The sequence below is a fragment of the Poromitra crassiceps genome, assembly GCF_964638095.1.
Source record: "Poromitra crassiceps genome assembly, chromosome: 11".
In the NCBI taxonomy this organism is placed as follows: domain Eukaryota; kingdom Metazoa; phylum Chordata; class Actinopteri; order Beryciformes; family Melamphaidae; genus Poromitra; species Poromitra crassiceps.
The window spans coordinates 16,902,825-16,974,913 of NC_139643.1; the positions used below are offsets into that span (position 1 = coordinate 16,902,825).

At 43.5% G+C, this 72,089-nt stretch overlaps 3 protein-coding genes across 3 annotated transcripts in view; all 3 read right to left on the bottom strand.

Moving 5' to 3' along the window:
• LOC310784861 (class I histocompatibility antigen, F10 alpha chain-like) overlaps window positions 1-6,897 on the bottom strand; it is a gene marked incomplete at both ends in the record, with an annotated part of 39,133 nt that extends 32,236 nt beyond the window's left edge. Inside the window, one exon of the mRNA XM_083645896.1 lies at window positions 6,816-6,897. Coding sequence (XP_083502022.1) covers window positions 6,816-6,897 — 82 coding nt within the window. The remainder of the gene's footprint in view (window positions 1-6,815) is intronic.
• Window positions 6,898-16,002: 9,105 nt separating this feature from the next.
• Window positions 16,003-42,245, bottom strand: LOC310785777 (death-associated protein kinase 2). Its single transcript, XM_083646920.1, has 13 exons — window positions 42,130-42,245; window positions 37,526-37,683; window positions 36,921-37,065; window positions 36,594-36,670; window positions 33,297-33,435; window positions 33,079-33,208; window positions 30,220-30,268; window positions 28,554-28,580; window positions 27,872-28,024; window positions 23,347-23,392; window positions 22,417-22,506; window positions 20,053-20,130; window positions 16,003-16,333 (listed from the first exon to the last, which is right to left on the bottom strand). Exons 2-13 carry the CDS (start codon window positions 37,585-37,587, stop codon window positions 16,253-16,255), a joined length of 1,077 nt encoding a protein of 358 aa, XP_083503046.1. The 5' UTR covers window positions 37,588-37,683; window positions 42,130-42,245; the 3' UTR covers window positions 16,003-16,252.
• Window positions 42,246-60,231: 17,986 nt separating this feature from the next.
• Window positions 60,232-70,920, bottom strand: LOC310784862 (NACHT, LRR and PYD domains-containing protein 3-like; the record flags this gene model as incomplete). Its single annotated transcript, XM_083645897.1, has 12 exons — window positions 60,232-60,761; window positions 61,015-61,061; window positions 61,241-61,414; window positions 66,191-66,364; window positions 66,489-66,683; window positions 66,828-67,001; window positions 67,152-67,322; window positions 67,473-67,646; window positions 67,799-67,972; window positions 68,075-69,875; window positions 70,493-70,721; window positions 70,903-70,920. 12 exons carry the CDS (start codon window positions 70,918-70,920, stop codon window positions 60,232-60,234), a joined length of 3,861 nt encoding a protein of 1,286 aa, XP_083502023.1.
• Window positions 70,921-72,089: the final 1,169 nt, after the last annotated feature.

A 72,089-nucleotide genomic window follows, 5' to 3' on the forward strand; every position in this document is an offset into this window, starting at 1 on the left:
TGACCCGCATGCGCAGAAGAACAACAATAACGTCACACGCAGCGAACTGCTGTTCTACGTAAACCCGGAAGAAGACAGCAGTAAACATGGCGGTAGCTGACGATGTTGTTTCATCTGTTGTTCACGGTTTAATTTCAATGCCCGCATCTTGGTCCTCCTCCTCCCCCTCCCGCCAGCGCAGAATAGTGACGAATGTCGCTCTGGAATGGCATAAAAGTCACATTGAAGTGGTGGACGCTGCCAGGAAATGTTTGGATATTGAGGACATTTCGAGAGATGACTTGACAAAAACGCTGAATGAAGCGTTCGCTTCGGCCTACGACTGGTCTGGGCCACAGTATGGACATTGGGGTGAATGGGCGCATTTTGGGTGGACACTTTTTATTGATATTGTATTTGCACTATAGTTTTGGCAATACAGTAGGTGGCGGTAATGCACCATTTAAGGATGCCAACTGCCATAAAACTCAACAGAAGAAGAAGTCACATTGAAGCATTAAGTCAGATATGGGCCAGATGTCTGTTCACACCGGAGTCACTTTCAAAAACATCAGATTCGAATCTGATGTTTTACCACATTTGAAAATAGCCCAGGTCGTCTTTAAAAAAGTCACTTTCAATGTGACTTGTAGCCTACTGTTCACACAGTCATGAAAAAGACTGATCTGAGTCACTTAAGGGGGAAAAGATTAGATTCAAGCACTAAGGATGGCTGTGCGAACGTAGCCTGTCTCGTCCCTGGCTGGCTCTCCCTGGGCCTACACAAGAACCCTTATCTATTTTCGTCGCCGGTGGTCCTATCTGACCACGATCAACCCCTCCCCCCGAAAGCCTGACAGAGTGCTGAGCTACAGCAGCTTGGTGCTCCGACCCTGAAATGTGAGTTCCACTGTCTTTTGAATGTTCAGCGTCTCATCCTCGCCTGCAATCAGTCTCGCTGGGCTCACCTGTATTCAATCAGATCAGCTCATTCATTCAATCAGGGAGTCCATGTTCCTGACGTCATTGTCCCGCAGCTCATTCACATCATACTATTCTCAGAAACCTGTCTTTCATAAGTAACCCATTTCTTCATGAAAGCTCATATGAGATGTGTTTGATTTTAGTGTGCTTCTCCATGCATCTCCCATAGGCTTCAATAGACCTGGCACCAACATGTGAACACACACACACACACACACACACACACACGCACACACACACACACACACAGAACTGGCACCAACATCTGAACATGAGTGTTGAATTCTCTTCTGTGGCTGCAGACGTCACAGAAAGTCACATGACTGTTGAGCTCTATGTGATGCTGTAGCAGCATCTGATTGTCACATCTTCATTTTGAGACATTGGTATAATTACGTAACAGAAACCAGAGCATCACTGAGAAGGCTGTCAGCCTCTCTTCTCTTGTTTCTCCACCTGGATCTGCTGGATTGCTTTACGGCACAAATGTAACTGACACTCTTACCTGGAGCAAGTTTGACAGACTGAGTGGGTCGGTGCTGACGGACACTTCAACACGATGCAGGGATCAAAGTTGTGTCCTGGTGACAGGGTGCTCTCTCTCACCACCTTGTGGTCAGAAAGATACACTTCTTTTTTCTTTTCTTTTAACCTTGGAAATAAACATTAGGCTACATTTCAGGGTGTATAGCCTTAGCCTAGGTAAACCCAGCCCCCACGTGACCTGCTCTCTCAGTTCCCTAGTGACTGAGAGCAGGTCTGAGAGCAGGTCACGTGGGGGATGGGTTTACCCAGGCTAGTATAGCCTTATTTCTAGCGGCCATGATGCCTATAGTACGGCAACCATTTTAGGCCATCCTCCTCCGTCAGAGTATAGGCTATCGTTCCTCACTCTAAGCGTTGTCAGTTGTCATGTCTCCTAGTAAACTATATCGAGTGTGCTCTGAAACACCTTCAGTCCTCACACGAAAATGCTGTCATTCTTCCTGCATTACTGTTTCACTCCTCACGTGTCAGTCATCGCACAATATGGCATCACTCGTCAGTCCTCACTCGTCAATCATCAGTCATCACTCCTCACGTCTCACACAAAAACGTTGTCATTCCTCCTGCAGACTAGCTGTCAGTCATCACTCCTCACGTCTCACATGAAAACGCTGTAATTCGTTGTTTTGGTTGTTCCTCCGTGTGTGATGGGGAAACCGCAAGAATGCCTCTGTGAATTAGCAACAATGTTTTACTACTTCACTTCTGGTTGAATGATTATGCCTTCAGAATAAAAGCGCAAGTTTTTTTACATTTACAATATAGATTAACACATTAAGTGCCAGAGACGACCTAACTCGTCTTACATAATCCAGCGCTTAAGTGCCAAGGACGAGCTAACTCGTCTTACATAAACATTTTTTTTTTTTGACGGTGGGACATCAATCAACCCCTTTTACATCTTCGAGATAACTATTTGGAGCAAGAGCATGTGTGTAATCTATTTTACCGACCACTAAGTGGCGACAGAGACCGAGAGAAGCCACAGCCACGGGACCCAAAAGCAGCCGCCTCCCGCGGAAATGGCTTGGCGATTTTACAGTCAGAAGCCCGGACACACACACAGAACGGACAGAGATCTCTTCCCCCCAGAGCCGCGGAACAACGCGCGAACACACACACACACACACACACACACACACACACACACACACACACACACACACACACACACACACACACACCGCGGGAGCAAGCCATTCAAGGAAATGGCTTGGCGATTTTACAGTAATCCATTTCAGACTCGTCCCCGCACGCAGGCAAGCAGGCAGGCAGGCACGCAGACAGACAGGCAGGCAGCACAACGCGCTTCTGACACGCCCGCTGTTAGGAGGAAGGAGGAGAAGACACACGGAGGGAGGAGTTTGAATGAGAGGGGTGTTTCCTGTTGTTATGGAGGAAATTACTGTTCAAAACTATTGTTTAGAATGTCTGACGGTCTTACTGATGCCAAAAATGAATGGTTAAAGTGACTGTTTCACAAAAAGCCATTTATCTCTGAATAAATTTCCAGACGCTGAAACCATGCTGTACTCAACGGCTAATATCTACATAACTACTAACTCTGCAAACTAACTCTTTTAGACAGAGAAAGCACACATTCTATTAGTTATTTTTAGATGATTGGTGTTCATGAATTCTTAACAGAAAAGAATCCTCGGCTGTTCTAAAATGAGCCAGAATCGTCAAAAACACCCCTGGCACAACTTACCTACAGGAATGAAAACATGGCTGGCATTCAATGTGTTAAAGTAGTAATATCTGAGACCCAACAGAATTAACATAGTAACACTAAGAGGAACATCTAGTATATATATATATATAGTCTATTGTCATCAAACATTTAACTAGATGTTTAAAAAGCTTAAAAACTCATGAAAGTGGTCCTCATGTGTGAAGATTATGATACTGAACACTGGTTCGCATTTGATTAAGCTTGCATTGCCCAGAGACCTTATTAGAAGCGTCGCGCCAAAAACCCATTCAAAAATCCCATAGGCGAAAACAGTGAAGAACCAGGAGTGTTAGCATCGATGATTTCCAGACTCGTTCCTGGGGCTCTCTATTGATACCTGATGCAGCATTTGTGTGTGTATCCCTTTAAGACTAAAGTCTTAAAGGGATACACACACACAAATGAGGGATATACATGCAAATGCTGCATCAGGTATCAATGGTTTAAAAACCTGTGGAGCACAGTCCCAAGGGAAGGAAAAAGGCCAGAGGACAGCAGAGGGCACACGGAGGAGAAGCGGCGGAGAGGGGAGCAGCTGATGGCCCTGCCTGTGGGTAAGCTAAGGTGTGGGCAAATGAGCCGTTGCTGCTTGGGCCCCTCTCTCTCCCAGCGTACCTATGGGCGCACCGTTGAGAGGAATGATGGGGGACGGGAGAGAGGGGGGGAGGCCCTAACGTTGCCCCACCAAGGCTACTGAGAACCACAGGCAGGGTGAGGCTCCCCGGTCTCGCCGATGTGCCGTTCTCCTCCAGGCCTCTGAAGAGAGAGAGCGAAGCGCCGTTGGAAAGTTGAGGGGTGAAGTTGCGACTCACCCCTCTTCCAGATAAGTACCTCTCCTCAAATGTGATTTCAGAATGTGCTGGCTGATTATGTGGAGCAGGGAAAGGTTGAGGCATTGAGGTTCCCTAACTTGACATTTTTGCACATGCAGGCTCTATGGACCCCCCCCCCCCCCCCCCCCAATGGTGGAGCTGGGTTGATCATCACAAACGGAGGCTTTTCTAAAGACCTGGACTTCCACCTCATGCTTGGATGGATTTTAATGACTAGGCCTCGACTTTTAACTTTTTTTTATTCATCGTTTTAATAAATTATTTGTGTAAACACTCCAAGCTGGGTGTTGATTGGGCAGAGTGCTCCCCAGTAGAACAACGTAGCAGAAACCAGGCCGGTCACATATCTATCCACACACACACACACACACACACACACACACACACACACACACACACACACACACACACACACACACACACACACACACACACACAGACACACACACACACACACACACACACACACACACACACACACACACACACACACACACACGGCATCAAAAACACACAATTACAGACATAAAGCACAATACAAAATTACAACAAAAAGAATAAGCCAGGTAATTTAAAAACATTTTCATGTTAGGGAAACAGCCAAGTCTTATTTCGGTTTTAAAAGCATTTAGTGAGATTAATTCATTGAGTTTCAAGTCATTCTGCAGCTTATCATTCCCTGCCGGACGTGCAGAATACATAAAAGCCCTTTTACCAATTTCTGTGCGAGCATCTGGGACAGAAATCAGAAGGAAATCTTGGAACGCAAAGAGTGTCCAGCACTTTTCTGCATGAAAAAGACACATGTAGGCTGGGAGCAGACCAAGATTTGCCTTATAAATAAAAATGTACAGATGACAGAGCCTACGGGTGGCCAGAGCAGGCCATCCTACCCAAGAATATAACTCACAGTGATCAGTCAGAGCTTTACAATTTGTAATGAATCTCAAGGAAGCATGGTAAGCTGTGTCAACCATACGAAGACATTGAGCAGAGGTGTGCATATAAAGATCCCCATAATCCAACACAGGTAAAAAAGTGGCGGCTAATACATAGCCTTGTGGCACCCCCTTGTGGACAGATACAATATCAGAGCATAGACCATCGTATCTAATGCACTGAGACCTATTACTAAGGTAGTTTGTAAACCAAGCCAAGTGCAACAGAAATGTATACAGTATATATACATTGTGACATATATATATACATATATATATATATATAGCCTACAGAGATCCTTTCCAAAAAATTTGAATATCATGTGGATGACACCTGTCACAGTCTGTGACAGGTGTCACAGCCAGCTTCTGCACAGCCAGCTTCTGTCTCACCACTGAGACAGAAGGGTAAATCTTGTGCAACTTATGGTTAGAATAGTGAAGATTCTGAGTGACCTTAAATTGGATCAGTTGGTGTCTACTATTAACTGAGCAGAGTTGTATCACAGACAGACTCCTATCCCATGTCAGGTAAGTCAATGCCAAATTGCCCCTCTTACCGTCTTACCGTAAAATTACCGTTTTTGACAGATCGTTTTTCTTACAGGTGAATGGGATTTTTCTTTAAAGATATCCTCATGAATTTGTACCAGTTTAATCTTCACATTAAGATAAATATTTTTTGTATTACACTTTGTCTTATTAAAAAAAAAAAAAAATCATCGATTCGTATATTCACCTTATTCTTTGCCCATACAAGGACACTTCTGCATGACGTCATTTCGTAATTGTCTTTCCGGTTTTAAACACGGAAGTAGGGTACGCCTACCGCAGTCATTTAGACTTGCCAAAAAGCTGTTTTCAAGCAAAAAAAAAACCCAAACCGTTTTAAAGTTTTAATATTTGTCGGGTGAGAACGTAACATATATGTGACCAGTTTATCAGAATAACGCCTATTGGAAATCTTTAACGAGCAGCGAGGACCGGGAGCGCTGGCTGTGCTGACACCGGTCAGACTAGCTATCTGTCAAACCCTACTGTAGTTAGGCTACTGGCAGTGAGAAAACACTGTCGACGTGCTTTTGTAACTAACGTTAAATGCCGACCGGGTAGGGGGGTGACAGACAACTTAACTAATACAACTTACGTACATTAATAAGTTTATAATACAACTGGTAATACAACTTCACATTGGCATATTACATTTTCTTTTAACAGTGCAAATTGCAACATTACATATAATTTTGAATAGAACAAAGTTGAAATCATTAGTGCAAAAACATTTTAGATTTCAGATGAAAAAATGGCATCATCACATAAAACAGCTAAAACAATATGGAAACACAGAATCTGGAAATATGTTAAAAATACCATTTGGTTCTACATTTTTAGAATTGAGCCTAATACATCGGCCTAATATAAATGTCCTTCGCCATCCTGCATTCCTTTTTACAGGGCAACTTCAAAGCCATCTTGGTTACTATTACACAGTTACACACACTCACACACTGCTGATCTGACAATAGGGAGGGCCTGCAATATTGTATTCCACTGTATCCAGGAAGTCTGCCAAAAAGCTTTTGTCATCTCCTGGTAGCTCCCAGACTTGGTGGTGGTGAGGAACTGCCCCACAGAGATGATTCTCAGTGCGTGATGGAATTCCACTTGAGTTGGGACAGGATTCTTCGACCTCACACAGTTGAAGGTATTTTCAAGGCAGGTTCTTGTGTGAACCTTGATGTTAACACAAATCTGTGACCTCGTGTCAGCATCATATCCCTGTTTGAACAGGCTTCCAACCTCCCTTTTGACCGATCTTCAGCCCACGGAACAGATGGATGATGTCCTGGAGGAAGGTGATGGCCTTTTCGTACTCCTCCATCTTAAGCCTGCTCAGGGCTCTAATTTGATGTCGAGATGTCATTAGATCGAACCAATGGTCAACTTTCTCCAGGAACCATGCTGTCGTCATGTAGGACAGAGGGCGGTTTTCTTGCTGCACCATGTATTTCAGGTCAGCACTCGTTGCCTTACTGAACACATTTAGAGCAGGACCAACCTTCATCTTCTCAAAGTGACTTGGCTCGATGGCTGCAGCTGATAGGTGGGGAGCTATTTTTAATGCCATCCGTTCTTGAAAGGTCAGTAAGTCCTTGATAGGGACCACTGAAACCTCATTAGAGGGGAGACTCTCTTTGTTTACAATATCGCCAGGAATTGTGAACACCTGTCCACGAACAAGGGCACTTTTCAGATTTTTGACCAGATGTGGGACATCAGGCATGAAGTAGAGCTGCCTCTCGGGTGTTGCTGGATGTGGCACTGATGTTTTGTTCTGGTCGACCCCAAAGGATTTCCACATGGCCCGGTTAGGGCTTCCCCTGTCGGTGGTGACATCAATCACATGTAGCCCTATGGATGCTGCCCTCTGTATTATTTCGATCATTATTGGCTTGTATGCTTCTCCTTTGGTTGAATTGCCAACGTAATGATATGCCAATACTTGCTTCCATTGTGTTATGTTTCCAGCCAACATAAACACACAAGCATGTGTGGCTCCTCCTGTGTGACATGGTAATGTCTCCTGTGTGACCTGGTAATGTCTCCTCCTGTGTGACCTGGTAATGTCTCCAACATAAACACACAAGCATGTGTGGCTCCTCCTGTGTGACCTGGTAATGTCTCCAACATAAACACACAAGCATGTGTGGCTCCTCCTGTGTGACCTGGTAATGTCTCCTCCTGTGTGACCTGGTAATGTCTCCTGTGTGACCTGGTAATGTCTCCTGTGTGACCTGGTAATGTCTCCTGCTGTGTGACCTGGTAATGTCTCCTGTGTGACCTGGTAATGTCTCCTCCTGTGTGACCTGGTAATGTCTCCTGTGTGACCTGGTAATGTCTCCTGCTGTGTGACCTGGTAATGTCTCCTGTGTGATCTGGTAATGTCATCACCAAACAGTTTACCGGTACCCATGTGCAACTTCACACTTGGTGTGGCTGCCATTTCATCGAGGGTCAACACACACTCTCTTTCAAACTGTGTCAATCCATCCGCCTTCAGTTTTAGGAAATCAAAGACCTCTGTCAGTCAGCACACCAGGCTCAAATGTAATACATTGCATCTTTCTTTGCAGGGTTCTTATTGATGGCAGAGGAATATGCAATTCCTGTAGGGTCTTGTAACCTGTTGGACCAGCAGCAAAGCACATTTTGAATGCCTTCTTAACTGTGTCATTGCTCCATTTCATCCCTTTTGTGGTTACTCTGCCTAACGCCTTGATTTGGTCTTTTGAAAATGTTTTCTTTAATTTCTTGTCCTTAATTATCATGGTCCTCCTGAGAGCTGCATTTTCCTTCCTTATCTTTCTTAGTGCCGCCCTTGTTTTGTTGGTCATTTTCTCTTGTCTCTTTAATCTTTTTAATAGATCCGATGGACTGGCTGCTGGCTCACTGGTATGCTGGCTGGTTACAGGCTGACTTGGTGCAGGCTGATTGGGTGCCTCCTGACTGGATGCAGGCTGACTTGGTGCAGGCAGACTGGATGCAGGCTGACTTGGTGCAGGCAGACTGGATGCAGGCTGACTTAGTGCAGGCTAATTGGGTGCCTGCTGACTGGATGCAGGCTGACTGGATGCAGGCTGACTGGTTGCAGGCTAATTGGGTGCCTGCTGACTGGATGCTGGCTGACTGGGTAGTGTCAGCTCTCCTTGTCTCTCATGAGCCCTGTCCTCTGTTTCTTGACTCTCGCTTTCCCTTCTCTCAGTCTCCTCATCCCTTCTTTTCTCAATCTTTGAAACTGAAGTAGAAGACATGGGACTGTTCATTTTTAAATATTCAAAATAATTACATCACTTCAAAATATGAATTATCAATGTAATGATTGAGTTCATACTTATTATACCTGTGTCACATGTACGACTATAGCTGTGATCAGCAACTATGGCCCCTATATTTATAGGTTGAGGGGTTTGTCGTGGTGCAGGTGGCTTCCTCCTCTTTATCGCGGGGCGATGTGCAAAGATGGTGTAAATAGCATCTGCTATGAGCCTAGGCTTGCACTTTTGGTCTTGACAAACTGGTCTGCCTCAAAATGTGCCTGCAGAGTAACTTTAGTTTAATTCACACACAACATATCCCATACTGCAGTGGTTCTCAAACTGTTTTGGCTTCAGTGACCCATTTCTCTGATTTCTGAATCCACCCCTTTTACCAGACTACAACATTTTGCTTAGAAAACTGCAAGAGCAAACAATAGCGTATGATGCGATGAATGAATGATAACCCACCTTTTGAAGAATACATTACAAAATGAGAAATACTGTGATAGATACAATTAGTGCCTCATGAGCAGATTTACTTTAACGTGTCATTTATTTTCATGATTTAGTACGCCAGAGGTACACGTACCCCAGTTTGGGAACCACTGCCATAGTGGTTGTATGCACAGTATTAGGGAACACTTTATACTTATTGGACATGTACACACTCATTACATAAAAGACAACCATGAACATGAGACAACTTTATACAAATCCATATCACATCAGTAACTGATGCGTCTTGTCATCCTTTGTTAAACATCAGCAGCAAAAGCTGTTGATGATCACAACTAATGAAGTTCCCTAAGTTTGGGAACAAAGACCACCACTCATCCAAATTAAATGTCCTGTCCAAGCCTAGATAGATGTGTCTGTCTGTGTCTGTCCCTCCCTCCCTCCCTCTCTTTCAGCACAAGAACCACAGGCAGGGGATTCAATGGCACCTGAAGACTCCTTGTAATGAGACAGAAGCCTCACCCTGCACCCTGAGTTTGAACTCCTTGGGTTTTGCGAGCCTTTCCTTGTTCTGTAGTTTTAATAAACCAAACATAAGCTTTACAATGGTACGGTCTTTGTGAACAAGTGCAAATTCCGTGTTTGAACATGATGACCTCGCATAGTTTTCTGTTGTTGGGATGTTTAATGAATAGATTGCTCCTCCTCACTTGTGCCAACCATTTTTCCCCCTCCTCTGCTTGTCTTTGGGGAAACTGTACATTCGCTGAACGTTTTGAGCATTCCCATGCAGCACAGCAAACCGTGGTGGGGACTATATGGACAGCACAGAGGAAAGGCCACACAGACAACCTGCTTGATTTGCTATTCATGTTTCTGACTTTATTAGAGTTTGATTGAATGAATTTGTTTCAGTAAATAAAGTGAGGGCCTTTAACAATGTGTTATATTTTAATTAGGCCTAAAAGCTTGTTATACTGCATTATCCATTGTGTCAAATATCCATCTGAAAAGCAACAAGATGACTGAAACCACAATAAATAAATACAATTGTAGAAAGGTCAACTGAATTTTAAAACATAATACTTTCCCCTCCTCTAGAAACAGGATGTCTTGACTGCCATACAAGTACTTAGAAAAACAAGAAAAACATCTTGATGTAACTACATTTATACATGTCAGTGGGCTATATATAAATATAGTAGCCTACACATACACAGTGTAAATAAATGCATTTATTGACTGGATAATTACCAAAGACTGCAGTTATGGCTCCTCCCTCTGTTGTCTTTGACCATTGCGTTTGACAGTGGTTTCATATTTCCCGCCAAGCCACTGGAACTCTCCGGGAGCTACATGTCACGTGACGTTCAGCGTTTTGGTCCTCCGCAGAGCCATTATAGAAGAGTCCCGACATCTCCATTCACTCCAATGGACCAGTTTTTTACTCTCAAGAGTTCCAGGAAGTAAGGTCCTGGATTAAGCAGCACTGTCGAGTTGCAGCAAAATAGACAGTTTGTGTTGTACTCTGAAAGTTTTTTTTTCTTGAATCAAATTGCTTTAAATTAGCATGCAAAAGTAGTGCGAGACGCATTCCTGGCTGTTCATTGGCTAATGAGTTTCGCATTTTGGTCCTCCGCTGACGCCACTCTCTCTCTAGAGGACACTAGTCCTCTGACGCCACTCTCTCTCTCTTGCTCTCATAGCGGAGCACATGGCTGTCAAGCAGAGCTGACTCAGATATCTATGTGCTTCATTTAGGAGAGAATATCTTAACTGTTATAGGCTAATATGACCCCTGTGAACAATGTGGGATGTGTGCCAAAATCTTTTTTTACAGGTGAATGGGATTTTTACCCCTTAAAAATATCCTCATGAATTTCTACCAGTTTAATCTTTACATTAAGAGAAATATGTTTTGTATTACACGTTGTCTTAATTATAATATAATATATAATTATGCAAATTTGGCAATACATCATTAAATATGCATATATTGCCTACATTGCATATTATTATTATTTTAGGACAAAGTGTAAACGTATTTCTCTTAATGTGAAGGTTAAACTTGACCAATGGCAGACATCACAACACTCTAATCCTAATTTTAATTTAAAATGAGATATTCCTCTAAATCGGGCTCAAAATAGGGCTCCCCCAAGAGCCAATTAAGGTCCAATTCGAACCCTGCAAACAATCGGTAGACATCATGCTGCAGTCCTCTGTACTCAGCCCCGAGATACATGTACTGTATATCAGATGTTGCACCACATGAGGAGGATACCTGCATCCTCCTGCACCTATAGATGCTGTGAAGGAAGGGTATACCAAGGTGTGAGTAAGCACAGTTAACATGGATGGGCTCATACTGGCAGTTACAGCAGCCCACCACCTCAGCATCACTGAGCATGTGGGTTGCCTTTGGAGCTGGGAAAGCTCGTGAGATGGTGAGGGCACTAGGTCCAGATCTATGCATGCATAGCCCAGTGACAGAGTGTCATTTGTTGGTGGCAGGGGCAAGAAGACGGCGTGGGATACAAGCAGGACCTTTGATGACGTCACTAGAGCCTTCTGTTTTTGAGCCTGTTTTTGAGCAAACTCAAAAACAGGCTTCAGACCTCCCAGAATAAATTAATTCTGGTTATTCTGAAGCTTCATCCCAGAGTCCATCTCCTCCCCTCCCACTTCCATAGCCTCAGGTGGCTCAGAGTGGAGGAGAGGGTTTCCCAAATTAAATTGTGCATGGTTTTTAGGATTATTAAACGGGAGGCTCCTCGTTACCTCACTGACTACTTTTGTAAAGTCAGTGAGGTACATGGCTACTCCACAAGAGGAAGCACCTCCAACATTGTTCCCCCCAAATTTAAAACCCTAAAGGGTAAATGCACCTTCTCCTACTCAGCAGCTATTTTATGGAACAAACTCCCTGAGAGTATTAAGACACTTAACTCCAGGTTCTCTTTTAAGCTTGCCCTGAAAAAATGGCTGGTGGGCTCACAAATGTGGTCATAAACCTTTTACTTTCCTTTTTATTTTTTCCTTTCTTAAACCTTTTATTTTCCTTTTCTAATGTCCCCTGAATAGGCGGGGTTTTTAAATCCCTAGGTAGGTTCCTCTTTTTAGTATATGAGCTGGTCTCTATCTTATTATTTATTGATTGACACATTTTTACTAGATATCTAATTAACCATTCACTTAAGGTTTTAGAGTTTTGATTTGAGTGGTAAATGATATCATCTGTTTGTGTATGTTTTTGTCCTGCGCACACACGCGCTCATACCTGCATACAGATTCACTAGTCTTGTCCCACACACAAGGACCACAATGGAAACAAGCCCTCGGGCTTTATTGTGTTTTATTCCTTTTGAGCAATAAGTTATTGTTGTGTTTGTCCTGTACTTATCTGCTATTATTGTTTCAATAAAGTTATCAATCAATCAATCAATTCTGTGCCTTGGCTACTACCCCAGACTCAATAGACGTCTGCAAGCAGCTCTTCACCCAGAAAGGTAGACAATCGATGGACTTGCCACAACACACGCAGCACTGATTCAGCACACAAAGACAGCTGCCTACCACGCTGGTCACTGCTGGGGGCAGATGATGGTTGCAGACTGTCCTGAGAGAAAGCTATCTTTACCTTATGAATAAATACAAAGTTATACAATTTAAATACACATTTATTCCAGAGAACAATTTGAGGTAGGTCTTACCACAACACGATCACAGCTGGTATCTTGAGAGAGAGGCAGCCCTTAAAGTACAGGGGGTGGGGCATGAAGGAACCTTAGATAGAAACACCAGCCTCCAGTCATCTACAGGTCTGGAGGCAAACTGTCTTAAATGCAAATTCTCACCGCAAGCCCCTGAACTCCCAATGCCAGGTGACTGGGGGTGGAAGAGGAAGGAAACAGGTGGATGGGAAGTTCACTGGACCACACTACCAGAAGCGAGAAAAGCCTGTCGCAGACTCCTCCGTTGTGGATGCAAAAAGGGATGCAGTGAACAATGCAAATGTGAGAATGGCACCACTTCAGTGTACTGCGCTTTGCCACTGCGGTGGACTGTTTTCAGAACATTGCACTTCACCATTCAATGTAACTGAGCAACCTCTTGTTTATTGTTATAAAAAAGAAAATAAAGTAAAAAAAAAGCATTGCATTTCATTGGAAACATTGGCAAGTACGGCATTGTACTCTTTCGTGTCATAGTTCAAAAACATGTATAACTCCACCAATATTAAATGTTGATGGCTTTACTATTATTTAGTTCTCTGAATGCCAGATATATGTAGCCTAGTTAGGTAGGTGCTACTGTGTTGTAAATAGGACCACTGCATTCCTCATCCTTGAAAATGTAGGATTAGTCACCCGAATCAAGCTCCTAAGTGGTCTCGAACCTGAGCTGCTGGTAAAATATCAACCGGTGGCTGCCATCTTGGAAAATGCTTGCCTATGCGGTGGCCCTATAGCCAGAAATTGTCCTTAGGGAATGGTCTAAGAGTGTGCCAAAGCTCATGCTTGTATCATCAAAGGCACAATTCATTCACCTATCTGCTGGACTAGTTGGCATAAAATAATAAAATGCATGATTTTTGTCAAATAAATAAATAGCTGGAGGTCCAAAAAAATTCACTTTTAATGGGAGTCCATGGGATAAAAATATACATAAGGAACTACTTTGATTACACAGTGTATTATAGACTTTTTTTTATTAATTCCAAAATTACACAGCCCCTGGAAAATAAATTACACAGCCCCTGGCAAATAAATTACACGTCCCCTGGCAAAATATGCCATTATGCATTAACACAGACAAAATGATCGACAAACAAAAAGCCCAGAAGTATAAAAGAATACACAAGGAATACACAAGTGTTAAAACAAGCAAAATAAAAGGCATGCAATATATCACGGGAATACTGAGCTGAGCCACAGATATAAGAGTTGCGTCATCTCCATTCACTCCATTACCTTGCAATAGTTCCCGGAAGTAATGTTCAGGATTACTTACAGTATGTGGACAGATTTTCATCCGCCATTTATTTTCCCATAGACATTTCGTAAAATGCTTATAAAAATAGTTTTACTTTGTCAAACTAAAGGGTTCAGCTATATTTAGAATCGGGATACTCAACTTGGTTTGCCCGGGGGCCACTTTCATGAATGATAGAAGGCCAAAGGCCAGGGGCCAGTTAATAAACAAACAATATAAATTTTTCTCTAGCGGATTGTAGGTTTTTGGTGTTGTCAGCCGGAGTTTAGTCTGACAATGTTGTGCACACCGGATAGTTAGTTAGGTTAAGTTAGTTAGGTTAAGTACATACATACAGTACGTGCCTGGGTAGCGAGCAGATGGTGGTATTTGACAATTTAGCAGCTAAATCATAGATTATTGAAAGATATTCCATATTCCAGACTGAAATGCTATAACAGAAGTGGAGTATTGGCCAGAATGACATGAACATTTGGACACTTATTCAGCGGGTATCTTGCATGTTGCGTTCAGGTGCACTGTAAAAAAAATAAAAAAATGCAATTCCATCGTGGGCCGCCCGCGGGCCGCAAGTTGAGTATCACTGCCATAGAACATTTCACAGGGACCAAAAAAAAACAAAAAAACATTGAAAAAATATTTTACGTTTTGGTCAGCGCAAGTGGCTTGGCGTCCCTGCATGCATGTAGGCTAAATAACAACACATTGATATCCATTCTCCTGGCCGATGGTCTCATTGTATTGTAACGTTAGGTCATATAGAGGCAACAGGATTTCCTAACCAGTTTAAAAGCTCTGTGTATGGATTTCATTTTAACGTTATACGTTATAGCCTACTTGGGCTATGGTATGGGCGGAGGGCAGGTGTGCGGTCGCTATGACGACCAGCCGGGGCTGTAATGTAAATATGTGACATGAGTCACATGATTTTAGATGGGTCAAAGTCATATTTCCGACGTATCTTGCCCATTCTATGGCCAGGCGAGTTGTAATATACAGTATTGTCATGTCATGGTGTTTTGGGGTCATTAATAAACGAGATTGATTCTGTTATTTTTCTATAATTTTCTGGGGTAGTGCTATTTTACATTAAAGTCAACAGGAGAGGCTTGTGTTTTCCCCCTAAAAGGGGGCAGGGCCTAATTGTTGATCTGATGTATTGGGGGCTATAGCCCTTTTTTTTTCTTTAAATAGCCCCGCCCCCCCAAATCTACTCATGTGCCATAAAGCCCTCAAAAATAATATGATATAAGTTTAAGTTGATCAGAAATGCAACATTTTGTTTCCTCTCTGTGTGCAAGTAACCTATAAAAAGACATCACTCATCACAGCGTTCACATTTTGCATTGGGGCTAGAATTTGGGGACATGTCTATTGAATAGAATGGGGCTGGCAGGGTAACTCCCACTGTAAACCATCATATCTGTGTTGTTTCACCTTGGATTGAAAAATTCTTCCACACTGCGTGAAACACTCTCAAGGACCCCTGGTGGTCACTTTGCTCGAAGATTGTGCATTAACCTGTTGGAAAAAACTAAAATCACCCAAGCCACACACACGGACCCCAGGAAGAATAGCCGTAGCATCCTGCTGCGACTAATGGGGATCCTAATAAACTAAACTAAACTAACCCCCCCCCCCCCCCCCCCACACACACACACACACACACACACACACACACACACACACACACACACACACACACACACACACACACACACACACACACACACACACACACACACACACACGGACCTCCCTAACGAGGGCGTGGCTAAACCCCCAATGTCTTCAGAGCCTAGAAACGCCCCTGCTTCCGTTGGCGCCACTCTCTCTTTAAATCACTCTGATACTCAGCTATGAAATGGATCCATAAAACTTGAGCACATGGCCCAGTTTCCTTCAGTTTCAGTAGCTCCTCCCTCCAGAGCTGAGCATGTTCTGACTGGTGCCTCCTGCTGGTGAGCTCTATGAACTGCTACTGAGTCTCCGATGAAGCAGAGTGGCCGGCTTGGTTTCTGTGTCCTCGACATCACTTTCACATCGTCTCTGGAGGAAAGGAAAAGGCATTTGGCGTCACAGTCTGCTGGATATGTGTGTGCCTCCACAGAATATACCCAATTATATCTAGTAAAGGATGCCCTGTGTGTCTTTCTATGTGACATAATATACCCAATTATATCTAGTAAAGGATACCCCGTGTGTTTCTGTCTTTCTATGTCACATAATATACTCAATTACATCTAGTAAAGGATGCGCTGTGTCTTTCTGTGTCTTTCGATGAAGATCACGTCACATTTATAAGGATTTATAAAAACTATAAATGTTCATAATCATGCATGGCAACAAGGTTTATAAACTATTAAGAGCAGTGGACATAATGTATTATAAGTTCATAATTCAAAATGTTTATACCTCATTGCCAAAGTGACAACAGCATTTGAAAGAAGAATCTTTTTTGTTTTACACTTTACTTGCAGCCAGCAAAATAGTGCTCATAAGTCCTCATAACTGTGTTAAGGCCCAATTATACTCTACGTTAAAGAGGGAGACGGACAGAGCCTTTTGTCCGTACTCTGCGTTCATTTCGTGCGTATTTCTGTCCGTCCTCTGAAAGCTTACGGATACACAATTGAAACGCAGAACCACACACACACATTTGACTCTCTACTACCCACTGGTGGATGTATTGCTTAACATGATACCAACGCGAAAGACGTATATGTTGGCAGTGACGATTACACAGTTTGAAACGGACCCATTTATTTTCATATGAAAATGGAGTATAAATGAGCCTTTATAGTATCATCCAATTACTAATAACCTTATAGTGCTGTCACTTTACTTAAAGCTCACAAAGTCATGCTATAGCGTACTATTGACGTTTATTATAATATATTATGTCCTTGTTATAAGTTGCCATGCATGATGATAAACATTTATGAAGAGTTTTATAAAACCTTATAAATGCATTATAATGTCTTATGAATGTGCTCATGATGCATTATAGATATGACTGACCGTCATACAAAGTGTTACCCAGTGTGGATCCCCCCCCCCCCCGATTAGTGCTAATTTATATTTATCCTGGTTGCTGCTCCACCCTCTGCCGATCTGGGGAGAGCCGAAAACTGACTCCATGCTTCCTCCGAGACATGGGCAGTTAGCCAGCTGCTTCTTTTCACCTGACAGGGGAAGCTTCACCGGTAGGACATAGCACGTGGGAGGATCACGCTATTCCAACGAGTTCCCCTCCCTCCGAACAGGCACCCTTCACGACCAGAGGAGGCACCACATCAGCAACCAGGATATTGCATGTTTTGGTGAAGGGGGTTTCTATATGAAGGAAGCCCCCGGGAGGCACGGGGAGAACATGCAAACTCCACACAGAAAGGCCCTTTTGATGACCCCCCCCGGGCGGTGGACACTCGAGGACATGCGGACGGGCACGCATTCCTTCAGCATTCACAGCATCCCAGGTGGGAATCGAACCCAGGACCTTCGAGCTGTGAGGCGACAGCGCTTGCCACTGCACCACCGTACCCCTCAGTGTGGATTTGATTGACTGGCTATCTAAACCTTATGTGCCGGATGACTTCCAAAATCCAGTTTTTATTATAACTGTAGCTGCATGGAACCATTGATGCAATCAAAGCCTCGGGCAATCTGAGTAGAGCACTAACACATACGCTGAAGAATGAATGAATGAATGAATGAATTATTTTATTTTTACGTTACGTTAAGACATTTTTTGTTCGTCCGATTGGTTTTAGTGGACTAATACATACGTTAAAGGGATAGTTCGGTTTGTTTGAAGTGGGGTCCTATCAGCTAGTTCCATACACTAACTGAAATAGGTACAGTGTTCTGGATGCTGAGCACACCGTGTATCGAGACCCAGCACTCTGAAGCAGCAGCCTCCAGAGCTCTGTCTCTCTAGTTCAGGGGGCCAAGAACTAAAATGTAATTCCTCCGCTAAACGCCTGCAGAGCCGCGGCGCTGGATTACTCCGCAGATCAGCTGTTATTTTGGGTCATTTCTCCCGGTGTGTTAGTGAAGACACAACAAATAGAATACACAAACGAAAATATGAGTGATTTTGATAACGAGGACGATATGCCATTCACCTTTGTGACAAGAGGATACAATTATGAACCAGAGAGAGTAATATACAGAAGAGGAACTTTTGCAGAGAGAGAGAACAGGCAGAAAGAGAGAGACGAGGAACTGCCATAATATGCTGCCTTACTGAATGCTGGTGTCCTGCAGACCTTTTTCACCATTCCCAGGATAAATTGGGGAAAACGTCCCAGCCCAGAGGGGCCAGGTGACTTGTTGTCTCTAAAGCCTTCCTGTTTTGTAACTGGCAAGGATGATAATCTCACCACCTCCAGCTGATATGTAACGTTATAATATAGACTACAATATTATATAATATAGAGTAATCCAGCGCCGCGGCTCTGTGCAGGCATTTAGCGGAGGAATACGGTAGTTCTACGGTTGGGAGGAAATGTAGTGCCGAATGAGAGGGCTGTTTGACGGTAAAGTAAAGCGCTGAAAATTGTCAAAATAGAGCTTGCATGTACACTGATATTGATTTGTTTAGGTGGCCGTTGTTTTAGGTGGCTAAATTACGTTTTAGTTCCTGGCCCCCTGAACTAAAGAGACAGAGCTGTGGAGGCTGTTGCTTCAGAGTGCTGGGTCTCGATACACGGTGCGCTCAGCGTCCAGAACACTGTACCTATTTCAGTTAGTGTATGCAACTAGCTCATAGGACCCCACTTCAAACAAACCGAACTATCCCTTTAAATGAATGTAAGTAAGAACATTGTATTTGTATAGCACTTTCTCTCCTCCGCTCTATCCTATATTTCTATATTTTCTATATTTCTTGATCAATTGTTCAATGTGTTATCATTACTACTGTAATTTGCTACTGTTGTGTCAGCTAGAATTAGCTAGACATATTTTCTGTGAAGTCCTCTGGGACATGCTTGTGAATTAGGGCTATACAAATAAACTTGACTTAAACTTGACAGAGAGGACTCACAAAGTGCTTCACAGGTTAAATTCATACCAAAAGCATCAATGCAAGACAAGTAACGGTACAATACAAAAGACAGGACTACAGTCAGAGTTACAGAAATTCAGTCAACACAAAAAGGCGACACAACAGCTGCTGTTTAAAAACTAGAAATCTACGGTGGTGCCCGTGACATCACAGTTGGGCAATTGTACGCCATCGGCCCGTCAATCACAGTTGCACAAGTGATATCACTGATGACATCACAACTGCCAGAATGGCATCAGAGATGCGCAATTGCGCATTGAGCAATTGTGCGCCACGGCCCTTCTATCACAGTTGCTCGAGTGACATCACTGATGACATCACAACTGCTCGAGTGACATCACAGTTGTGCAACTATGCACCATAAGAAACTGTGCGAAGAAAATAAACTTTCCAATTGACATCACAGTTGGCCAAATGTGCGCCTGTGCAACTGTGTGCCATCGTGGAACTATGCCACTCTGTGCCATCGGATCTCCAATTTTAGTATTCAGAGTTGCTCGAGTGACAACTCTCATGACATCACAACTGCCCGAGTGACATCAGTTGATAGTTTACCAGGCTAGTGTGATTTACCGCTAGTTAGTGCACTAATCCAGCAGTGCTACAGTATAGGGAAATACAGATGAGGGAATAGTGATCCATTCCGCTCCGGTCCCAGTTCCAGTACATATACAGTCAGTGTTTACAGTGTTCTCACCTGCTGAAGATCTGGATCTGAATTGCTTTTACACAGCAGCCACAGCCGATTACACACAGTCACCATGTTAAAGGACATCTGCAGAGACACAGACACACAGACAGTCAGACAGACAGTCACTGCAACTATCATCCAAGACATGTGTCTGCATGGCTTTGAATTAGGGAGACACCGATATATCGTTATATCGGCCAATATCGGTATCGGCCGATATTGGCCATGTTGACTGCAATCAGCCATCGGCAAAAAAAGGGGGTGGGAAACGGAGCTTTTCACTTGCTTTCTTATGGTATACAGCAGCACTCTTTAAATGAATGCAGTACATGGCTCAAATAGAAAACACACTATGTGGTTTAATGTTTGTTTGGCATACATGTCATATACACACTCACTTTTTTTTCTGATTCTCTTCCTCATTGTACTTAGCCAATTTTTCCCCCTGCTGCCCCGGTCGCTGCTCCACCCTCTGCCGATCTGGGGAGAGCCGTAGTCTAGCACCATGCTTCCTCCGACACATGTGCATCTGCCAGCCGCTTCTATGCACCTGACAGCGGGGCGCTTCACTGGCAGGACTTAGCACATGGGAGGATCACGCTATTCCTAGTCTCGGCTCCCAGACGTTTGGTGAGCTGCGCCACCAAACGTCTGGGAATTTCACTGTCAGAAACTGTCTCCTCGAGCCCGGCGAGAACCGCCGGCAGCAGACACACCTACATTTATTATTAGAATTTTATTTGGTAGCGGCAATGCCATTTATCATAGTCCTAACACAGAGCATGAAGCTGATATGCTCCAAACAAAATTTATAGCTGTGGTTTATTTTACAATAATTTTTCCTACCTACTGTGAGTCATCAGCAGGCTCTGTAACGTTAGCCTCGGGAGTCGGGTTTATCGCTGGGGGAAAGACCTCTAGCCGCCGGGGCCGGATGAAACACGTCCTATTAACTCATTGAGTGCCAGCCACTTTTGGAGAACGGACGCTCCCAGTGCCAGAGTTTCAGAGCGTTTTCAGTGATTTCTCGAGGCCCACAGAATATTGTGTGATATTACTATGTAAACACCGAACACGCACAAAGAACGATGAGACTCTATTGTATCAGCAGCAAAAAAAAGTTTATTGATATCATTTTCCGTTCTTTAGTTATCAGCCGGAGAAGATAGGTCAAAAACAGCAAATACAGGCGTTTCCATCTAGAAAGCTGAGATATTGAGCCTTTTGTGAAATATAGCATTTCAAGCAAATCACTGACTCTGAAGCTAATATTTTCTGACCTGAAACATCTGAACAGTAATTTCCTTCAATATAACAGCACCCCCACCCCTCTACTGCAAACTCCTCCTCCGTGGGTGTGTCTCTGGTGGCCCTGCTGAGTCTGCTCGCTCTGAGTGCTGCTTGTGTCAGGCGAGTTTCTGCTGCCTGGATGGCGGCCGCTCGTCGGGGCAGTCTGGATCAGGCTCGCTCGTTTCTGGGGTTTCGGTTGTGAGCTGGGATGAAGCTGCGTCCGATTCTGGGCTTTCTGGGCTTTCTGCTGCGCGTTTTAAAGTGTGCTGCACCCAGAGTCTATTTTCGGAGCCCCCCACCGTTGTGCGCCGGCTCCCAGCGCGACAGCGAAAAGCATGAGAATGGTTTCATCACGGCTTTTTCTGCTGCTGTTTTTACTCAACTTTCTCTAATCTGGAGAGCACTGTCGCTACCTAATGGGTCGGTAAAATAGGTTATACACATTCAACATGCCCCAAAATTTTACAGGAGATATAGAGTATTAGGCTTTGATCCACGTCCCACCGTCAAAAAACGCAATTGACGACAATCGTCGTCATTGGCACTCTACGTCACTAAAGCAATTGACGACGATTGTCGTCATTGGCACTCAATGAGTTAACAGGTTATGTTTGTTTCTCAGTGATTAATATGTTTCTCCGCAAATGCGACAATGTTTTGCGAGACACCGGTTCTGCATGAGAACTGCCCCCAGAAAGCAGGCCCGCCCACAACACTCATGATTGGTTCTCCGATGCAAGGCTTCCAACAGCGCCACCTAACGTTATGCAAAGATTTAAATAGTAATATTCTCAGTCTTACAGGAGTGAAACGGATTAAGACTGAGGGCTGAGTCTACGCTATTCCCACCAGTTTCCCTTCCACCCCGAACAGGCGCCCCGACGGACCAGAGGAGGCGCTAGTGCAGCAACCAGGACACATACCCCAAATCTGGCTTCCAAACCGCAGACACCAGCCAAGCGTGCCTGTATGGACGCCCGACCAAGCCGGAGGTAGCATGGGGGTGCGAACCGGCGACCCTCGTGTTGGTAGGCAGGGAATCTAGCGCTACACTACCCAGACGCCCATATACACACTGACCTTCCATTTCCTCTTGGCGTTGAACTTTTTGAAGTTCTTCATATTGATTGAGGCGCGATTCCTATTGGCCAGCTGTTTCCGTGTGATGGGCTGAAAGAGAGGACATTTATGATGCATTATGGGAAAGTAAGCATGAAGCCATATTGTGAGCAGAACCGATTATCAACCCAGTTTGTATCATTATAATCTCGGTAATAGAGTACAGCAGGGACGACGTACTTTTGTAGTCGGAAAGGCGGAAGTGGCGGACATGTTGGATCTTACGGGGAAAAGTCAATGGGGTTTTAGAATGGGGATTTCACTTAAATGCATAAAATAAAGTCTGTGGTTAACACAATTTTATGGGAGTGGCAATTTGGGTTCAGCAGGATAATCTTCACGAACGTGAATAACTTTTATAGCTTTTGAAGCGTCTTCTAAAAATCGCCTTAAAAAAAACGCATTTACCTTTCAAAAGTCAAAAGTCCCCATTCTAAAACCCCACTGACTTTTCCTCGTAAGATCCAACATGCTACTTCCGGACTCATTCCTGCGGTGCTCTATATAAGCAGATGGACAGTGTTTAGCTTCTCTATATGTTTTCTACACTGAGAAATATCCTTGTTTGTCTGCCTGCAGAAACTCCGCCCCACCAGCTCCAAGTCAGTAAGGCTCGTTAAGGCTCTCGATATTCTCTGTGGATGTCTGCATACTTAAAATATAAGAATAAACAATAACAGCTGCCATCGAAGCCGCCTCGAGCAACATCTCTTCCCTTCTGCGTCCATGACGCATAACACGTCATTTTGTCTGTAATAAACTGCCGAGCTCTCGCTGCAGGAAAACATGAGGACAAGGTAAAAGCTGCATCATTACTGACATTGTAATGATCCAAACTGGGTTGATAATCAGCAAAGCCTCCCTTTAATGTGCTGGAAGATCTGAAATAACCTTGATCCACGGATGAAGGAGACATTCCTCAGCTGTCAGTCTATCACTGCAAGGGAGACAGATCAATATGGTCAAAACAGGGGTTCCCAAACTTCAGATCTGAAAATCTTCCGGGGCCCACCCAACCCTTTCATCACAACTCTGATATTAAGATGATGTATTTGCTTCTATATATTTTTTTATTTCATTAACTGAGCATGTGAACGTGGGCATATGGCAATTGGCAAATTCCATACCAAAATACAATACAAGCAAAATACCCAAAACCCAGATTGCTGACATTTCCGACATTTTTCTCCCCCCTTACTCATCAGAAGTATTTGCGTGCAGAATACATGTTGAGACAAACATTGATGAGCAACAACAGACAAAAAAAATCCACAAGCTATTAGCCTAATGCTACTCATCCCTGCCAGACCAGCTCTTCTACCCCAAAGGGAAGTGGACTCCTGGCTGCGAGCGGTCTGTAGACCAGCTCTTCTACCCCAAAGGGAAGTGGAGTCCTGGCTAGGGCTGCATGATTATGGCAAAAATCATAATCACGATTATTTTGATTGATATTGAGATCACGATTATTTAACACGATTACTCATTGACATTGAGAACATCATGAATTTATTGAACATTTACACTGGCTTTTTATTTAACATTGGATGTCTTTGGATTTTAGATATAATGTAATTGAAAATAAATAAGTGAAAATAAATAATAAAAGTGCAAAGATTTAGAAATAAAATAAAAACTAAAATAAATATACAGTATATGTAGGCCTACTATGTTGCAGTGAACTGCCACAACCAACTGCAACTATTAATCTACATTCAATATGTTGGTAAACATCTTAACTAGTAGTCCTTAAACCTCAAAACTAACCAAATGAGAACGCTAGTAACGTTCGTTTACATTACATTAAATTACTCATTTGGCAGATGCTTTTATCCAAAGCGACTTACGTCGTTTAGGTTCATAATAGGCTATTGTTAATGTTTATCTGTGAGCTCGTTAGCTGTTGAATATGCGGTCGCATTGTAAAGAGTGTCCTGAATCGATGACTGTGTTGCGGTGGCAGGAGTAACTAGATGGGGCTTTGTATTTTTGTTCGTTTAGCGTTTATTGCTTGGTCATAGACCACTTTGTGAGTGGATTTCAAGTGATTAAAGAAAGAGGGAGAGGTTGTGTTGCGGGGTGCTGCCACGCCCGCGCATATCTTGCACGTTTGTTCCAAGTCTGTGGCTGTGATTGACAGGTGGGTCAAAACTCGCATCGCAATTCCGTGCTGTATATTCGCATCGCTCTTGATGTGTGGACCTTTAAACTCAGCGAAACCATAGTGTTTCCACCCCACATACGTTGTTTTACCTCTCCTCTCGACCAGCGGCTCTCTTTCTGTGACTTCTCTCATCTTATTCTTGTGCTACCACGGAAATAAGCGGGGAGGAGAAACGTGCAGTGGCTCTCTGTTCACATGACAGTCATTCACAATAGTGTTGTGACGTTCGCGAATGACCCGAATCTATTGAACGGCTCTTTGCTATGAACGAAGGGAACCGAGTCCTACTTGAGAGCCGTTCGTTTTAATGCTGTGCCCAAATTTCACTGCCTGCCGCTCCCCAGCACACACACAGGTTAGACCTCCCTCCCTCCCTCTGCTAGTCCGCTGAGCAGGGAGCATGGGGCAGGGAGGATAGGTCGGGTGCACTCGTTAGGCGCATGCTGTAGCTGGCCTGGGTGGGCGGACTCAGCTTAATATCAAAACCGGAGTGAATCTGCCGACTTTCTCGGTAGCGAAGTGTTGCATGAATTGCATCAAGGACAGCCAACTTTCAGCTTAGTCAGTAAATTCACTGACTAAATAAGCAGATGATATGGTGTCACCTTGTGTAATGTTTACAATGCAGTTTATTGACATTAGGTCTGGAAATACTGTATGAGTAATTTAATGCTGCTGCAGTCCACTGATGCAAAATTAAATAGTGGTGGGTCTAATCAAATCTGATCCAAATCATACCATATCATTATATTAGTGATTTCTCAGAGAAACAGTAGTGCGTGCCCCATTTAAAAAAAAAAGGGAATGAGGAGCCGCTATTTTGAACGGCTCTCAGCAAGGAACGGAGCCATAAGATCCGGCTCCCTTCAAAGAGCCGTAATTCCCATCTCTGATTCACAACTCGAGCGGTGTGTGTGTGTTTTGGGCTTTGGGGGAGGGGCCGAGCACACCGCTGCAAAGGAAGGGGTGCGCTTGATTTACAACACAAGACAGAACGAGAGTGACAAGAGCCGCAAAATCGTTGTATGTCGATTATCTTGTTTTCATAATCGTGGACAGCCCAAATCGTAATCATGATTAAAATTTGATTAATCGCCCAGCCCTAGTCCTGGCTGAGAGCGGTCTGTAGACCAGCTCTTCTACCCCAAAGGGAAGTGGACTCCTGGCTGAGAGCGGTCTGTAGACCAGCTCTTCTACCCCAAAGGGAAGTGGACTCCTGGCTGAGAGGGGTCTGTAGACCAGCTCTTCTACCCCAAAGGGAAGTGGACTCCTGGCTGAGAGGGGTCTGTAGACCAGCTCTTCTACCCCAAAGGGAAGTGGACTCCTGGCTGAGAGGGGTCTGTAGACCAGCTCTTCTACCCCAAAGGGAAGTGGACTCCTGGCTGAGAGCGGTCTGTAGACCAGCTCTTCTACCCCAAAGGGAAGTGGACTCCTGGCTGAGAGCGGTCTGTAGACCAGCTCTTCTACCCCAAAGGGAAGTGGACTCCTGGCTGAGAGCGGTCTGTAGACCAGCTCTTCTACCCCAAAGGGAAGTGGACTCCTGGCTGAGAGGGGTCTGTAGACCAGCTCTTCTACCCCAAAGGGAAGTGGACTCCTGGCTGAGAGGGGTCTGTAGACCAGCTCTTCTACCCCAAAGGGAAGTGGACTCCTGGCTGAGAGGGGTCTGTAGACCAGCTCTTCTACTCCAAAGGGAAGTGGACTCCTGGCTGAGAGCGTCTTCTACCCCAAAGAGAAGTGGACTCCTGGCTGAGAGCGGTCTGTAGACCAGTGTAGGGAGAAATGAGAAGTTGTTGTAATACCTCTTCCTATGCCGTAAGCTGCTCTCTATACAGGACTTCCTGTACACATTTATATAAGGGTGTGAATGAGGGGATTCGGGGTCAGTCACCAGAGCAAGGAGGGAGGGGTGGCTGAACCCAGCGTCCTGTAGACTTTGCTTTTGTAAATAAAATCATTGTTATACTATTTTAAATTCTAGTTTACTGGTCTTTATTAAGTTAGAAGTAGTAATTTTACCACACCAGGGGCCGGTTGCACCAACTGGTCTTAACTATGCCTGGTCGTAACTCCTACGTCGGTCTTAGTTAAGACCAGTCTTTAGAGTGGATTTACGCCTGTTGCACCAACACGGCTTACTCTGGTCTTAACTACGCTGGTCGTAGCAATGCGCGTTCATGTGAATTGTCGGGGAATGCCCTCTGATTGGCCCACAAATGTGCCTCGCGCCGTCACCCACTACTGTATGTGCGTCACTACACCCTCCCTCCTCCCACCCCCCTCCTCCTGTGGAAGCCCCGGGGGAAAATGGCGGCAGCGATTAGTGTCAGGCAGTCTGAATGAAATTGAATGTAACGTTCCCAATTCTATGTATTACATTCTAAAAAATTAACGGCAACATTTGGGAAGGCTAAGCCACACAACTAGTTAGTTATAATCTAACGTCGTGCTTTCAAAGACGGCAAACTGGCTGTGTTACGACGATGACGGTAAACTCAAAAAGGTCTCCGCGGAGACAGGCAGGCTCTACGCCTCCTCCTGACGAGGCGTAGGAGTTACGCCTGGGCGTAGTGAAAAGAAGGCTTAAGCCGTCTTGGTGCAACCGGCGTAGCTGTTAGGTCGTAAAGTTACGACCAACTTAGCTTAAGACCAGTGTAAGACCAGTTGGTGCAACCGGCCCCAGCTCTTCTACCCCAAAGGGAAGTGGACTCCTGGCTAGGTTTCCTCCTGAGAGGGGCCCGTAGATCAGCTCTTCTAACCCAAAGGGAAGTGGACACCTGGCTAAGTTTCCCTTCCTAGTTCAATGTTGTATCTGCTCTCACATCTGTCGACGGTGGAAATCAGAGAATGACTGAATGCATGCACACCTGGGCTATTTATTGCGGTGCATGGCCCACACAGTGGGAGTGTCTTAATCTTGTATCCATGCGTATGCAATATGTAACTGGGAGACAATCTCGACCAAATGATAGAGAGCACATTGACAAAACACACAAGCCATTTCAGTCATATTCATACTTCCCAAAATGTCTACAGAGGACAAAGTTAATTTGTTCCCAGTGTGATGAGATCAATGGTCAACAGTAGGTCAATAGGGGAATACAGGACGACGACGACAACAACAACAACAACAACAACAACAACAACAACAACAACAATAATAAAGTATATTTGTGTACAATATCACTTCTGTTCCAGAGCAGAGGGGCTCTGAAAGGATGTGTCCAGTCAGTAAGTTACATAGAGTATGTAACTTACGTGGGACTTTCCACCAGGAGTTTCTGGATGAAATCTTTGGCCATGGCACTGGTGGTGCTGAAGTGGCTCTCTTCAAACTGGTAGTTGACGGCGATGACGTTCCTCAGAGTCTCTTCATTAGCCTCACCTTGGAACGGTGACAAGCCGCTCAGTCTGAGGACGATCATATATATTATATATATATCATATCATATCTGTATACATATGTATATATATATATCAAATTTGGTGTATTTGTTAAACTAGGGTATCGGCCTGCCCTCGCCCGCAGCTCACAATGCCTATGACATCACTGATGATGATACAATGCCTATGACATCATCAGTGATGTCATAAGATGATGTTAGTCAATAATGATGTCACTTATGATGTCATAGACATTGTGACATCGTCAGTGGGACAAGAATTTAAACAGATATTGCTCACTTGCTCCCTTTTAGGATAGATTGCTTCATATTAGAATAACTGACCCAAACCCAACCAGTTAAATAGTATTTCAGCCCAATTTGACACAAGCCCATGAGACATAAATGTAAAGTTCTACAGAGCAGACTGTGTAGACTGGCATGGTTATAGATTTAAATAGATTGTGTAGTCATATGCTGGCGTATATGACTACGACACACACACACACACACACACACACACTAGTCTCAAAAATGATGGTGGAAACACAACTTACAGTATGTAGGTAATAACTCCAATGCTCCTGGAGGAATAAGCAAAATGCAATAAATACATGTTAACAGGAAGCCAGTTAGGTTTCACCTGACCATGTCAGACAGAAATGAAACATTATTATTCATTGAGCCTAAATGGTCTAAAAACGCCTACGGATTTTGGAAATAGACATGCAGGTTATATTGAGAGGGTGAATTGAGCTGCTGTAGATAGCCTGGAGGTAGAAACCATTCTTCAAAGAAATTACTGATGTGAATAAAAGTGGTAACTTTAGACAGTCATTCGGGAACAGACTAATAATATCCAACGCGGATTTTGATTCTGACATACATAGTAAAGCTTCACGATTTGCGCTTTGAATGAATGAGGAAATAGGCGTGTCTGGCGCTGTAGAAGCTGGAGCAGTCCATATTGCATTGTGATTGGCTAGTTGTTAAAAACCACGCCTCTTTTGCGGGCACCAGCTCCTGTGCACGGGCATTTTCATGTGCACGCGCTCTCAGCTTGATTAGAAAAACCTGGATCCACTTAACGAGGTGAGAACTACATTCGTAGTATGACTTAACTAGAATCCAGCTAGATGGCAATTATCTGGTTTAGCCAAACCAGATCAAGGGACAGATCCTGGATCTTCTTATACAACATTCGTGGTACAGCCCTCAGGCTGCTCAGGCTGACATTTATTTGGCTCTCCTTTGCACAAGCTTTTTCTCTACACTGGGTTAACATAATGGAATTAATTACCCACACAGCTCAAAATTATTGTAATTAGGATCACTTTAAATACACGCTGAAACAGTTTTTTGAAGAGCAATCAGTCAATCATGGCTGAGCATCTCTCCCACCCGGCCCGGCCCGTACACCAAATATGATATCTTTGGTAGCATCTTTCTGCTGAACACTGTACACACACAACATCCTTTTGTTTGTGTATTCTACATGTTATATCTATCTGTTTTGAAAGCCCCAATATGTAACTTGTTTACCTTAATATAAGAGCTTGTGAATCATTTTGAAAAGCTTATTCTGCTGACAAACTAACGGGTGACTTTTATTGTGAAGAATGTATAGGAAGTGAAATGTGTTTACTGCACCACTCGCTAGCTTGATTAGCAACTTGTTTCAGTAAAACAAGTTCACAACATTTGGGGATATTTGGAGCTATCTTTTTCCGGGGGAATCAGTTCTAAACACTGCAGAAAGGTAATCAAAGCAGAGAAACAGTAAAATAAGGCTGATAATATCTAAACGTACCAACAGGGAAGTATAGCATTTATTAGCATTGTGTATGTATTTATTTAACACTACATTTTTAACCAAAATCTCAAAAAAGACAAATGTTGCAGTACAGGTGACATTAGACTATTAAACAAATGCGTGTGTAATTGTCCCCACTCACATAAAAATGGAAGTGAAACTTGTGAGTTCAATGGAACACACAACACAAAAAGCCCTAACATGCGAACACACAACAGGCCCTAACATGCCAAAACCAACACACAAAAGGCCCTAAGGCCCTAACATGCCAAAACCAACGACGTTACAGAGCTGCATAACAGCCTGAGTCTGTGTGCACTTCCTGCATGAGCCGTGGGATTTGATTGACTTCTTTATTTACTTGTTTGTGTATTTTTGAAGACGAGAACATGCATCTGGCATCTACTCACCATATATCTACTGCTGTGCTCAGAGGCGCATAGTTGATCACCTCAGGGGCTGAGGGAGAGAGAGAGGGAGAGAGACACAGTCAGAGAGAGAGGGAGAGAGACACAGTCAGAGAGAGAGGGAGAGAGAGAGACATAGTTGATCACCTCAGGGGCTGAGGGAGAGAGAGAGGGAGAGAGACACAGTCAGAGAGAGAGGGAGAGAGAGAGACATAGTTGATCACCTCAGGGGCTGAGAGAGAGAGAGAGGGAGAGAGACAGACATACAAACAGACAGAGCCAGTCAGATACAGACAGAGAGTCAGACAGTCAGAGACAGACATACAAACAGACAGAGACCGACACAGACAGACAGACAGACAGACAGAGAGACAGACAGAGCCAGTCAGATACAGACAGATAGAGACAGACATATACAGACAGACAGAGAGACAGACAGTCAGAGACAGACATACAAACAGACAGAGACCGACAGAGACAGACAGACAGACACAGACAGAGAGAGAGACACAGACAGAGAGACAGACAGACACACACAGACACAGACACAGACAGAGTCAGACAGAGAGAGAGACATAGTTGATCACCTCAGGGGCTGAGGGAGAGAGAGAGGGAGAGAGACAGAGTCAGACAGAGAGAGAGACAGACATACAAACAGACAGAGCCAGTCAGAGACAGACAGACAGACATACAAACAGACAGAGACCGACAGACAGACAGACAGACACAGACAGAGAGACAGACAGATACAGACAGGCAGAGAGAGAGAGACAGACAGACAGACAGGGAGGGAGAAATGTTAGTTTCCAGGCCACTGCCTCACCGTGTCCTCAACAGAATGTGTAGTAATATTAACTCATCAACAAAGCTAGAGGATGCTAGCTAGCTATGCTACTAAAATGTGTCTATATCTGTCTATCACCAATAAAAAAAAGTAAAAAAAAAAAAAAAAGCTAGAGGAAAGGTTGCTACAAGGCAGCAATCAATAAAGCATAAATAACTGGACCAGATTCATAAAATTCATTCAAATCCAATGCGATGTGATGCATAATTCAGCCTCATATGAAGTCCATGTGGCAGCACTGGTCAACAAATATCTTGATACTGGACAATGCTTTTGTTAATGCGAGCAGTCAGTGTAGCGTGTATGCTGAGAAGACAGGCAGGAAATGAATGCTTTGACAGTGTTGTTGGAAGCATTCCACCCTTATCAGGCTCAACAAGTCACTGCCCCACTGTGCTGGTGTTTGATCAGCGTTTGACATTGAACCACAGCATAAATAAATAGCAGTACGCGCATGTGCATTTCAACCAACTGCTTTTGCTCATGTTGTTGTTACCCGTTTCCAAGGGCACTACACTCGCACTGCAAAAGTACTGCCACGGTGGCTGCTGTAATGGTTGGATTTGTAGCTGCGAGCAGCAGTTCTATACGTCACTCTGTTGGTTGGTCGGTCGGTCCACTCAAACTTCAGCACGCTTTAGCGGGCACAGTTTTCGCCCTAGGATGTTGACATTTGTCATGGAGGGGAAGTGTGTGTGTATAAAAGGTGTGTGTGTATAAAGGTGTGTGTTTGTTGTTTTTTGTGCAGCGGCGCGAGGGAGAGATTCACCCGGCGCTCAGAGAGCGGACGGGGGCGGGGGTTACACTCTCATCTTGCCCGGGGGTTCTGGAGCTCGAGGTGTGGAGGTCTGGGGGCATATTTGACGGCTGAAATCTACGCTATGTGAGGGTTCACAAACCGGACGACGAATCTAACTGACAGGAGAAGTGATTTGTGTGCGTTTGTCTACCAGGTTCTGGTGAAAGAAATCCTTCAGCTTTGAGTGGCTGTCACGAGCCCGCGCGACAGCGTGTGGAGCTCGGGGGAAAGCTGTTCGTTGCACCGCTTTGAGGCACCAGGCTGGATGTGTTTTATGGGCGTCCTCCATGAAGGGAGAACGTTTGCTGGTTTTCTGGGACAATACTTCTGGCTTGTGGGTGACTTTAGGAGTATAGTAGCACTTCATAAGGATCAGAATCAGAATCACTTTTTAAACCTTTCTAAATTATATAGCAATCTAAAGTAAATAAAGCCTTTTTACTTTCTGCCAGAAGAGTGCCTTGGACCTTTCTTCTTTTTTGAACCTTTGTGATCCTCACCAAAGAGCACCTTCACCACACCAGCTTTGGACTCCCGAGCACTCTGGACCTTTTTTCTTCCTCAGAATCACTTTTATTGCCACAGTATGCAAGTTACATATGCTTCTATCACCTGCCAACCCAAGACACAAGAGTCGGACTGATATGTGTCATTAACGAGCGGTAATTTGGTAAAAAATAAAGCAAAACCCTCACAACTTCTGCTTAAAGTTGGCTACTAACATGGAGAATATGACCGCTGCTGACGACTGCAATCATGCAAAAAATCCCCCCAAAAATAATCCACACAGTTTCACCAGTCAACAATCCAGCATGTGAAGAATGAAGTTGTTTGTAACCATGAAATGCTCGTCCTCAGCTCAATTATGCACAGTGCAGCTGCTACGGGAGCGCGGGGCTTCCTGCATTTGGGTCGGACAGAGGTCGGATCACATTCACACCACAAACGAACCGTACTAGAATTCATTTGGAACAGATCTCGGCCCGCTTGTTTGGTCCACTTTTGGTGCGCGCCAGAGTTCGATTGCTGCATTCACACCTGCCCAAACGGACCGCACCAACTCTAGTGCGATTCAACCGAACCAAACGAGGTAGGTGTGAAAACGCACTTAGGCGGACAGCAGTCTGGCTATGCCTTCTCATAGAAAAATCCTAGAGAAAGAAATCCTAGAGAAATCCTAGAGCAATCAGTCATGTAGAAATGAAGTATTGATACACACGGATGTACTGCGGGGTGCCTCCACTGCTCCTGTACTCCTCTCCCTGATGGAAGCGATGAGCCAGGCCGAAGTCGATCAGCTTGATGTTGGGGTGCGGAGCCTCTCTGTCGGACAGCATGATGTTTTCTGGCTGAATGGAGATACAAATGTTATTCTGCAAAAGGATATATATATATACATATATGTATGAGGTCGAAGGTCAGTCCATTCAGCTTTACCTTGAGGTCAAAGTGGGCGATGTGCTTGCGGTGCATGAAGTCCACTCCCTCCAGGATCTGCTCCATGAACTTGATGGCCTCACTCTCCAGTAGATTCTCCTTCTCAGCAATGAAGTCAAATAGCTCCCCTCCACTAATACTGCAAACAGAATCAAACAGGAAGAGGGTGAGATCATTACCATTACTAGTGCTGATACCCACTGGGGCATGTAATCACTGTCTGTCTACATCAGATGCATGATACATCGGCAATCATATTGGTAGCGGACAATGTTAGTCATTTTTTTAAATATCGGCACCGATATTAACATTGCAACATCGGTTATCGGCATCAGCCAAAATTTTCACATTAAGAGGATCTATGATTTATGAGCTTTTCCAAATGTTTTCGAAGTAAAGAATTGAATTACTTTTTCAAAATGTTTTTCAGTATGTACAACATTTGATTATCGTATGTGTTTTTATGCAAATCATATTGACATTGGTAAATATCGGTTATCAGCCATAACAGCAATGTCAATATGAGTTATCAGTATTGGCCAACATTTTCATATCGGTGCGTCCCTAGTTTGTTGGTATTGAGGTATTTCCTTTCCTTTCCTTTCCTTTTACCTTTATTTATACAGGGGGAGTCTCACTGAGAGCAATGCTCTCTTTTTCAGGAATGCCCTGTTCACATTCACACACACATTCACACCTGGAAGCTGACCAGTACAACCACAGTCTGATCTGCTGGCCACTGATCAGCTCCACTGGAGCAGTTGGGGTTAAGGGCCTTGCTCAAGGGCACCTCAGTGGTGGTAATGAGGGAGGGGCAAGCGCTGCCTTTTCACTTTCCCCACCCAGATTTATCCTGCCGGTCCCGGGGATTGAACCGATGACCTTCCGGTCACAAGCTCGCTTCTCTAACCATTGGGCCACCACTGCCCCAATTAAAACAGCGTTTCGGAGGTTGTCACTTTGGAAATCGCAAAACTACCAAATCAGTCATTTTAGGACTACAATATGCTGCCATCCCAAGCTGAAGAAAAGAATGCCAGCGGTTAGAGAAGCATCCTCACTTGCATGGAGCACATTCAAAAACTACTGTACATTCAAAAACCTGTCAGTTTAAAGGGATAGGCCAACTTTTGAGAGATTCGCCAATTTGCCATATTGATTTAGATAGCATTTTTTCATCTTCACAATATCTCAAAGATCTGTCCCTGCTAAACTCAATGGTTGCCAAACCTTAATACACACTTTTGTTTCATCGAGTCTCGATCTATTGTAATGTCTTATTCTCTGGCCTACCACATTGCAGCACACACAAAAACGACAACTTGTGCGAAACACTGCTGCCAGAATACTAAGCAGAACTTAGTCTCGGCTCCCAGACGTTTGGTGAGCTGCGCCACCAAACGTCTGGGAATTTCACTGTCAGAAACTGTGTCTCCGAGCCCGGCGAGAACCGCCGGCAGCAGACACGCCTACATTTATTATTAGAATTTTATTTGGTAGCGGCAATGCCATTTATCATAGTCCTAACACAGAGCATGAAGCTGATATGCTCCAAACAAAATTTATAGCTGTGGTTTATTTTACAATAATTTTTCCTACGCGGAAGTGGTGCGCTTGCTACTGTGAAGTGCTGTGAAGTCAGGAGGAGTCAGCAGGCTCTGTAATGTTAGCCTCGGGAGTCGGGTTTATCGCTGGGGGAAAGACCTCTAGCCGCAGGGGCCGGATGAAACACGCCCTATTAACAGGTTATGTTTGTTTCTAAGTGATTAATATGTTTCTCCGCAAATGCGACGATGTTTTGCGAGACACCGGTTCTGCATGAGAACTGCCCCCAGAAAGCAGGCCCGCCCACAACACTCATGATTGGTTCTCCGATGCAAGGCTTCCAACAGCGCCACCTAACGTTATGCAAAGATTTAAATAGTAATATTCTCAGTCTTACAGTAGTGAAACGGATTAAGACTGAGGGCTGAGTCTAACCAGAACTAGGAAGTTTGATAACTCTAAATCCTAATCTCCCTCCATTGGCTTCCAATTCAGGCCAGATCGGACTTTAAGGTGCTTTTGTTATTTATTATCTGAGCTAATCATCTGTATATTCCCAGGATGATAACGACCTAAAATCAAGAAACAAATCAGCAGGTAGCAGCAAGGCCAGATTAGCAGCACCCCAGCCCCCTCCCCGCTCCCTGAACATCACACCCGGACACAAGAAGCATAAATGTCAGAGTAAAATGTTATATGGTCTCTCCTGATTCAAAATATAACTGAATTGCTTTGTTTGACCAAGTCAATCTATTTTTATAAGCATTATAAAAATGTCTATGGACAAATTAATGGCTCACTAGTCACCACTTTCCCACAGCCATCCAATGACACTCAATCATGACACTTGATCTTCTTGGAAACTATTTTTATTTTAATCTGATTGGTTTTAGTTTTGCGTCATAGTTCTGTGGAGCCCGACATTTTATTTATTTATTTTTTAGGGCCGCTTCATACTGAGGGCCCCTGGGCACCTGGGTAGCGGAGTGTTCTTCTAGCGTGCTCCACATATCTGGAAGCAGCTTCCTCTTTCAGTTAGGGAAGCCGCTTCTATTGAAATCTTCAAATCTAGACTCAAAACCTATTTATTCTCCCAATCATACGGTTGTGTTTGAAGGTGTCAGCATCTGGAAGCAGATAATAGCTGTCGAGCAAACCTGATTCTTAGCTGCTGAGCGGGCTGCTTCAAACCATCATTATCAGTAACAGTATTAGTCGTCCTGATAGCATAGACAGAAAATCTAATAGCTGCTGTGCAAAGGAAAAGCTGTCGAGCAAACTTCCGATGTTTGCACTCTATTCTTCAACATCTGGAATCTGGATCCACATATGCCCATATTCTTTTCGTTGATTTTAGTTCTGCATTTAACACCATTGTTCCTGTGAAGCTCATACAACACTTTACAGGATCTGGGTGTTCATGTATTTCTCTGTAAATGGATATATAACTTTCTATGTGACAGGAAACAAGTTGTCAAAATGATGTCTCGCTATCCAGGCTTCTGAAAAATGGCACCCCCCAGGGTTGTGTCTCATCTCCTCTACTGTACTCTCTATACACACAAGAGTGTCGCTCGCTCGCACGCACGCACATGCACGCACGCACGCACGCACGCACGCACGCACGCACGCACGCACGCACGCACGCACGCACACACACACACACACACACACACACACACACACACACACACACACACACACACACACACACACACACACACACACACACACACACACACGTGGACTCACAGCTCCACAATGAGCACCACCTCCGCTCGGGACTCGAACACGTCTCTGAGGGTCATGATGTTTGGGTGCTGTAGGGCCTGGAGGAGGGAGAGAGGTACACAGATGTCATGGAGATCCAAAGTCACACCCACCTCCAGGTTATACAAATAGTTTTACTTGGTCAAACCAAGCGATTCAGCTATACTTAGAATCAGGGAAGACCATAGAAAATTTCACTTGGATCAAAACTATGTCAAAAAACATTGGGGGCATTTTGGTCCGTGTCGGTGTTTCCAGTATGATCTGTGCTTCTCTTCATACTGTATGTGGATTGGGGTCCATGCCTACCTGGAGCAGCTCCACCTCCCGTTCCACACTGGTTCTCTCCATGCCCAGACGGCTGCCTGAGCTCCTCCGGATCTTCAGGAACTTCCCTGCCCAAGCAGTCCCACTGGCCCGCTCCCGGACCTCCCGAACCTGGCCAAAGTGCCCCCTAAAGGGAGAGAGACACACATCAGAACCTGCAGAACCTGGCCAAAGTGCCCCCTACTGAGAGAGAGACACACCACTGTTTCCTCCAGATTCATTTTGCAGCGGCGCACCGTCGCTACTGAAACTTGCCCGCCGCTCGTTCAAAAATAAGTCATGACCTGGCCTCGCACCTCAGCTGCCGCGTGCCCTCGCCTGCTCTATTGGCACATGCGGGGGTGTGTGTGTTGCTCACAAAATGTTATTAGCCTTAAGTTTACAGTACATGCACGCGGTTATGTGTCTTATGACATCACTGATCACAATGCCTCCTATTACATCATCAGTGGGATAAAAATGTAAACAGAGAACAAACAAACATTGCCCACATGCTCCCTTTAGATAGAAGATGGATAGATAGATGCCTGATATAAGGTATACGTGGTTAAGAAAAATGTTAGTTTTCAGTCATATCCAGTCCATACCTTCCCAGAACGTCTCCGATCTCGTAGAGGTCTTCCACATTTTCCAGCTTAAAGGCAGCCATGTTGACTCGCTTCTTCCTGATCCCTGTTGGTTTCTTTATTGTTGATCCACGGCTCCTGAGCGGTCCACTTCAGTCTGTGCACTCAGCCAGCATGTCCTGAAAGCAGTGTCAGGAAACAATGGGAGGGGAGGAGGTGGGAGGGGAGGGGGACAGAACAGGTCCAAATAATAGGGTCAAATGATTTCCGTAATGCAGAAAAAACAGACGGGAATCATGGAATTTGTTCTTAAAAATGTAATCAACTGTAAAACATAATGCAACATTTTCCATAATTTGGCTGAAATTGATAAAAGTAGGTCTAATGATCAACATCAAAAGTAGACCTATATTATTTACTTATTGTAGTAACCTATATTATATTATAATTGTAAAATACTGCCCTCCAAAGTCAAAGAAATTACAATGTTGGTCAAAATTAAGTTATTACTGAAATTGAACTTTAGGAAATTGAACATAGCAGACTGTTGTTATCTACACGACCAGACGTTGATATAGAGATGCTCACAAGTCATTTTTTGCAAGTCTAAGTCAAGTTTCAAGTCTTTGAGCTCAAGTCCAATTCAAGTCTCAAGTCTTTGGTCACAAGTCCAAGTCAAGTCTCAAGTATCTTATGGATGAGTGTTCTATCATCTGCTGCATGCCATCTGGCCTGCTTAGAACACTGCATAGCTAAAACTAAGGAATTCAAAGCATGTACTGTATTATCCTCACTCCTTTATCTATTAGCATACATTATCAGCATTGATTGGATGACATCAGTATAGATTTCCTTAATGTTAATGCACCAAAAAAATAATATAAAAAATAAAGATTGTTCACAAGTCCCAAACCTCAAGTCCAAGTCAAGTCTCAAGTCTTTGTGGATGAGTCTCAAGTCAAGTCTCAAGTCACTGTGTGTGTGACTTAAGTGCGACTCAAGTCCAAGTCCCAAGTCCAAGTCCCCATATCTGTACAGATATGCTATTTTTGTTCCGAAATGCTGATATTGAACATAGGGATGAAACGATAACCGGTTTAATGATAAACCGTGATAAAATCCCCTTATGGTAACCATACCGTTTCAAATTTGCATGACCATTATAGCCGTATTACTGTGATTACAGCACTTTGAAAAACACAGTAAATACCAAAGTTGATGGGTTTGGTCCCTAAATCATCAAAACACTCTAATTCTACAACGGCATGAGTGAATACTGGATTCTGATTGGCTAGCAACAGTGGTAAATACGCCAACAATCTACAGTTCGGCTCCAACCGCAGTATCACTCCGCTCCCTCTGACTCTGTTCCCTGTGCTGACTCCGCCCACTGTTAGCCTGCAGTCTGCAAATCTTCAACAAGGAAATGGCCATCTCTAACACAAGGAAATGTCCGATTTCGTAGTAACGTTTGATTTACTGGGTGGATTGAGTTTTGAGCAGTGGTTAGATGAAGATGAAGGTGAAGTGAACAAAGAACGACATGGTGAAATTGGGGAGAGAGAACTGGCTGAGCTTGAGTTGTCACGAGTTCGGACTAGCGGGAGGTCGGACTAGCGGGAGGTCCGACTAGCGCCCGGACCCCGAACCTGGGACTGTCAAACAAACAAACGCCCTCTGCCGTCACCAGATATCAACACACCACCACCAAAACGGGCTGCTTTAGAAAACTGTTTAAATAACTGTACTTTTACAGGCAATGTATCAATAACTGTGAATCCCGTTAAGGAATAGGTTAGTTGTTTTTTGGCTCAAAGGCAACTAAATGTTTAGTGCAATCATTGATCTTGTGTATGGAACTATATTCTGTGGCGGAAGGATAAATGTATTCTGAAACCAGTAATGATTATAAATAAATGAATTGGATGTTACAATTGTGTATTTTTTATATTATTTGGTAGCCGTTGTAGAAAACAAATTTAACACTCGAGGTCGGGGGTTGTGGGCACATTTACCACTGGAACAGGGTTTATAGCACTCGGCTTCGCCTCGTGCCACAACCCTGTACCTAGGGATGTCAACGGTTAACCGTTAATCGATTAACCGTCGCTAACGTCGTTGTTCGGTTATTGCTGTCGGTCTATCAGTTAATATTTAAAAAAAAAAAAAAAAAAAAATTTTTTTTTGGTCTATTTACTCAATGAGCTCATGCCCAAACAAGGCGTGTCTATTTAGATGCTGAAATGTTAATGCTTTTTGTGTTAGAAATTCTAACACAAAAAGAATTTGTGTTGAAATGTTGATGCTTTTTGTTAATGCTTGTTAATGCTTTTTGTGTTAGAAATTCTAACACAAAAAGCATTAACATTTCAGCATCTAAATAGACACGCCTTGTTTGGGCATGAGTTCATTGAGTAAAAAAAAAAAAAAAAAAAAAAAAAAAAAATTATATTAAAAAATTATGAATTAACCGATAGGTTAATCGATTATTAGCGTCGGTTAATCGAAAGTGAAATTAACCGAAAATTGACATCCCTACCAGTGGTAAATGTGCCCACAACCCCCTCTCTCTCGTGTTAAATTTGTTACACCTTCAACATTAGAATAGATGCCCAACCAAAACACAATAAATGTTTATTATTAGATGTATTGCAGATGCTGTTGACCTGCTATCTCGCCCTAAAGATACCCCCCACTGCCATCAAATAAAATACCAAAAGTGGCGGCTGGTTGAGTGGAAGAGCTTTTTGTCCCCCTTTCGTTTGTTTTTGTTTTTGTTTTTTGTTTTTTGGGGGGCCTTGGGCTGGAGCCAGCCCTGCCATGTAGCTCAACAGTCACATGACACCTCGGCTCCGGGAAGAGTATTTCCCTGTTCATAATATTCTGAAATGAGACTTTGATTAATTAGCCATATTGAGCAGATGGCCACTGTGAGTTTTTTTTCCTGCCGTTGCGAAAACCTGAAACTGTCTTAAGTTGAAGTGTGCGTTAAGGACATAGGCTACATGTAAGCTGTGACACTTCTGTTGTTGAACAGATCTCCTTACATACCAATGTTGTTTGTTTAGCATGCAGACGGTCTTTCTAGCTCAATTGACGATGGTTTAAATACTTTGTAAGGTAGGGTTGGCAGGATGGGCGATGGCATTGACGATCGTCGATGGGCCGACCCCCATCGACCTCTGAGCCTTCGACATCGGACCATCGTGATTAATTAATAATGTTTTAATTAAAATTTTGCAGATTTAATAATAAAAAAGGCCAAGTCCACTCAGCTGCGACGTACGAGCGCACCCTGTCCCCAATACAGAGAAGTAGTAGAGCGTCAGCGGAGAGGAGAAGAGGAGGATGGGGAGGGAAGCATAAGCAGAAGTTGTGTTGTTGTGAAAATGTTACGACAAAGAAATGTAATGTTCTTTCCTGTTTTCAACCCAATGTGAGTAATGTTACAAGTCTAAACTGTGAATTCAACTCCTGTTTCCGCCTGTTTCCATGAAGTCGCTCCATTACATAGGCTGCTGCGCTTCTATCTCAAAACTGAGCCCACACAAACCTAACGTTAGCCGCCAGTAATTCTGTCAGTTTTCTGCGAGCTAGTTAAATTTATTGTTTGTGCGCGCGGCGCGAGCCGGTGAGTTCCCCGTGCTAAAAACAGTGTTGGCCCTAAATGATCCTGCCCAGCCATAAAACGAAAGACTGTCTCACGAAGCTACAGCGTCGATTACCATGGCAACGATTGAACCTGGGTTAGCCATAGTAAATGTGTTGCTTGCTTTTCCCTGTGGTGCACAGACATTTATGCAATGCGCACACTAGACATCATAATGTTGCGATGACTGATACAGTAATGCCAGCTTTTTAATCCCTTCTAGACATCATTCAGATCAGAATCTGATTAATTAGATGTCCTATCTGGTTGTATTTACTAGGAAATAAATAGATAGCCTACTGCCATGTAAACCCCGGCTGTTGATATGCTTCTCTAGGCTACATTATTATGATGTGATTTGTGAGTTTTACAGTCAAATACATGAACATTAATAATTATTTTTTATCAATATAGTGCACATGAGAAGAAAGTAAACAACTGATATGTTATATGCTCAACCAACCTGGAACGAAGGTGACGTCATTCAGCAAAACAAACAAAAGCGAAAGAGTAGATGTGTTTCCAAATGAAGGATTGTGAAAGTAGGAATAGGCTATTCAACTATTGTCTTTAGCTAAACTATCCAAGGCAGTTTACCCGCCTTGTTTCCACTCATGCAGCTGAGCTGAAAATAGCAGAGTATCTGCTGGACAGTGCATTGTGTACAGGAGTGTGTTATACCACCACCTTATGACCAGTTAACTAACGCTCAACTTACAGATGCTTGCTAGGATGCTAACGTAACGTTGTTATGCTACGTTACAGTCGACGAGCAACTGCACTGGAATGTTTCACAACAGCAGCAGATTCCCTAACAAAAAAGTAAGTATATCCCTAATAAACCTACAAACGTTTCCAAAACCGCGCCATTAATTATTCTGTCTCCGCTGACCAACATAGTAAAGCACATTAAAGTAAACGTTAACCGTCCTAAATGACAAGAAATCGAATGTCAAGAAAAGCAGCAGGCACTCACCCATCCAGTCAGTCAGTCAGTCAGTCTGGGCTGACAGCCACTGTTGCTTTAACGTTATCCCCAGTCAATGTGAAGTGTTTATAGTCCTCCTCTCCTGTCTGTTGTGTTCCAGGCGGTTACACAGCCCGGTGTGTCTGTTGTGTTGTGTGCCAAACTGACGCTCGCAGCCGCAGAATGGGACTGATGACACAAAATGCGGAAAAGATCCTGACTTCATGACGTCACGCGCCCATAAAATAATTACAAAGTCACGCCCTCTTCCGCATACGAACCAACGTTACTCCAGAGACAACAGAGTAGCGTTCAGCCGAGGACCAAAATGCGAGACTCATTAGCCAATGAACAGCCAGTAATGGGTCTCGCGCTACTTTTGCATGCTAAAATAAAGCTGATAATGTACAATTTGATTCAAGGGGGGAAAAACTTTCACAGTACAACACAAACTGTCTATTTTGCTGCAACTCGACAGTGCTGCTTAATCCAGGACCTTACTTCCTGGAACTCCTGAGAGTAAAAAAAAACTGGTCCATTGGAGTGAATAGAGATGTCGCAACTCTCGCCTCTGGGCTCCGCCAATGGAACTCTTCCGGTCTCCTAAATGGGTGTGGTTCTCGGTTTGTGATTACCTGTCTGGTATGAAACCTCATGACATTGGGCGTGGCAGTGGCGAAACCATGCCAAACCTCCGTAGCACAGATACAAGAAGTGACTGCAAGTCGGTCCATAATCAAGTTCTTGATGAGAATTAAAAGGTGAAAACAAGCTTGGTTTCTGACAACAGTTGTATTCATCCCAAACCTGTTCTGTTATATTGAGTGGCAGTCTTTGCCCTCACTTGTCTTATCGGCGCCATGTTTGTGCCACTTCACAAAGAAAAAACAACACTCATTTAATAATATGCCACCCATTTTTTATACGAGCTGATTGGTTCTTTATTTGTGTAAAGAAACAAAAAGTTTATATGAAGCTACACATGTTCGATGTAGCAAAAAGTAGTTAAAATATTGTTAATTTACTGTTTTGCTTTTCATTTAAACGCATGTTGGCAGCGGAGGTTTGAGGCTGAGGCCTTGCCACGCAGAAAATGTAATGCGGAACCCCGCGTCAGTTAATAGGCTAGTATGAGTTGTGCCAAACAAACAAAAACTATAGGCCTACATCACATCGCTTATATTTTGACATTCTGAGTGAGAGCAGAATTAGCTCAAGAGTTTCATGTAGCTATATGCATGTTGTGTTAAGGTTGTGTGAACTGTCGCAGTTTTTAAAATGTAAACAGAGTTAGCTGGCTAGAGTCAGACACACAAGCCTCACGCCACTTGGGCTCCATTGAGACACTGCATGAAATAGGCCACGCCTATCACGGGGGAAAAGCTCCGTTCATTTCCACACACCAGCGTAATTTTCCTTGAATTAAACATAGCTAAAAGCTGTTGTGGTGGGCTGCGCAGACAACAAATGTAAAAAATCACCAGTTAAAGTTTTTTTGTAGGCTACTCCCGAGGAAAACAAGGAAGCCATTGAGAATTGGAGAGAAGAATTCCGTATATACAATCTTTTTGTGCAACACCCAACCATGCATGCGACATAGGAGAATGCGGATTGGACGGGAGTTTGTGTTTTCCCCTGTTTTGGGCGTGGTTCCTGAATGATGACGCGCTCCGCAGTGTCTCTATAGGGTTCCATTACCGTTGCCACCCAGTGACGCGGTTTGTTTACCAAAATGCTGCTCGGCTGATCCCTCGTATATCAGTATCTGAGTAAGTAGTGGTAGTAATATTATTCATATTATAGCACTATTAGAGTATAGTAGTAGGCTAATAGTCATAAGAGATTAAATTTACCGTTTTATACTGTATTTCTAGGTAAGACTCGGATAGATAGACCAATTATCTCACTAATTTATATTCACTGCTACGCATATTTCTTATTTTCTTAGTTCTATTCATATTGTATTATCTATCTATGCAGTAGGCTATACAGGATCGGCTCGCCCTACCCTACAGCAGGCCTATTCAACTGGCGGCCGGGGGACAAATCAGGCCCACCAATCAAGTCACACCGGCCCGCCGACCATTTCTGGGAGAGAGAGAGAAGCTCGTCCTCCCTGCTCCCTGCATGTGAATCCCCCCTCTCTCTCTTTCACTCTGTCTCTCTCTCTGTCTACTCAATGTGCCTCATTGCGTTTGAGCTAGCGCTATCTCTGTCGGCTTTCACTCCATGCACACTGTAGCTTTCTCTACCGAACTCCCTCTCTCTCACTATCTCTCTTGATGACACACAGAGTCTACTTCAGCAGATAAAAATCCAGTCCTTCTCTTTCCGTTTTTCATTTGTGGATTTTGATGGGGGGGTTCTGTTTCTGAAAAGAAAATAGAATTACCACAAACATTTGCAATGTAGTAAAATCAAAGATTTGAAGATGTGGTGGCATGTTGTGTCAGTACATAACACTATATGATGATAATAGTTCACGGAAATGTCCAGCGCCCGGGCCCTTAGCTTTCTGACAATGTGGCCCCCTGAACAATATAGTTGAATAGCCCTTCCCTACAGGATTGACTTGCCCTACCGGATGTGCTCAACTCGGGGTCGACAACTACAGATGAAGTTAAACTCTCACAACATTTTATTTTCAAAAAGTAAGACTCATATGGTTATGAGTAATGGTCCTGTGACACTTGAATCATGATCATTGAATTCATATTTTTAATGTCTACTATCATGTCTGATAACATCAGTAGCTTAGCTTGTTAGCTCATCTAAAGCTGTTGGACATTTTGCCCACGTTAATTCCACGTGACCGATGTACAGCCAATCACAATGCGTGCCCGAGCCGATTTGGTAGGCGAGCCGAAATTGCACCGACACCTGAGCTTGTCAAAATAAATACTCATCGTCCCATTGGCTCACGAGAGCATGGGCCCCTGGCCAATCCCATGCAGCGCTTGATTGCTGCGTAAGCAGGCTCAGGGCGTGGTCTTCCCAAAATCTGTGGCGGGTTCAAATTTTAACCAATAAATTATTGGTTAAAATTAGACCTTTGCAGCTCAGATTCAGCATGGAAATATAAAATAGAATATGAGCAGCACCTCTATCTATCTATAATAAAAGGGAGCTAGTGGCCTGTCTCTGTCTCTCTGCGATTTTTGTCACGGAAGTGATGTCACTCAACTGGAAGTGATGTCATCAGTGATGTGAAGTTGTGACATCATCAGTGATGTCAGAAGAGCAAGTGAGCCTGCACAGTGGTCGATCTGCAGGGCCGGCGAGGCCACTGATGATGTCACAATGTCTGTGACATCATCAGTGATGTCATCAGTGACATCATTATTGACCAAAATCATGTTATGACATCACTGATGATGTCATAGGCACTGACGATGTCATAGGCATCGTGACATCATTGGTGATGTCGCTTGTGCAATTGTGGTTTTTTGGTTACACTCAAACAAATGTTACATCACTGATTATGTCATAGACATTGTTGTGATGTCATCAGTGAGTGATGTCATCAGTGATGCAAAGTTGAGCAATTGTTAGTCTCGGCTCCCAGACGTTTGGTGAGCGGCGCCAACAGCGCGAAGTGGATAGAGACTGAGAACTGAGTCTAAGCAATTGTGTGCTGCGCATACCAATAGAGCAAGCGAGGCCATGCAGCAGCCGAGCTCCGGGCAAGGCCGAGCTGCATATGCGAGCTGCAGGGCCAGCTGCAGGGCGGACAAGCCCACGCAGCGGGTGAGCCTAGGAACCGAGGTCCCTATTCTCCCACAGGCCTTCGGCGCTAAAACGGGCCTTAAACGCAAAAAAACGTGCCTTGCGCCTGTTTCGGGAAAATAGCAATAGGCTTTAGGCTGCCAAATGCGCTTTAGGCCGAATGGGCGTGGCGGAGTCCCTGAATGCGCCGAAGTGGGCGTGGCGGCGCTAAATACCGGCGTACTACTATCTTCCAGCCATCTTCCGACCTGGCCGACTTTTAGCGCTTTGCGCTTTTGAAAAGCTGGCCTAAAGCAGGATTCTGTGCACCGGGGACAGGAAAGTGAATGGAGAATACAATATATAGAAAAAAATACTTTAGAATACAATAGAATATAAGATTGCAACCCTTCTCAGGCTTTTTGGGTGAAGCTGTAATGCAGTTTCATAAATTTAGTTTAGGCTATCATAATAATCCCCATTTATGTGTAATATAGCTCTACGTTTTATTACCCCCCCCCCCCCCGAAATTAGCTAGGCTACTAATATTACTAATATTCCTAATTAATATGTATTATTATTTCATTCAGATAATTGACATTATAGGCATGTATATCGTTTAATGTGAGAGAAAGGGAGAGAGAAAGAAAGAGAGAGAGAAACTGGATCAACTGTTGTGTAGCGCTTCTTCAAACCCCACTCTTCATTACAGCTATTCATTACAGAATTGTCTGTTGTATTTATTTTTTCTGTGTGCAAAGCATAGAAAGTTATAATTATTTCCAAATGTTTCCCCCGTCTGTGGCAGCGGAGCTGTCCGAGGTGCTGAACAAGCGCAGCGCATAGACGGCCACCTGGGGCGGCTCACTCAGGCGGTCCAGGACTGGGCGCGGGGCGTCGGCGGGGTAATTCTCCTCCCCAAACAGTGCGCGATGGTACATTTGAACCTGAATGGATAGATGAATAAACAACTTAAGTAAAGAGTTGTTTTGTAGCTATTCAAAATGAATGGTGGACAGATATATCACCTGATTCGCCAGCACCATCTTCTCCTCAGCTGTGAATTTAGTGGATCGGTTTTGGTCTGCCATATTGATCACACTGCGCCAGCTGCTGCCAATCTGGCTTTTAAAGCCCCTCTGATTGATTACTGAAGATTTTATTGAGAATGAACATATTTGTCAGAGCCTGTGGGCAGGGGGTGGGGGGGACGCATATATAGGCCAAATAAAATACTATTACTCAATAATAAAATCCTGTAAATTAAATAGAATTAAGTTATCAGATCCAGTAAAAGTGATAGGTGTCATTCAGAGGATGTTGCATCGTGCAGTGGGGGAGGAGAGATAAAACGATATCATTCTGGCCATCTAATCTCATGACATCCAGCCATAGGCAATATTTTTTTCTATCAGATGCATTTAGAAATTATTTTCACTTTGGTCTTGCTATAGTGTAGCGTATTTACATGCTTGCAGTATTTTAACTGCAGTTATTGGTTTGAGAAGCATAATAATATGGAATAATAGCCTATATATGGAGATAGACAGACCGGATGAAGGGAGGGGGGGGCGGCGGAGCCCTTGGCTTTGTCTGGTTTTACCGGATTTGTCCAGGAATTGGAGCTTAAAAGGCAAGCGTGTGTCTCTTCCCTGCAATTCTCCAATGAGCGGACAATGCATAATTTTACGCTTAAAAGGCGTGGTTATAATGGTTGAGGCTGAGTTTAGCGCCGATACCAAGATATCAAGTGCGCCTTTCCACGCCCACTGCTTTGCGCTGCGGCTGGCGTTCGGCCTAGAAACTGCGCCGCTGCAACGATAGAGCCCCGAGTGTACGTAGCGCCTGAGATGCTAGTATGAAATAGACAACGTTTTTTCAGTTGTCAGCAGCAGAGGGAGCCAGAGAGCTGTGGAAGGAGATGAGAGGTTGACGCTGACAGACATCACATATTCTTCTCAATTACTCATTTACTGTGTAGTCATGTTTCCTTGTTTTAGTTTCCCTAATTAATAATCATAAAGTGTTGGTTGACAATAAAATAAATATATCTCAGATTTGGATCAGAGAGACAAGTCAAATGTGTCTCTAATCTGGACTAGATTAGGCTCCGTGATATGAGAAAGGTTGTGATTTAGAGGTGTAGAGGCAAGATGTTGGAAGTGAACTGAAATAATTTTACTCCTCAAATCATCAAACTAAGAGTTTTTACCACATTAGCAAATGAATCAGGATTATAATTTTAGCCACACACACACACACACACACACACACACACACACACACACACACACACACACACACACACACACACACACACACACACACTGACACAGTTATCTGACTGCACGCCCTGTAGTGGTGACACTGTTCATTGCCGTAGGCTATAGAGAGTGCAGTCTAGGGTTGATTTTGATTCTAAGCTATCATATAAACTCCCTAATATACTTCCTATAATATTCCTATATGAATTTAGCATTTTGTTTTGATCATAGGATTACTGTTATTAATATTTGTAGGGGAGAGAGAGGCAAATACGAACATCAAAGATAATCCAACAATCAATACTCTATCAATACATTACAATACATCACTAATGCCTTATCAATAATCCATTTACAGTCATTAAAAATAAACACACACACACACAGCGAACTGGTGTTTTTAAAAGTGTCATTATTATTACTGCAGCACTACAAACTATGACATCACAAACACACACACACACACACACACACACACACACACACACACACACACACACACACACGTTTAGTATTAAATAATAGTGAGATAACCAGAATGGGTAAGATTTGTTTAATGGCAGATGTTGATACTTATCTACACACTACACACTCATCTCTTCATTACCTCATATCAACAAGATATTCTTTGATTTGAGGAAATTTGTAATCACAAATTAAGTAAAATTGATAAAAAGTATAGAATAAAATGTTTGAAACCAATACGATCATAATTTGACCTTAAATTGATGGAAACATGAGAGATGTTTAGTTTGGTGTGACATTAATAAAATACAAACAAAACAAAGAACCTGTCAATCATCAACAACAGACTCTCAGGTGAACAATAACTGGATTCTGTCGGGTTAAATATCTAATTTATTTCATTTCCCAAATAAAATACCTGGTTTTACATGTGATGTGATTGATGTGATGAGACAAAGATACTTGGTGGTGGAATGAGGAAGTACAGGAAAGTATACAGAGGAAGAGGTTGGCAAAGAAGAAGTGGGATAAACAGGGAGATGAAGAAAGTAGGCAGGGCTACAGGGAGATGCGGCGTAAGGCAAAGAGAGAGGTGGCAAAGACTAAGGAAAAGGCATATGGCGAGTTGTATGAGAGGTTGGACACTAAGGAAGGAGAAAATGACTTGTACTGACTAGACAGAGGGACCGAGCTGGGAAGGATGTGCAACAGGTTAAGGTGATGAAGGACAGAGATGGAAATGTGCTGACTAGTGAGGAGAGTGTGTTGAGAAGGTGGAGGGAGGACTTTGAGGGGCTGATGAACAAAGACAATGAAAGAGAGAAGGTTGGATGGTGGGGGGACAGTGAATCAGGAAGTGCAGCGGAATAGCAAGGATGAAGTGAGGACATCTATATGAAGAAGATGAAGACTGGAAAGGCAGTTGGGCCAGATGACATACCTGTGGAGGCATGGAGATGTTTTGGAGATATGGCAGTTATTAACTAGATTGTTAACACAATATTGGAAAATGATAGGATGCCTGAAGAATGGAGAAGAAGTGTACTGGTGCCAATCTTAAAAAATCAGGGCGATGTGCAGAGCTGTAGTAACTACAGAGGTATAAAGTTGATCAGCCACAGCATGAATTGCCAGCAGTAATTAAGGGCTGTAGTACCATCAGAGGTTTTAAATCCTCCATTAAGAAGTGGCTGAGAGAGGGTCAGTCCTGCGGCCACCTATAGTCATTGGTGTGACCTCATATACTGTTTCTTTCTGTGCTATGTCATTTATTTTTTACCATTTGCCAATGTGTGATTTTAGTGGATTGCTATCATCATCATCACTTTATTGTCAGACACAAGGTCCATTAAAAAACACACAATACATATAAAACAGGTAACAACACAATAAGAGCACCTGACATTTCTACAGTAAGGCACTGTACCAGTGTTTCCAGATGGAAGACATGTATCTCGTGTCACTGAGATTGGGTTGAGAGAGCAACATAATGAGCATATTCTGAGACATATTCAGACGACAGATAAACCTATACATCAGGTTTCTCAACAGGGCATGAAAGGTGCTCACTCCTGCTCCACAAAACATGTCACTGGCGCTACTACACCTTGGCTTCCTAAGAAGGATCCTCAGGCAGTCATTATAAGCAACCTGGAGCTTTTTAATGCTAGCCTGCTTATACTTGACCCACAGGGGGGCAGTATACAGAGGAGTACAGTAGGCTCTAAACAGGTTAACCTTTACATCATCTGAGCAAAAATAAAACTTCTTCCTCAGCATGTTAGCTTGAGCATACAGTACACGCCTCTGTCTGTACATGTCATCATCATCACTCATTTGATCAGTTATAATATGACCCAAATATTTAGTTTGACAGCAAACTGCCAGCACCTGCCCAGACAAATAAAAAGAAGGAAAGGAGAGATCCTTATCATCTCTTGTTCTGCAGATCATAGTGACACTCTTTTTAGCATTATATTTCACATCAAAATGACCTCCATAGTCAGAACAGATATTCAGCAACTGTTGGAAACCAGTACTGCTTGGAGACAGGATAACCAAATCATCGGCATACATAAAGTGATTTACAGTGGTGTTACCAATCACATATCCCGTTCGACAGCTGCTGAGCTGTACAGAGAGTTCATTCATATATAAATTGAACAGGGCGGGGGAAAGAAGCCCCCCCTGACGGACGCCATTGCCGACACCAAAAGGAGCAGAGACCGTATTACTCCACCTTACCTGCATGGTCTGGTTAGCATACCAGAATGCCAGGATTCTAATAATGCTAACAGGCACGCCCCTCTCCCTCAGTTTCAAAAATAGTTTCTGGTGGTTGACTCGGTCGAATGCCTTAGAGGCATCAATAAACCCCACTAAAACAGAGGAATGCTTACCTTTATACATATCAATAACCTCTTTTAATGCATAAATACAGAGGTCAGTGCGATGCTTGGCTTTGAATCCAAATTGATTGTCAGACGTGACTAAAAAGGAACTTAAATGATCTAATAAAATTCTCTCTAAAACTTTAGAAAGTACACTGGCCAGTGCAATAGGTCGGTAATTGTCCACACTCCCCACCTTACCTGCCTTGTCCTTGATGACTGGCACCAAAGTGACCGACAGCAAGGAGTCCGGCAGCGGCCCATGTGTCATGAGGCCTGTAAAACAGATGGAGAGCAGGACAGCCACCCTGGGGCTCGCATGTTTAAGATGCTCTGCCGAGATATTATCTTGGCCGCTGGCTTTGTTATCGGCCAGCTGAGTTATAGCTTGAAGCACCTCGTTAACTGTAAAACCAACAGCCTCGCTGTTAGGGATGCTGCTCACTGGCAACGGGTCACTTTTTACACAGTTAAACACAGCAGAATAATGCTGCCTCCACAGCTCAGCTATGTCAGCAGCACCAGAGACTCCCTCAATCGTGCCAGGTAGCAGCGTACTGCCTCGATTCAAGGCCTTCACCTCATTCCAGAAGCCAGTGACATTGCAGCTAAGGAGCTTCTCAGCCATGCATTGAGTCTGCTCTCATGAGTTGTTCATGTTTGGTTATATACTGATTGATTGATTGATTGATTTATTCGATGAATGACAAAAGTAAAGCACATCATACACAAAAATATAAAGGCCACTCATACATCACCATCAAGGATAAAAACACAATAAAGTCCGAGGACTTGTTTCCATTATGGTCCTTGGTCTCGGACAGACGACTCAGACCAACATAAAAACAGACATAACAAAGAAACATAAAACTACTTCCAACCTATAGACTATTAAAAAAAACCCATTTAAATTGTTAAAAACAGTTTTACCAAAAGCAATATAAAAAACATTTGAAACAGGACCCATCCCGAAAATAAAGAACACATTAAAAAGGCTAAAAAACCAATCTGACTAAAAATAAATAAAATAACTTTAAACAGGCTATAAATTAACACGTTAACTGCCAGCGACGTATGCATACGTCAAGCAGAATCCAACCGTTAACTGCCAGCGACGTATGGATACGTCAAAAAAATCGTTTTTTTTTTTTTGACGGTGGATCGTTGATCTGTTCCTTTTGCATCTTCTATTATACTGTTAGAGCCGCCGGGCGTGTGCAATCCATTCCGCCGACCCACTGAGTGGCGACGGTGCTCAGACTATTGAGTGTTGTTTGGCCAGAAACGCACGCATTCCAGCTGAGCTCAACCGAGGACCCAGAAGCGAACGAGCCTCATTCTCATACTGTAGGCGAAAACCTTTCACACGGGCGCACGGCGGTGGGGGCTTCCACAGGTGGACTGGGTGGAAAGCACACTTTGAAGCGCGCAGCATAAGCCTAGAGTCACACAAGGCTTCGTCAAAGCTCTCAACCGAAAATCCAAGAACGGATTAAGCCACATCCACGCTCGCCGACGAGGGACCGCCAGAGAGAGGCTGCTGCTCACTTCTCAGACAGGCAGGAGAGACTGGCTTGTGACTGACAAACACGGAGACACGCCCACGGAGGGAGGAGTTGTAAGGAGAGGGGGTGCGGGTGCTGCTATGGAGGAAATTACTGTTCAGAACTATATTGTTTATGTCTGATGTCTCACTGATGCCAAAAATAAATGGTTAAAGTGACTGTTTGATATTGAATTTCACAAAACTGCGATTATCTCAGCTTTTTGTCTCAGACGCTGAAACCATGCTGTACTCAACGGCTAATATCTACATAACTACTAACTCTACAAACTAACTCTTTTAGACAGAGAAAGCACACATTCTATTAGTACTTTTGTGAACTTTGTGTTGACAAACTCCAAGCAGAAAATTATCCTTGGCTCTTGTAAAATGAGCCAGAATCCTCAAAAAAAACCCTCTGGCAAAAGCTACCTACAGTAAAAAAAAAAAGGCTGGCAGTGAATGTGTTAACAATACTCAAAATATTTACATTTACATACCCGAACCAGTCATGAACCAGATTTTGAGAGAGGTTTTAAAGCTGCTCAAGGTGTCAATCAGCTTCAGGCTGTCCGGAAGGCTGTTCCACAACAGCCCGGCTGAGTATTTGAAAGAGTTTTTGTTCATACAGCTCTTAAATTTAATGGGGACAACATTGTGGAAGCTCCCTCTGGTGGAGTAGTTATGAACGTCATTTACCTTGATGAAATAATTTTGGAGATATTTCGGGACCATATTATGCAAGATCTTATGGACCAGGCACAGCTTGATTTGGTTCACTCTTTCCTCCACTCTAAGCCATCTGAGGCTGGAGAAATGGCCAGGCAGGAGGTGGGTTCTGGGATGGAGAGAGTGTAACAGCCGTACTAGTTTGTTTTGTGATATTTGAAGTTTATTTTTGAGGGCCTTGGTGATGCCGGTGAACCAGGAAGTACATGCATAATCAAAGTGACATTGTATCAAAGCGCCCGCCAGAATTTTTAAAGTACTTATGTCTAGAAAGGAGGAAAGTCTGGCCAGGAATCTAACCTTCTGATTTATTTTGGAGATGGTTTTTAAAGCCATGCTCTCTCCCGATACTTTACTATCCAGGATACAGCCGAGATATGTAATTTCCTCCTTGCTTTCGACGGTCACATTGTCGACTGTGATGGTGAAGCCAGGGGATTTTTTAAGTTTGGCGTTAGAGCCAAACAGAATTGACTCGGTTTTTCCAAGATGGAGAGATAATTTATTATCTACCAGCCATGTACTTACTTTCTGGAGTTCGTTGCTAAGGATAAGTTCTACCTCCTCCTTCTCTTTGTGGGAGACCAGGAGAGCCGAGTCGTCCGCAAAGAGAAACAGGTTGCAGTCACATGCCGACTTCATATCATTTACATAAATTAGGAAAAAGAGTGGACCCAATATGCTCCCTTGGGGCACCCCGCACCGTAGGGGGAGAGGGGAGGACAGGGTACCGTTCACATCGGTAACCTGCTCTCTTCCCTTTAAATAAGACCCCACCCATTTGAGGGAGGTGCTGTTAAATCCCAAGGACCTGAGCTTGTACAGGAGGATGTCATGGTTTACTGTATCGAATGCCTTCTGAAGGTCCAGCATGACCATCCCACAGTACTTACCAGAGTCCACTTCTTGCCTTATGAAGTCATTTAGATAGAGCAAGCAGGAGTCTGTTGAATGTGACTTCCTAAAGCCAGATTGAAATTCATACAGCAGACTATGCAATGATAGATAACTGTCTATCTGATCAAAAATGACTTTTTCAATTACTTTAGATATTGAAGAAAGAATTGAAACAGGACGATAATTTCCTGGTTCCAGTTTGCTTCCTTTTTTGTGTAACGGGGCTACTTTAACTATTTTGAATTCACGAGGAATCTGGCCTTGTGCTATGGACATATTAATTATAAACGTTATAGGTGGAGTGATGACTTCAGCTGCGTCTCTTAGAAACCTGGACGGGATATTATCAAGTCCGGTTGCTTTAGATGGGTTCAGGGCCTTGAGTCTTTTAAGCACCTCCCCTTCAGACACTTCTGTAAAAGAAAAAGCATCTGGCTGAACGTTCATCTTTTTGTAGAATGAATCAACATGGCTCTCACCAAAAACCCCTGTAAAGGTCGGAAGTTTGTTTACCAGGGTGTCTGCTATAGTGGTGAAGAACCTGTTGAAGCAGTCTGCAACTTTAATTTTATCTGATATAACTGTACCATCTATAATCAGGGTCTTATTTATAGTTTTTGTCCTAAGTCTGTTGTTTTGCCCTAGGTGTTTCAAGGTTTTCCATAGTTGAGAAGGATTATTTTTGTTTTCTGCTATAGACTCCCTGAAGAAGTCCTGAATAGCAGCTTTGTATCTGGCATGGGTGTTCTTTCTGTGGTCCAGAGCAGGACCCTGCCTGGGCCTGCCTGCCGTTACCCATTGACTAAAGGCCTCCCTAGCTGCAGCAAAATGTTAATTCCAACCTGGCTTACCTGTTTTACAATTAGAATAAGTGATGTAGGGGCTACTGGCCTCACACAATGTTCCAACAATGGCATCATACATAGTACAGAGATCATGGTGGTGAGCTGTATCTTTACAGTTAACATCCAAGCACAGGATAGCATCATAGGGTAACAACACCTGATTCAAAAGAGCCTCCGTTTTCCCATAATAAAGTAGGACATCGTTACCTGAGAGTTTAGACCAGTCTAGTTTGGACCTAGAGCTGTTGTTGACCTCCCGGGTCATCTCAGGGAGACTGTCTAACTCAATGTAACAAATAAAAGGTAAATGATCACTCATTGATGTCTCATACACAATCTCCATAGATCGCAGATTGGCATGGGCATCAGCGAGCAAACACAGTGATCTAGCCAAGATGTGGTGTTCCAGCTTCACTAATATAAGAGAAGCTGTCAGCTGGCAACAGCACTTGGCTAGATATAGTGAGTTCACTATCATTACAAAATTGAGTCAAGTGTCTAGCAAATAGGGAGCTTCTATCAGAAATGTCAGCATTCCAATCACCAACCACATAGACACAAGTACAGAGATTATCCTGTATAAAACAGTTAATAAAGGCAAGTTTGTTAAGGTAGTCATCCTCATTGTCTAAGCACTCATATGGAGTGTACACATTAAGAACAATAAACTCCTTGTTGTTGGACTTGTACTTCACAGCAATGCACCAGTCCACCTCCAGCCTGATAACACTGATCACTGAGTCCAGCTTTATGTGCCAGAGGATGGCGACACCTCCCGCTATTCTCCCCCGCATTATTCCCATAGACAGGTCAGTCGTTGACTCGCCAACACCATGAAAGTTGTAATTAAAAGAGTTCAAGAGGCCCAGGTCTTGTTTGGAGAGAAATGTCTCTTACAGACAGAGAATGTCACATTTTAACAGTAAATTGTCAACAGCTATGCGTCGAGCTCTATCCCCAGCGCTGCAGCCTAGACGCAGCCCCCGACAGTTGTAAGAGCCAACCCGCATGACTTATAGATCAGCCGAAGCCGCAGGCGCATTTACACCATCAGCAGAGGAGGGCGGGGTTAAGTTGGCACCCACAGCACCCTTCTTGCGAGGTTCATAATACCGCCTGACCACAGAGCCTTCAGGCCAGAGATCAGGGGTATACATCTCTGCAACATCGTTACACTCTGCACTCACTTTAAAGGAGCTGTAACGATTGCCCATAGTCACTATACGTTCACAGTTAACTTTACGGCCAAGATTATCACCAAGATAGCTTGCCAGCGACTCTGCATCAATGTCCGGTGCAAACTTGGTCCCAAAGACACTCACCAGCTTCGTCCTGATGACTCTAATGTTGCCTTGCGCACGCGTTCCAACAATAGGTTTAGACCTCCTCAGTTCGGGCTTAATTCTCCGGCTTAATGCTATCTACCTCTATGTGTTCTATTTTTACTGTTATGCGCATTGTATATGTTGTATCTTGCTAATAGTAAGTATCATTTTTTGTCATGTATCTTGATTGTTTAGACATTAGGATTTTCCTTTAATTGCTGTATTTGATATGTACTGTGTGCGCACAGGACTCTGTGTGCCCAGGGACTACAGATGCAAATTAGCTTTTAGCTATCTCTGGTGCAATATATTTATTGTGTACTGTCCCTGCATCAATAAACGATAAAGATAAAGATAAAGTTATGGGAAAGAGTGGTGGAAGCTAGTTTAAGAGAAGCGGTGAGGATAAGCGAGCAACAGTATGGTTTTGTACCAGGAAAGAGCGCTACAGATTCAATACAGATTAGCTACTCACCACGGCTAAGAATGAGTCTCATATCACAGAGAAAGAATTCAAATTTTTGTTCAATCCTAACCCCCGTATGCCATCATTCTACATGCTCCCCAAAGTACACAAGAACCTCACTGAACCACCAGGGAGACCTGTGATTTCACGCAATGATTCACTCACAGAGCCTATCTCTAAATATGTGGACTTTTTTATCAAGCCTTTACTCCCATCCCTCCCGGCATACATCCAAGACACCACGGATGTTCTTAACAAAATCCAGGAACAGAAGAACATCGGCCCTAATGCAATTCTAGCGGTTATGGATGTGGCCGCACTTTACACATCAATTGATCACGGACAGGGGCTGACCGCCCTGAGACACTATCTAGACCAACGTCCGGACACACATGAACCACCTACAGACTTCCTGATCAATCTTACTGAATGGACACTCAATAACAATGTGTTTCTATTTCAGGATAATGTGTTTAAACAGATCAAAGGCTGTGCTATGGGAGCATGCTTCAGCCCTTCCTACGCAGGATATGGGTAAATGGGAGGAAGACTATGTATATCATCCACGTAATGTCTTTAGAGATCACCTAATCTGGTGAGGAAGATACATCGATGATGTTATACTGTGGTGGGGGGGACAGAAGATGAGCTGTTATCTTTCCATAGCTATTTAAACTGTACCAATAGTAACATCCAACTCTCTTTAGAATATGATCAAAATAAGATTAACTTTCTAGACCTATGTATCAGCAAAGATGCTACAGGCAATCTACACAGTTCGATCTACAGAAAGGAGACACATAAGAATACCACACTCCACTCCAATAGCTTCCACCCAAATACATTGATCAATAATATCCCCTTTGGACAGTTCCAAAGATTACGTAGACTATGTGATACAGACTTGGATTTCCAGATTCAAAGTAAGGAGATGTACAGCCGTTTCAGAGAACGCAATTACCCCCCAGAGACACTAGATGCAGCCCTCTTCAAAGCCAGCGCACTAGAGCGGCAGTCTCTTCTTACACGTAAACCGAAAACCAACAAACCAGACCAAGTCTATTTCTCCACCAGATTTAGCACACAGTCGTACGTAGTGAGGAATATCATTAAACGTAACTGGGATCTCATCAGGAGCGATGAGACGTTACAAAGTGTCTTCCCAGATCCCCCTATATTCTCTTTCAGAAGAGCACCAACTTTAGGGGATAAACTAATGCGCAGTCACCAACCTGCCAAGGAGACAGCCACTTGGCTACCTAGAGTCCCAAATGGCACCTTTAAATGTGGCCATTGCAACCAATGCGACCTAGTAGTAAAATCCAAAGGCTTTACTCATCCACACACATTACAGACCTACTCTTTAAGACATTTTGTGAATTGCAAAACCACCCATGTAATTTATATTCTGTCTTGTCTTCGATGTGTGGCGTTCTATGTAGGACGCACTAAGCGACGGTTTCAGGACCGTCTAGCAGAACACAGATATGCTGCTAAGATTAACAACATGGACTATGCTTTGGTTAAACATTTCAAAGCTAGCCATGCTGACTACTCTGTTTCCTTCACAGCCATCGCTATAGATCACGTCCCGTCCACATCTAGAAGAGGAAATCGAGAGAAAGCCCTTAATCAGCTAGAAAGCCGCTGGATTCATAGACTACAGGCTTTACGTTCCCCAGGGCTGAACGATGCTATAGATATGGTTTCTTTCCTATAGACATCCTCCCCTCAGGAATTTGGTAGCCCTCTCCTCTGCTTTATTTCCCCCCCCCTTTTGTTTACAAGGGTTATGCATCATGATTATTATATATGTATTTTCTTATTCTATTGGTCTCACAACGTATTATGATTATAGATGTTTGTTGTTTTGTGGTGTATGTACTTTTCTAGCCTAGGAGTCTCTTTGTATATAAAACAAAGGTCAGTAAGTGTATTTATGTGACATGTTGACCTCTTGTGGTTAATATTATGTACTTTTTTCCAGCTAACAGCTGTTAAGTATTGCCATTAAGGCCACACCCATGGGTGTGGCTTGCTGAACTTATTAAGGCTTCCTTTACTGACTTGTTTCCTGTTTGCAACTAGCCCTGAAGAAGGCCTTATGGCCGAAACATGTTGGCTGTTTTATTCTGTTCTATGAAGAACTAGCCTTATATTAAAGCTTTTTAATGAAGAAGAGTGCCTTGGAACCTTTTTGATGAACTCTATGCCTTCCCCAACATCCAAAGAGCACCTTCTGTAAGCATTTTTTCACTTTAAGGAACGCCGAAGCCCTCCTTTCCTTCCATATGCTACAGATTCAATGTTTGCTTTGAGAATGTTGATGGAGAAGTAGAGGTCAGAAGGAGCTGCATTGTGTATTTTTGGATTTAGATAAATCATGTGATAGGGTGAGAGAGGAGGTGTGATATTGTATGAGGAAGTCAGCAGTGGCAGAGAAGTATGTAAGAGTGGTGCAGGATATGTATGAGGACAGTGTGACAGCGGTGAGGTGTGCAGGCAGTCAGAGTGACGGATGGGTTCAAGGTGGAGGTGGGATTACATCAAGGATCGGCTCTGAGCCCTTTCTTGTTTGCAATGGTGATGGACAGATTGACGGACGAGATCGGGCAGGATGATGTTCATGGATGACATTGTGATCTGTAGTGAGAGTAGGGAGCAGGTTGAGGAGAGCCTGGAGAGGTGGAGGTATGCACTAGAGAGAAGAGGAATGGGCAGTAGGAGCAAGACAGAATACATGTGTCTGAATGAGAAGGACAGTGGAATGATGAGGATGCAAGGAGTTGAGGTGGCAAAGGTGGACGAGTTGAATACTTGGGGTCAACTGTCCAAAGTAGGTGGTGGAGAGGTAAAGAAGAGAGTGCAGGCAGGGTGGAGTGGGTGGAGAAGAGTGTCAGGGGTGATTTGCGACAGAAGGGTTTTAGCAAGAGGGAAAGGGAAGGTCTACAAGACGATAGTGAGACCAGCTATGTTGTATGGTTTGGATGCAGTGGCACTGACGAAAAGACAGGAGTCAGAGCTGGAGGTGGCAGAGTTGAAGATGCTAAGATTTTCATTGGGAGTGACTAGGATGGGCAGGATAAGGAATGAGTACTTTAGAGGGACAGCTAATGTTGGCCGGTTTGGTGAGAGAGGCCAGATTGAGATGGTTTGGACACGTGCAGAGCAGAGATGCTGGTTATGTCGGGAGAAGAATGCTGAACATGGAGCTGCCAGGCAAGAGGAAGGCCAAAGAGGAGGTTTATGGATGTAGTGAGGGAGGACATGCAGGTGGTTGGCACCACAGAGGAAGTTGCAGAGGACAGGAAGAGATGGAAACAGATGATCCGCTGTGGCGACCCCTAACGGGAGAAGCTGAAAGAGGAAGACATGTGATGTGATTACAAACATATTAATGTTCTCATTTTAAGGCATAGCTCTGTGTGTGAGAAGACAGCAGCTGTCAGTTGGTAGTCAGTGTGTGTTTCTCTCTCCTTCCTCTATCTGACCACATACACTGAGGCAGGGAAAGACCTGAACCAGAACCCAGGGTAGAGTGGTTCAGTGAATGTGGAGTGGAAGGTGTGGATGTGGATCAGTGTGTCAGAGGAAACTCTGTAGAATGACAGAGAGCCAGCAGACCAGTCCAGATACACTGCTACTCTGTCAGAGTCAGAGAAGGAGATTCCCGTGGATACTGATGTGTTATTGTGATAGGCAGAGTAACGACCAACAGATCTGCAGCTCAGACTCCAGGACTTATTCCCTCCAAGCACACAGTCAGCACCCTCTCCTCTGCTACTGATTTCTCTGTAAGTCACTCCTATATCAACCTTTCCTATCCTCTCAACCTCCCAGTAACAGCGACCAGTCAGACCATCTCTACACAGCAGCTGAGGCCAGGTGTCAAGTCTCTCTGGGTGATCAGGATATGACTGCTTCACTCCCAGCACTGTCACTTTCCTGTTGTCTTCAGACAGGAGGAGCTGTCTGTCTGCTGTGTTTGGGTCCAGTGAGAGTTCACAGGCATCTGATTGAGAGAACAAGACACAATACAGAAACAATTTTTATTCTAATAGAGCTGTTTATTATTTGTTGAGTTATTAACACTGAGTTTTATAATTTCCTAACAGTTTCATGGTGACAAATTATATCAGCCATCATCTTCAATCACAGTAGGACTTGACTGAATAGATGTCACAAGCTGCTGTGTATAGGGACTTTCCATGTAAGCAGTTTGTTTGCTACTTTATTTCCCTGAATCAAACTAAATACACACTTACACTTCCTCACTCCTGGTTTCAACCTCTGGACTCCACCATGGCCCAGACTGTGGGGGGGAAAAAGTCAGACCAGAATATTCTATTTGATGACAGAAACATAACCTTCTCTATGAAGGGTTTTCCATACATCACTCATATTCACCATTAAACATGTATCAATTCTCCTCAGCAGTATGACAGAGAGTGTGTGACTCTCAGCCTTCTAGCAGACATTACATCTCCATACCTGAGAGAGTCCAGTCTCCAGCGTGGATCCTCCAGTCCAGCAGAGAGCAGCTTCACTCCTGAGGCTCCTGGATGATTGTAGCTCAGGTCCAGCTCTCTCAGATGGGAGGGGTTGGAGCTCAGAGCTGAGGCCAGAGAAGCACAGCCTTCATCTGTGAGCAGACATCCTGACAGCCTGCACACACACACACACACACACACACACACACACACACACACACACACAGAAGCGTCATGCCCATTGAAACTGAGGGGGGATTTTTTTCTTCAAAATTCATGGAATGGCGGTCATTAGTAGTAGGAGCATCAATCCCTTTTTCAAACATGTGAAAATAGAATTATGATCATTATTATAGGCATAATTTGCATAGCAAGTTAATTGGCTACATGTGCCAGGCAGCTAAAGTAGCATTGTAATGCTAGCAATCCCTCAATCATGTTTACATGTCATGTAGAGCTGTTATGGCAGTGAGCTGTTAGTTTTTACGGTAACCCTTCCTTTTATAGTCCGGTAATTACCAGGTATTTACCTGGTAACTACCAGGTATTTGCACGGTAATTACAAGTATTTACTGGGTATTCACCCGGTAAATTTACCCGGTAATTACCTGGTATTTACCCAGTGATTATAGATTATAAACCTCCACTATTACCTATCAATTTGTGTAAATGTGACCGTGTTAGGTTGATAATAACTATAATATTTACCAGGTAATTACCAGGTATTTACCAGATATTAACCTGATAACTACCAGGTATTTACCTGACATAGAGAGCTTAATTTAAAAACTTAAAGCTTAACTTAAAAAAATCATTGCAACATATTTAGTTTAATTACTCAAGAAGCCTGAGATTATTTCATATTCATTTAAATCCATCAGCAGAGCAGGTATGGATGATGAAGGTTTTGTGTTCTTTATGTCCGTCATCAGTTATTCCACATCATTTGTATTATGCCTTATAGTCTCTGCCAGCGGCTCAATACTCAGAGCAAATAGTAAAGGGCTAGGACAGTCCTCCTGTCTAACCCCTCTAGGGAGAAATCAGAGCAGCATCCATTCACTCTAATGTGTGATTTTGGATCATTATAGTTAGAGATGCACCGATCGATCGGCACGTGACCGGAACTGATCGGCCGTGACCGGTGACCTGCGCCGGACAGTCTACATAGCCGATTCTGTGTGCCGGTTGGCTCCCCCCCTTTTCACGTGATGTGACAGGCAGCCACCACACATGCCAGCATACCTTCCTTGTTGTTGAATTTTTTCACCGTCAGTAAAGAAGACAAAGCTCGCAGTTTGTCACACATGCAAGTCGAAAATAAGCGGTGGTGACAAAGGTTCGGCCGAGCCCCGCTCGGCTGGAGTCCAGTCTGAGCGGCTCGCTTCACCTCACTGGCCCCTCTCTCTCTGCTCTCTCTCCCCGGGAAGCGGTGCTCCAGCAGCAACCCGCCACCGCCCACAGCCGGCTTGGCGAGGTGAATGTGAGCATTGTGTCCAGTATGATAACCATTCCCCAACCTGCCTTCTCCCATTCCACATCACCGCTGCTGCCTCAGCGTGTCAGTCATGTTGTAACGTGGATACAGGAGAGACTATTTGTTTCGTATTGCGAATACATGCAAAACAACATAATAATAAAAATGCATCGGACTCAAGTGTGCAAGGTTTTCTGTGCGTGACGATCTTTTTTCGGATGGCAGATTAAACGCATATGAAATTTCGGACTGTGTGTAAACTCCGCCTGATATTCAGACTGAAGATCGTTACTGTAACTCATAAACTCATTTCCCCTTCTACTCAAGAGGACTGGTCTGGAGCCAGGCTATAAACTCCTTGTCCATGGATCACATTTTGATGTTCTGTTGCACCTGTTTTCTTTTGGAAAAGTGAATGCATGATAGCTGTGGGATATAGGCTATTGGATTTTATAAACATTTTTATTCATTGTATTTGCACAAAAAAGCTCTGTCCAGTAACCTGGAACACTTTTATTTTGAGATCTGTTTGAGTGAGATGGTCCTACTTAATGCAAATGATAAGAATTGTTATATGAATCTTAATTGTCAAACAAAGTTACAAAAATGTTTGTGTAAGCTGTCAATTATTGTTTTTAGAAAGAGAATCGGAATCGAATCGGTATCGGCAAGTCAGACTATTCAAAAATCGGAAATCGGAACCGGCCAACAAAATTGCAATCGGTGCACCCCTAATTATAGTTTTTATCCACTTGATAAAAACAGAATTGAATCCAAAAACTTGTGTTTCATTTAAAAAGCTCAATTCAATCCTGTCGAAAGCTTTTTGAGCATCAATACTGAGTATTAGAGATGTTTGTTTATGCTTTTGCGCTCTTGATATATTTATAGTTCTTATATTATTTGCTTCCTGTCAAAACGGAATAAACCTGTTTGATCAGGTTTAATCAATTTTGCAATGCTTTTCTGTATTCGTTGTGCCAAGATATTAGTTAGGCTGTTGTTTTTCATCTTCATGCCGATCTCGTTCAGCCGAGGTGGTCCAAGCTTCGGTTCATGTTTACTCAACATCAACAATCTTTATTATATATCATCATCTTATTCTATCCAACCTGCCTCTGACCATACGACTAATGAGCTAATGATCATATTTGCGATACGATGTAACGACACATGGTTTACCGATACATACAGTTAATAACAACACGGGTATCTATGTTGGCAATCTGTTTATTGGCAGAAGCATTAAAGCAAGCAAATATGTGTCAGCATTTGGCTTGTGTTATTGCAATGACATCCTATTGAGACATCACATGATTAAGACAAAACTGATCATCGGCAATATACTTAACTTGCACAGTAACATTACATTAGTGTTATAGTCTCAGGAGAGCAGAAGAGTAAATAATGAGCCATATACATGAGAATTATTGTTACAACATTTAAAACCTCAACTTTCACAAATCCTTTGATCCAGGCAATGTGCCTGTTGTGTTCCCATCAAGCTAGCTGCTCCATGGTACTCTGGTGGTCATCCCTTGAAGAAATTAATGATAGTGTTATTAATCACTGTATAACATAGTCACCACATGTCAAAATTTTGGTTACAGTCATATGTTGGCATAGCCACCTCGCTAATAATGTCATACAGTCTATGTGGCCGGGGCTATCTAGTACGGCTTGAAGTGGTCCGTATATGTTAACACGTTCACTGCCGTGGACGAGTTAACTCGTCAAGCAGAAACCAACGGTTGACTGCCGTGGACGAGTTAACTCGTCAAAAAAAAAAAAAAAAAAATTTGACGGTGGGACGTGGATCAAAGCCCCCCTCCTATAAAAATATGGGAACCGAACGTGTACAACCCATTCCACGACCCACTAAGTGGCGACAGTGCTCTCCAGACTAAAGAAAGCCGAGCCAAAACTGCAGGGAAAAGCGTGAGGAATCCATTCTCATACTGTAGAATGGTTTGGCGAAAACGCTTTCGCGCTGGCGCACAACGGTGGCGCACAACGCTGGGGGGTTCCAAAAATAGACTGGGTGCAACACACTTTGGGACACGCAGCATAAAGCCCAGAATCGCACTCAGCTTCATCCCAGCTCTCAACCGAAACCCCAAGAAATGAACGAGCCCCATCCAGACTCGCTGACGAGGGGCCGCCAGGCAGCACAGACAGGCAGCAGAAACTCGCTTGTGACACAGGCTGCAGCCACCAGAGACACACCCACGGAGGGAGGAGTTTGAAGGAGAGGGGGGTGGGGGTGCTGTTATGGAGGAAATTACTGTTCAGAACTATTGTTTAGATGTCTGATGTCTTACTGATGCCAAAAATAAATGGTTAAAGTGACTGTTCTATCGAATTTCACAAAAAGGCATTTATCTCAGCTTTCATTTTCAGACGCTGAAACCATGCTGTATTCAACTGCTAATGCCTACATAACTACTAACTCTACAAACTAACTCTTTTAGACAGAGAAAGCACACATTCTATTAGTTCTTTTGAGATATTTTGTGTTCACAAAGACCTAGCAGAAAGGCTAGGACTAGGCTCTTGAAAGATGAGCCAGAATCCTCAAAAAAAACCTTGGCAGAAGCTACCTACTGATTGGAAAAAACTGTTGGCAGTGAATGTGTTAACACACAATGCTAATCTTGAGCTAGCGTTAGCTTAAAAACATGCATGGGCATCAGTCAAACAGTCCAACATAGTAGAGCACCAATTGTGCGATCAAATCCACCACAGTTATACAGTTTGATAGCAGTTTACCTTGGAGCCTTAGCAGCAGCTTGCAGGCTACCTAGCAGGCTGGAGGCTCACAGGCAGACAAAATGAGATGGCGGTCAGCTGGATCGAGTGCACCACACACTGTGTTTTAGCTTGTGCCTACCTGCTTTGTTTGTGTGTGTGTGTGTGTGTGTGTGTGTGTGTGTGTGTGTGAGTACAGAAATGTGAGTACAGAAATGCAAACCAGAGTCAAATTCCTTGGATGTGTACATACTTGGCCAATAAAGCGGACTCTGATTATGGTAAGGTATAGCCTGCACAGACATAAGTTGTGGTAACTGTGTTAAGAGCTATGAAAATGTGACTACAGAATAGATGAAAAGGTGCCAGCAATCATAAGAAACAAATGGTAACAAATTAGTTATAATAATGCTGTCAAACTCTAGCAAAACCTTAACTGCTTCAAAGACAAATGGATGATCCCCTTTGTGGTTTAATTTGCTCCAGTTTGAGAGTTCTCCACTCACTTTCCGATATAATATTAGAAGTCCTTTCTTGTATTTTAGGTTTCAACAGCTGAAGCATCGAGATGAAAGAATGAAATGTCCTCATTGGCAGTAATTCACAGAGGATAAGAAGTGCTAAATGTTACACACAAATTAATAGCACAGAGACCTCCCCAGATGTTGGCTGATATTAATCTGTATGTGAAGTAGGATGTAAATGAACATGTTGAGGGATACAGACCTGAGAGTCTCCAGTCTACAGTGTGGACTCTCCAGTCCAGCAGAGAGCCGCTTCACTCCTGTATCCCGCAGGTCGTTGTTACTCAGGTCCAGCTCTCTCAGATTAGACGACTGGGAGCTGAAAACTGATGATAATGCCTTACAGCATTTCTCTGTGAGCTTGCTGTGACACAACCTGACAAAATAGATAGAAAAGTTTACTTACTTTACTTGTTTGACGAATGCAGAAAACATGAGTACAAAAATCGAATCCATAATAAAACATCACACAATGTTATAGTTACCACATATTGTTATACAAACGCATCATAACCTGAACGTAGCTGAGGGTCTCCACTCTACAGCGTGGATTATCCAGTCCAGCAGTGAGCAGCTTTATTCCTGAATCTTGCAGGTCATTGTTACTCAGGTCCAGCTCTCTCAGACTAGACTGGGAGCTGAGAACTGATGATAACACCTTACAGCATTTCTCTGTGAGCTTGTTTTGATTTAACCTGACAGGATAGATAGAAATGTTTTACTTATTTTACCTGTTTGACGAAGGCAGAAAACATGACTACAACAATTTAAATCCATTAAAAAACATACGTTATAGTTAGCACATACTGTTATAGAAAAGCATCATAAACGGATTGTACCTGAGAGTCCCCAATCTACAGTGGGGATTATCTAGTCCAGCAGAGAGCAGCGTCACTCCTGAATCTTGCAGTTCATTGTGACTCAGGTCCAGCTCTCTCAGACTAGAGGACTGGGAGCTGATAACTGATGATAACTCCTCACAGCATTTCTCTGTGAGCTTGTTTTGGTTCAACCTGACAGAATAGATATAAATGTTTTACTTATCTTAATTGTTTGACAAATGCATAAAACATAACTACAAAAAGATCAAATCCATAAAAAACATCACACAATGGTATAGTTACCACATATTGTTATACAAACGCATCATAACCTGAACGTACCTGAGGGTCTCCAGTCTACAGCGTGGGTTATCCAGTCCAGCAGTGAGCAGCTTTATTCCTGAATCTTGCAGGTCATTGTTACTCAGGTCCAGCTCTCTCAGACTAGACATGGAGCTGAGAACTGATGATAACACCTTACAGCATTTCTCTGTGAGCTTGTTTTGATTCAACCTGACAAAATAGATATATACGTTTTACTTATCTTACTTGTTTGACAAACGCTGAAAACATAACTACAAAAAATCAAATCCATAATAAAACTGCATACAATGTTATAGTTACCACATAGTGTTATACAAAAGCATCATAACCTGATATTACCTGAGAGTTTCCAGTCTACAGTGTGAATTATCCAGCCCAACAGAGAGCAGCTTCACTCCTAAATCTTGCAGGTCATTGGTACTCAAGTCCAGCTCTCTCAGAGTAGAGGGCTGATAGCTGAGAACTGATGACAAGTCCTTACAGCACCTCTCTGTGAGGTTGTTTTGATTCAACCTGACAAAACGCATATAAGTACTTTACTGGTTTGCATTCTTTGGGAAATGCACAATAATATGAATATAGAGAAAAAAAACATAAATCCATAATCAAAAAGCATGTGATGTTATTATGAGACATTGTAGAAAAGCATCATAACCTCATCTTACCTGAGAGTTTCCAGTCTGCAATGTGGACTGTTCAGTCCAACAGAGAGCAGCTGCACTCCTAAATTCAGCAGTTCATTGTTACTCAGGTCCAGCTCTCTCAGACTAGAGGATTGGGAGCTAAGAACTGAGGCCAGAGCCTTACAGCTTATCTCTGACAGGTTACAGCCACTTAGCCTGAGGAAGAATTAGTTGTGAACAATTGTCCACAAAAAAGTTATCTTGCGTATGAATACTTAATTATATATATTGAATAGGTCAAGATATGCAAGCACTTACATAGATTTATTGGACGCTTTGACCACTGGTAGCAGCTTCAGAAGACCCTCCTCTGAAGCAGTGTATTTCTTCAGGTCAAACACATTGATCTCCTCTGATGACAGTAAGATGAAGACCAGAGTCAACCACTGAGCAGGGGATAGTCTAGCTGTGGAGAGACTTCCTGATCTCAGATAGTGTTGGATCTGCTCCACTAGAAAACGGTCATTCAGCTCATTCAGACAGTGGAACAGATTGATGCTTCTCTCTGGAGATGGATTCTTCTGGATCATCTTCTTGATGTACTGGACTGTTTCCTGATTGGTCTGTGAGCCACTGCTTGTCTGGCTCAGCAGGCCTCGTAGAAGTTTCTGATTGGTCTGCAGTGAAAGGCCCAGGAGGAAGCGGAGGAACAAGTCCAGGTGTCCATTTGGACTCTGTAAGGCCTTGTCCACAGCACTCCGGTAGAGGCGTGTTAGTTTAGATTTGTCTCTTGATAGTGTTGACCACCAGGATGTTGATTGGGTTTCTGACAGTAGATTGACACCAGTGTTGATGAATGACAGAAAGACATAAACTGCAGCCAGAAACTCCTGAATGCTCAGATGAACAAAGCAGAAGACTGTGTCCTCGTTCAGCCCATGCTCCTCTTTGAAGATCTGTGTGAACACTCCTGAGTACATGGAGGCTGCTGTGATATCAATGCCACACTCTGTGAGGTCGGCTTCATAGAAGATCAGGTTGCCTTTCTCCAGCTGCTCAAAAGCCAGTTTTCCCAGAGAGAGAATTATCTCCTTCCTCTCTGTATTCCAGAGTGGATCTGTCTCGGCTTTCCCATGATACTTGATGTTCCCCTGTTTTGACTGAACCAGCAGGAAGTGGATGTACATCTCAGTCAGGGTCTTGGGCAGTTCTCCCCTCTCCATGGTTTCCAAGACAAGCCCCAGAACTGTTGCAGAGATCCAGCAGAAGACTGGGATGTGACACATGATGTGGAGACTTCGTGAAGTCTTGATGTGAGAGATGATTCTATTGGCATGCTCCTCATCTCTGAATCTCTTCCTGAAGTACTCTTCCTTCTGTGGGTCAGTGAAGCCTCTCACCTCTGTCACCACGTCAATGCACTCAGCAGGGATCTGATTGGCTGCTGCAGGTCGTGTGGTCATCCAGAGGCGAGCAGCAGGAAGCAGTTTCCCCTTGATGAGGTTTGTCAGCAACACGTCTACTGAGGTCGACTCCATAACATCAGTCAGGATCTTGTTGTTCTGGAAGTCTAGAGGAAGTCGACACTCATCCAGACCGTCAAAGATTAACAGAACCTGGAACTTGTCAAACCTGCAGATTCCTGCTTCTTTGGTCTCAGGAAAGAAGTGATGAATAAGTTCCACCAAGCTGTAGTTTTTCCCTTTCAGTAAATTCAGCTCTCGGAAAGTGAATGGAAAAGTGAACTGTATATCCTGGTTGGCTTTGTCTTCAGCCCAGTCCAGAGTGAATTTCTGTGTTAAGACTGTTTTCCCAATGCCAGCAACTCCCTTTGTCATCAATGTTCTGGTTGGTTCATCTCTTCCAGGTAAGGGTTTAAAGATGTCTTCACTTTTGATTGTTGTTTCTGGTCTGGCTGGTTTCCTGGATGCTGCTTCAATCTGTCTGACCTCATGTTCATAATTGACCTCTCCTGTCCCTCCCTCTGTGAGGTAATGCTCTGTGTAGATCTGATTCAGAAGTGTTGGGTTTCCTGCTTTAGCGATCCCCTCAAACAGACACTGAAACTTCTCCTTCAGATTTAATTTGTGATTACGTTGGCAGACTGCAGCAACCGTTTCTGAAATAACAAATTACACGAGTCAGTGGATGTTGCTCTAAATATGAGAAGTGTAAACATTTTCTATGAATGCATACTTTTGCTCTCAGGGTTTTTTCTCTGCCATTATAAGGCTTATGTGCAGCACTTAAGCCAAATTAACTTAAAATCAATGTTTGTCCCCAGTGCAATACTTTATCAAGATTTGTCTTTAAGCTTTTTGGATGTTTATTTATTTTCTGCTCAGGATTTTCCTGTTTGGTCCAAAATGATGTGAAATTGATTTTTTTTATTGAAAAACATAAAATGTTCTACGCCTAAACCCTCACGCCCCCCACCCAGTGAGACACCCCATGACATCTGTTGTTCTCACTGGTGGTCAAAAAGGTCCTGTGTGTGCTGCCCAATGTGAAATGCAAACAATGCAACAATAAGAAACAATACTTTATTCAGCATTACACACACATTAATAAATCAATGATTTCATCTGATGATTCATAAGGGTTGCGCATATTACTTTGCAATCTGGAATTTAATTGATCTTTCTTGAGAAATGTCTATATTTAGCTATATCATATATCTCCCATTTCCCCACCACTTCCCCTCTCCATCATGTTAAAGCTGTTAAAGCCTCTTACTGCTGTGTAGAGAGTCAGCCAGCTCCTCCTGCTTCATTCTCCTCAGGAAGAGCAGTGTGATGTTTAGAAAAGCCTCTGTGCTGCTCCTCCTCTGCTCTTCCTCCTCACCGTCCACCTCCTCCTCATCCTCCCTCTGACTCGCCAAGCATTCTGGGTAATCTGGACTCAGAACCCTCTGGAATCCCTTCAGCTCCTTCTTCACAAAAGTCACAATGTTCTCCTCAAGCAGCTGCAACAAAATTTGATTAAAACTTTCTTACAAAAATTGTGAAAAACAACATCAGGTCCATCTGGCATAGACTGAAAGCCCACTGTTAAGACCAGACTGTTAAGACCAGACTGGTTGTTTCGTATTTCAATTGTAGCTGCAGTAAAGTGTAAAGAAAATGTGTTGCTGTACATTTACACACCATAAATATGGAGTCCATGTCTGTTTGAAGCTCCTGGACAGACTGGCCACTGGGAATGTCTGACCTCTCCTGGTGGACTCTGGAGAAAACATAATGTATTTGTCATACAATGTCTCTCTCTCTCACTCTCTTTCCCTCTCTCTCTCACACACACACACACACACACATGCATGCATGCACGCACGCATGCACGCACGCACGCAAACACACACACACACACACACACACACACACACACACACACACACACACACACACACACACACATTATGTTCTGTCATGATGGATCCTAGTAGAAACAATGCACATGCTGCTCTGATTATTTGATGTGATGTTTTGAGAGCAGAAACTAAATGAACAGAGTATCATGACTTATTTCCTCTGTTGAGCAGAGTCAAATAAACTAATTTGTTTTCCATTCTTACCTTTGCTCAGTAGACTGCTGTCCATCTTTGAATGCAAGAGGATTATCTATAGACCAGTCACTCTTCATGGACACACAGCTGGGTACAGCAGAGTCTGCTCTCTCCTGTTGGATCCTGATAGAAATAGGACCAAATCAGGTTTTGGACCAGAACCAGTTCATATTCCAGAAGCAGATAGAATATTGTTAATATCCTGGTAATCTTCAGAGGGAATTTGTCATGCTGACATGAAAAATTACTTTTTTAACTATTTTAGATCACATCCCTGGTAATAAAACATTTTGAACAATGTGGGCTCTATTCTCCCACAGGCCATCGGCGCTATTACGGGCCTTAACCGCAAAAAAACGTGCCTTGCGCCAGAACCCTCTGGAATCCCTTCAGCTCCTTCTTCACAAAAGTCACAATGTTCTCCTCAAGCAGCTGCAACAAAATTTGATTAAAACTTTCTTACAAAAATTGTGAAAAACAACATCAGGTCCATCTGGCATAGACTGAAAGCCCACTGTTAAGACCAGACTGTTAAGACCAGACTGGTTGTTTCGTATTTCAATTGTAGCTGCAGTAAAGTGTAAAGAAAATGTGTTGCTGTACATTTACACACCATAAATATGGAGTCCATGTCTGTTTGAAGCTCCTGGACAGACTGGCCACTGGGAATGTCTGACCTCTCCTGGTGGACTCTGGAGAAAACATAATGTATTTGTCATACAATGTCTCTCTCTCTCACTCTCTTTCCCTCTCTCTCTCACACACACACAC

What these genes read in the sequence shown, in the direction of transcription:
- LOC310785777 (XM_083646920.1), bottom strand. Translation starts at nt 37,587, where the DNA reads ATGGCTGCCTTTAAGCTGGAAAATGTGGAAGACCTCTACGAGATCGGA. An exon ending in TCGCCCACTTTGACCTCAAG is followed by an intron (nt 33,209 to 33,296) that starts GTAAAGCTGAAT and finishes ATCTCCATTCAG; the next exon opens with CCAGAAAACATCATGCTGTC. An exon ending in CAGATCCAGATCTTCAGCAG is followed by an intron (nt 16,334 to 20,052) that starts GTGAGAACACTG and finishes CCTTTCCTCCAG; the next exon opens with AGACGATGTGAAAGTGATGT.